This window comes from Sus scrofa, chromosome 2 (assembly GCF_054392235.1).
Source record: "Sus scrofa isolate SSC_HxYL_T2T_F1_AM1 chromosome 2, Sscrofa_HxYL_maternal_Yorkshire_Landrace_v2.0, whole genome shotgun sequence".
Classification (NCBI taxonomy): domain Eukaryota; kingdom Metazoa; phylum Chordata; class Mammalia; order Artiodactyla; family Suidae; genus Sus; species Sus scrofa.
This window is the reverse complement of record NC_139384.1, coordinates 6,587,109-6,648,056: the sequence shown is the minus strand read 5'-3', so window position 1 is coordinate 6,648,056 and position 60,948 is coordinate 6,587,109. Positions and strand designations below refer to the sequence as shown.

The 60,948-nt window shown below is 59.4% G+C and overlaps 3 protein-coding genes across 26 annotated transcripts; 2 read left to right on the top strand and 1 right to left on the bottom strand.

Moving 5' to 3' along the window:
* Positions 1–447: 447 nt before the first annotated feature.
* Positions 448–21,521, top strand: PCNX3 (pecanex 3). 22 transcript variants are annotated; one of them, XM_085010649.1, is made up of 36 exons: positions 448–603; positions 1,398–1,469; positions 1,831–2,018; positions 2,259–2,358; positions 2,462–2,501; positions 2,603–2,698; positions 2,923–4,050; positions 4,544–4,667; positions 4,757–4,932; positions 5,251–5,341; positions 5,696–5,831; positions 6,870–6,991; positions 7,760–7,913; positions 8,150–8,182; positions 8,425–8,596; positions 8,699–8,809; positions 9,133–9,224; positions 9,379–9,488; positions 9,650–9,755; positions 9,865–9,957; positions 10,118–10,268; positions 11,115–11,259; positions 11,597–11,774; positions 12,529–12,637; positions 12,786–12,915; positions 13,315–13,373; positions 13,477–13,692; positions 14,506–14,759; positions 18,326–18,556; positions 18,700–18,803; positions 19,107–19,254; positions 19,354–19,584; positions 19,672–19,946; positions 20,281–20,423; positions 20,510–20,808; positions 20,884–21,521. In XM_085010649.1, exons 2-36 carry the CDS (start codon positions 1,467–1,469, stop codon positions 21,076–21,078), a joined length of 5,943 nt encoding a protein of 1,980 aa, XP_084866775.1. In that variant the 5' UTR covers positions 448–603; positions 1,398–1,466; the 3' UTR covers positions 21,079–21,521. The 22 variants fall into 22 exon arrangements, 21 of the variants coding, with proteins under 21 accessions (XP_084866775.1, XP_084866774.1, XP_084866762.1 ...); XM_085010648.1 differs by having other exon boundaries at positions 4,754–4,932; positions 6,831–6,991; XM_085010636.1 differs by having other exon boundaries at positions 448–797.
* A 713-nt stretch (positions 21,522–22,234) lies between these two features.
* On the top strand, positions 22,235–34,113 carry SIPA1 (signal-induced proliferation-associated 1). 3 transcript variants are annotated; one of them, XM_021082850.2, is made up of 16 exons: positions 22,235–22,285; positions 24,662–25,429; positions 26,073–26,200; positions 26,284–26,460; positions 28,770–28,944; positions 29,683–29,786; positions 30,003–30,160; positions 30,250–30,859; positions 31,149–31,423; positions 32,369–32,587; positions 32,700–32,811; positions 32,905–33,013; positions 33,105–33,206; positions 33,295–33,349; positions 33,547–33,625; positions 33,732–34,113. In XM_021082850.2, exons 2-16 carry the CDS (start codon positions 24,751–24,753, stop codon positions 33,876–33,878), a joined length of 3,129 nt encoding a protein of 1,042 aa, XP_020938509.1. In that variant the 5' UTR covers positions 22,235–22,285; positions 24,662–24,750; the 3' UTR covers positions 33,879–34,113. The 3 variants fall into 3 exon arrangements, with proteins under 3 accessions (XP_020938509.1, XP_005660816.2, XP_020938507.1); XM_005660759.4 differs by having other exon boundaries at positions 33,274–33,349; XM_021082848.2 differs by lacking the exon at positions 22,235–22,285 and adding an exon at positions 24,240–24,370 and having other exon boundaries at positions 33,274–33,349.
* Positions 34,114–38,051: 3,938 nt separating this feature from the next.
* Positions 38,052–45,865, bottom strand: RELA (RELA proto-oncogene, NF-kB subunit; the record flags this gene model as incomplete). The annotated part of the gene is given in 10 exon segments (NM_001114281.1): positions 38,052–38,680; positions 39,672–39,746; positions 39,833–39,913; positions 42,090–42,302; positions 42,521–42,625; positions 43,846–43,977; positions 44,352–44,443; positions 45,278–45,426; positions 45,585–45,736; positions 45,839–45,865. Coding segments are annotated over 10 exon segments (1,655 nt in total), but the record flags the coding sequence as incomplete, so codon positions are not given.
* Positions 45,866–60,948: the final 15,083 nt, after the last annotated feature.

The following is a 60,948-nucleotide window of genomic DNA, read 5'->3' as shown; positions in this document are numbered from 1 at the left end:
GAAGAGGGGCAAACCCGAGTGTGGTCTTGGCTCCGAAGTTGCAGGGCCGTGTGACCCTTTCTCTGCGCTTCATTCTCTTCATGTCTGAAACTGGGGCCAGGAGCTCCGCTTTGCAGAGCTGGCAGTGGGGGTAGGCAAGAATGGAGGACGAAACTGGCTGCACTTGGAGCTCTTGGAACGCGTTGTCTAAGATTTACTGCTTCCCTTCACCTGGGAAACAATTCATGCCTCTTTCCCAAGAAGGGATGGAAACCTGAGACTGTGCTCCTGAAATTTGTCCAGTGATGGCACTTGGAATAGCTAAATCGCTCTCGCAACCGCGCGACGGACCCCCTTGCCTTGAGCCTGTCACTTTAAGAAAAACGACACTATCCTATTTCGACTAGTCCTGCCTGTTCTCTCTACACTCTGAGTTTGAGCTCTGACCCGGAAGTAGAGGCCGCTCGTGACGTTTGACGTCCAGCGCTAAAAAGGGCGCACCTAGAGGGGCTTGCTCCAGTAGCGCACAACTGTGGCTTTAGCCCCCAGGGGTGTCCACGCCTCCATCCTTTTCCTCGCCTCTAGTAACTCTTCCCTCGCGTTCCGCCCAGTGATCGCGGCTAGGTTGGCATCGCTTAGGTGTGCGCATGCGCTCAAGGACTTGTGCCTTTTGGATCGTCCCTTCCTCAGCTGCGCAAGCCCAGCGGGCTCTCCCGCTTCTTATCGGTCCACCACCTCCCTGCGCTTGCGCATTCGAGCCGAAAGGTTTTCCTTTTCCGGGTCCCAACTGGTCTCGTCGGGCGCATGCGCCACTGCAGGTTGGCGGCTCGCGGCTCCTTCTTCCGGCCTCCCCCTTGGGTCGGCTCCCGCAGAAGCGGGGCGACCGCGGAGCCCAAAGCGAGTGACCTGTGACCCCGGAAGTGGACCTCAGGGTCCCGGGGCTCTCCCCGGGCCGGAACCGTGGGAGCCGTCGTCTGCACCCCCGGAGCACCCACCCCACGCCCACCTCTGGATGCCGCCGACCGGTGCCCGGCCCGTGCCCTGCGCCTGCCCGCCGGTCCGGCCCTTAGGAGCAGTTCTGGGCCGGGGGTGGGGGCCTGGACCCCACCCCTGATGCGGCTCCACCCCGGCTCTTGGGTCTCGCACCACTGACTGCCCTGGCCGGCCCCGCCCCCTGCCCGCACCCTCGCCCCACCGACCCCTCTCCCCCGCTGGGGGAGGCCATGGCGTGAGCGCGAGGTTGGGCCCCGGGGCCCTCGGGCGCCAGGCGGGGCATGGGCCGGGGGCCGCCCCCATGAGGGTCCCGGGAGGGGGGCGCGCGCAGCAGCGGCGGGGCCATGGGGTCGCAGGTGTTGCAGATCCTGCGCCAGGGGGTGTGGGCCTCGCTCACCGGCGGTTGGTTCTTCGACCCACACCAGAGCACCTTCTCCAACTGCTTCCATCTCTATGTCTGGATCTTCCTGCTCACCTTTCCTTTCTTGCTGTATATGGTGAGATGCTGCGGCCACCTGTAACTCGTGCCGGGGAAAGGGAGGGCAGATGTCACGAAGGGGTGCAACCTGGCAGGGATTCTGGGCTGTGGCTGGGGCGCTGGGGTGTGGGAAGAGGATTCACTGCGGAGTCTGGAGTGTGTGGAAGAGAGGCCAGAATTTCCCTGGCCTGGGTGACCTTGAATCTCACTTAATCTCATTCCAGTTATGCTGGAGATAGGGCTGCCTCGCAGGGTCTTTGTATTAGCAGCCGGCAGGCGTGATGGAGTTTAATGAATTTGTGTGTCCTAGTCCTGACTGTGGTGGTAGGTGGTAGGGACAGGGCTGTGTGAAGAGGGACCTGACTTGCTGCCGCCCCCAGGTCCTGCCCCCCAGCTTGATGGTGGCTGGTGTGTACTGCCTTGTGGTGGCTGTCATCTTCGCTACCATCAAGACTGTGAACTATCGGCTGCATGCTATGTTCGACCAGGGCGAGATTGTGGAGAAGCGCAACTCTACCATGGGGGACCCAGAGGAAGAGCCTGCCCAGGGGGACAGCAGTCTGCCCAGGTAGGCGGGGGCAGGGCCTATGCTGGGAATGGCGGAGTCTTGGTGCCTGGGCCTGAGCATTGGAGAATGAAGGGGCTTAGGGAACCTTGGCTTCATGAGCGAGCGGCCAGTTGTTCTTTGTGTTGGCCCTGGATTTGTAAGGGGGATCCCTGTGGAGGGAGAAGCAGTGGGGATGGCGGAGGACGAACTGTATGAAGAGAAAAGGGCAGCTCAAAGCTGATGTTCCTTTTCCACTGCTAGGGACCCCGGAGTGGAGATGACAGTATTTCGGAAAGTGAGTTCCACACCCCCTGTACGCTGTAGCTCTCAGCATTCCGTGTTTGGCTTCAACCAGGTCTCGGTGAGTGGCTCTGGCCCTCGGCCTCCCCCTCTCTTCTCCTGGGAGCCCGTCCTGAGCCCACTTTTTGCCTTGTTTGCTCCCTCATCCTTTTCTCTCTGCTCAGGAGCTGCTTCCCCGGATGGAGGACTCTGGGCCCCTCCGAGGTAGGTGGCTTCCCTTCAGGACTGAAGGTGGCGGTGCAGAACAGGGAGTGGCGCGTAGATGCCTCGAGGTCCTGCTGACGCCTCCGGGGCTGTGGTTGCAGACATCAAGGAGCTGGTGCGGGAGCAGGGCAGCAACAACGTGATTGTGACCTCAGCCGACCGAGAGATGCTGAAGCTGAGCTCCCAGGAGAAACTAAGTGAGTGGGCACGATGGGCAGGGGCGCAGGGAAAGACTGGGGTCTTGTCTTTGCGTCACCCCAGCTTTTGCTCCCTCGGCGCTCTCTCTGTCCTCTTAGACGGGGCTTTCTCGGGGTCCTGCTCCAGCTGGGCTCTCAAACTAGGGACCGCAAGACCCCCTTCGCCACCAGTTCCTTTTATGGAATTCCACTCTCTTCTCTTATGTCTCCTTTTGTCCTGACAGTTGGAGACCTTCCCCAGACGCCCCCAGGGGCTGCCCCCGACCCATCTCTCCCCAGCACGGACTCTTCAGAACGGTCTCCCCTGGCTGGAGAGGGAGCCCCCTGGAGCGGGAGCAGCGTGGCTGACACTCCCATGAGCCCCCTGCTGAAGGGGAGCCTCAGCCAGGAGCTGAGCAAGAGCTTCCTGACCCTGACCCGGCCTGACCGGGCCCTGGTGAGGACCAGCAGTCGACGGGAACAACGCCGGGGAGCGGGTGGCTACCAGCCCCTGGACCGGCGGGGCTCCGGGGAGCCCACACCCCAGAAAGCCGGCTCCTCCGATTCCTGCTTCAGTGGCACTGACCGCGAGACGCTGAGCAGCTTCAAGAGTGAGAAGACCAACTCCACCCACCTGGACAGCCCCCCCGGCGGGCAGGCCCCCGAGGGCAGCGATACAGACCCACCCTCGGAGGCCGAGCTGCCCGCTTCACCAGATGCCGGGGTCCCCTCAGACGACACACTACGTTCCTTTGACACAGTCGTAGGAGCAGGGACGCCTCCAGGCCCGGCTGAGCCGCTCCTGGTTGTGCGGCCCAAGGACTTGGCCCTGCTGCGGCCTAGCAAGCGGCGGCCGCCCCTGCGAAGACACTCCCCGGCTGGCCGTGCCCCTCGGCGGCCACTGCTCGAAGGCGGGGGCTTTTTTGAGGACGACGACACCAGCGAGGGCAGTGAACTGAGCCCGGCTTCCAGCCTCCGGTCCCAGCGTCACTATAGCACCGACAGCTCTTCCTCCACTTCCTGCTACTCTCCCGAGAGCTCTCGGGGTGCAGCGGGGGGACCCCGGAAACGAAGGGCGCCCCACGGGGCTGAGGAGGGGACTGCTGTGCCCCCCAAGCGGCCCTATGGGACCCAGCGGACGCCTAGTACTGCCAGCGCCAAAACTCATGCCCGCGTGCTGAGCATGGACGGGGCAGGGGGTGATGTCCTCAGGGGCCCCCTGGCTGGGTCCAAGGCTGAGCTGGAGGCCCAGGCGGGGGTGGAGCTGGCTGCGGGTGAGCCCGCTGTGCTGCCTGCCGAGGCCCGCAGGGGACCTGCTGCCAACCAGCCTGGCTGGCGGGGGGAGCTGCAGGAGGAAGGTGCCGTGGGGGGAGGTGAGTGCCGACTCCAGAGCTGGGGCGGGGCGGAGGGGGGTGTCTAGGTAGGGCCGGGGGTTTGGGCAAGGGGCAGCTGGAGTGGACCGGGTCAGAGTCAGCTCAGCGTCCGTCTCGGGCTGGTGGATGCAGACACAGCAATCTAGTGACGTCTTTGCTCAGAGAACTCGTGTACGCAGGGCTCCGATGGTGAGACCGAGGCAGAGACAGGCCCCTGTCTCCACATCCTGCATTTAGGACCTGACGTTTTTTCTCTTTGAGGACCCTCAGTAGCCACCCTCCTCCTCCAGGGCCACCAGTGGGCCGAGCAGAGCATGCCCTCGTTTCTAGGGGCCCGAGTGTTAGGTGACCTGGCTGGGCCGCAGAGCCAGCACATGGTCGGACGAGGCCTGACCCTTAGGTCCCCACAGGAGCACCTGTCCCTTCCCCTGGGCTCTGTCCAAGCCTCTGTCACTGATGTTCGGGGGCGGGGGGCGGGGGCTTTCTCTGGCAGCAGCCGAGGAGACGGGCAAGCGGGACCGCTCGAGCAGCGTGAGGCGGACGCAGGCGATTCGGAGGCGGCACAACGCCGGCAGCAACCCCACCCCCCCAGCCTCGGTCATGGGGTCGCCGCCCAGGTGAGCTCACCGTCTGTGGTTGGAGGGGGTGGGGGTCCAGCTGGCACTTGGTGGCACTGACCCCGGGGCTGACTTCCTCCCCCCAGCAGCCTGCAGGAGGCTCAGCGGGGCCGGGCCGCCTCCCACTCCCGGGCGCTGACACTGCCCTCTGCCCTGCACTTCGCCTCCTCGCTGCTCCTCACCCGGGCGGGCGCCACCGTGCACGAGGCCTGTACTTTTGACGACACTTCCGAGGGGGCCGTGCACTACTTCTATGACGAGAGCGGTGAGCCTCCTCCCCGAGTCCCGCGGCCGAGCCTCTGACCCCGGCGGGCCCTGCACTCTCGCCCTTGAGGGTCATTGTCCCAGCAGCCGCGCTCACTCCATCGGGCACATGTAGCCCCCTGGGCCCCGTGGCGAGCGCTCACCAGCTCTTGGCTGCAGGCCCTCTCCCTTCCAGCGCTCGGTACCCAGGGGCCAGCCTGCCATCCAGGGGAACCCAGCACAGGGCTTTCCTTACCTGAGGGCCCTGGTGCCCCCGTGGGCTGGGCCTTGGCACTCCAGTCCCTGATAGGCTGCCTCGTGTCCCTCACCCTCGCCCCAGGCGTGCGGCGATCCTATACCTTTGGCCTGGCTGGAGGCGGCTACGAGAACCCCGTGGGGCAGCAGGGGGAGCAGGCAGCCAATGGAGCCTGGTGAGTCTCCTAGCTTGGCTCTTCTGGCACAGCGGCCGGTGGGCTGCCACTTCTGGGGAGTTTTTCCCTTCCTTCTGTGAGCTGGAGTGGGGGCAGCTCAGGCTTCTAGGAGGGGAGGGCGGGGGCAGCAGTGAAGGGCTGGTCTGCAGGGATCTGGCTCCCTGGCGCTTCCAAGCAGGAGGCCCCCAGGGCCTGGGAGAGAAGCACGGCTGCCCCCTGTGGATGCCCCTGTGTTCCTTCTGGGTGTTTGAGCAGCCCTCTTGGGACCGCAGTCATGGGCTGGCATTGACCTTGATCCCCCTCCGTTCCCGGGTTTGCGCACAGCTGCAGCCCTCACAGCCGCTGTTCCCACAGGGACCGCCATTCGCATTCCTCCAGCTTCCACTCCACTGACGTCCCAGAGGCGGCAGGTAGCCTGAACCTGCTGCAGCCTCGGCCTGTGGTCTTGCAGGGGATGCAGGTGCGCCGAGTGCCCCTGGAGATCCCAGAGGTGAGGGGCCAGCGGGCGGGGAAGGACCTGCAGGAGGGGGCGGGGTGGGGGCAGGCCTCCGAGCACTCGCCCAGGCACCGGGAAGGACGGGCTGCTCTGAGTGACAGCGCTGCTCCCTGTGCGGGCACCTGCACAGTGGGTGGGGGACATCCTGTCCAAGCTGGTGCGTGTCAGCAGAGTTGATGAGAGCACCTCTTCTTGCTCCAAAAAGTGTCTGATGCGAAGTGACTCACGTGGTCGGCTAGAGAGTAACGGGAGTGCTGAGAACACCGAGGCAGAGACTCAGGGTTTAAAGAACAGTCATAGACGTGGCACCCATGTGCCCAGGGCCACAGAGAGACCACGGGCAAGGCCCAGAAACCCCCCGTACCCCTTTCTGATGCATTTATTCTCCTTAACCATCATGTGGAGTAGCGGCGTTGCTCTTATACAGCTGCCAGCCGCCTCCGGAGACAAGGGCGTGCTGCTCTGGCTCTCTGATGTCCCCAGAGCCCAGCACAGGGACAGGCCCAGAGTTGTGTTCCATAAATACTTGTGGAATTAAAGACACAAGGAGCCCAGAGAGGCTGAGGAGTTGGCCCAGGGCCTCATAGCACCGGCATTGGCACCCAGGCCTGTCCTCAGGGCCAGCACTCTGTGTGCTCCAGAGTCGGGCGGTCAGAGTGATCTGGTGGTTCTGGGAGGAGGGTAGCATGTATGCCATGGGTCCCAAAGGATGAGATGGATTTCACTGAGCCCAGGAAGAGGAGGGAGATGCTGCCCGTCTCGGGGAGACAGACACAGGAGCTAGGAACTCTGGCCCCCGGTAGGCCCAGAAGTCCCCACGGCCATTGAGCCCCATCCTGGGAACCTGGAGGAAGGGGCAGGCCCCTGGATGGAGGGGCAGGGCCGATAGACGGTGGGGCCTTTCTGTGTCGACCAGCCAGTGTGTGCTGGGCGGGGGTGGCAGTGGACCATGCAGGGGTGAGGGGCTGATGACCGCGGCTGTGGGGACCGCAGTTTGACCTGCTGGACCAGGACTCCCTGCACGAATCCCAGGAGCAGACGCTGATGGAGGAGGCACCGCCTCGGGCCCAGCATAGCTACAAGTACTGGCTTCTTCCTGGCCGCTGGACCTCTGTGCGTTACGAGCGGCTCGCCCTACTGGCCCTGCTGGACCGGTGAGCCCACCCCCCAGCTGCCAGCCCCCAACCCTTGATCGTCCCTGCTCCCTGGCCTTCTGGACTTTGAACCTGTGGAGGCCGTCATAGCAACAGAGAACCTGCTGGGGTCGCTGAGGTTGCATGATGGGCTGGAGCCTGCAGTGGGATTGCTTAGGGTTCCTCTGGGTGCAGAGGGGTGGCCAAGTGGCTGGTGCTCTGGTCATTTCTTCTCTCCCAAGGCTTTACTTAAAACATCATCCCCGTCCAGCGTGTTGGTTTATTCGCTTATGTTTTCAATCCAATTAAGTCTCAGGACCTAAAAAGGCTCACGTAGCACCCAATCTAGCTTTCCCCTTTTGTGGGAGGAAACTGAGGGCCAGAAAGTTAGAGAAGTCAGTTGGTGTTTGTTGCCTGGGTGAATGATTTGGGCCTGGAACCCGTGTCCCGGCTGCCTGTCCTCTAGATTTCTCCTGTGACTGGTGTCACCTGTGTGCGTGGCGTGTGGGAGGGAGATGGGCAAATCCCAGAGTGGTGCCGCCTGAGGCCTTATGGTCTGGAAGGACAGCGACTGGAAGTGGGCCGCAGGGTAGCAGAGGGGTGGCTTCCTGGAGCAGGTGCGACCTGGCCCTGCCTTTGCGAGGGCATAGGTTCAGATAATCAGGGCGACAGCCGGCAGGGGCACAGTCCCAGACGAGGGTCTTGGTGTCTAGGTCCTGTGTCTGCCCCCAACCCCTTGCCCCGCTAGCGGGTGGGCAGGCGGGTGTGCTGACCCTGCTGTCTCTCCAGGACGCGGGGGCTGGTGGAGAACATCCTTGGTGTCGGCTTGAGCAGCCTTGTCGCCTTCCTGGGCTACCTGCTGCTGCTCAAGGGCTTCTTCACCGACATCTGGGTCTTCCAGTTCTGCCTGGTCATCGCCTCCTGCCAGTACTCTCTGCTGAAGGTCAGGCCTGGCTCCCTGCGTCTCCCTCCTTCCTTCCCGCTCTTCCCGAGGCCCGTCTTAAGCAGCTAAGATGCTTCAGATCCCTTGTAGCCACCTCCCCCGCATCTTACAAATCAGAGGACTGAGGCTTAGACCAGTCCAGTCTGGCCCAGTGGTGAAACTGAACAGGTCCCGGGGCCTCTGACCCGCCGCTGGGTACTGGCTCTTGTCGCCAGCATAGTTCCTGTCTCTTCCAGAGCGTGCAGCCCGACGCGGCATCTCCCATGCACGTGAGTACCCGCGGCGCAGCACCTCTCCCCAGGAGGCTCAGGAGAGACAGGGCTCCCTCACCGCCCCCATCACCCCCAGATCCTCGGCCCCTCTGCCCTCACCCTACCAAGCCTTCTGTCTTGCACCCAGGGCTGGGCCCGGGGCACGGGAGCGTGCGTGAGCCTGTGAGTGGGCGTGTGCATGTGCGAGTAGGGTGCTGGGTGGCGGGTGGAGCCGGGTTCCTCACAGGCCCGCTCCTCAGGGCCACAACTGGGTGATCGCGTACAGCCGGCCTGTCTACTTCTGCATCTGCTGTCTGCTCATCTGGCTGCTGGATGCCCTGGGCTCCGCTCAGCCCTTCCCGCCCGTCTCTCTTTATGGCCTCACGCTCTTCTCCGCCTCCTTCTTCTTCTGCGCCCGTGACGTGGCCACTGGTAAGACGGCAGGGCATTGAGGTTACCCGGGGGCAAGGCCCCGAGGGTGGGCCGAGGGGCGGCCTGCAGGCTGACCGGGCCTTCGCTTCCCCTCCTGGCCAGTGTTCACCTTGTGCTTCCCATTCGTCTTCCTCCTGGGCCTCCTGCCCCAGGTGAACACCTGCCTCATGTACCTGCTGGAGCAGATAGACATGCACGGCTTTGGGGGCACAGGTATGAGGCCCACGGGAGGTTGGGGGTGAGGAGGCGGGGCAGGGCCCAGGAAGGGTCGTGGCTCCAGCCCTTTGCTGCGCCTTCTCCCACATCCGCATGTGGGATTCTGAGAGGCCACCTCTTCCCCTCCCTTCCCTCCCATCCCCTCTCCAGGCAAGTGGTTTAAACCCAAGAAAGCCCGAAGTTCTGAGGGCCTCCCTGGGCTCGGGGAGCAGAGAGCACTGGGCTGGAGCGGGGCTCTGACGGGGTTCGTTAGCCTTTGGGAGTTGAGGGGAGCCGGGGCGTGGAGTTGGGTACCATCGGGTCGGTGTTTCTCTCTGCAGCTGCCACCAGCCCGCTCACTGCGGTCTTTAGTCTCTCTCGCAGCCTCCTGGCTGCTGCCCTGCTCTATGGCTTCTGCCTCGGAGCCATCAAGGTAGGGATGGCCTGGGGTGGGGGCCTTGCTGAAACCTGGGGGTTACTGGGACAGGGCCATGATTGGCTCAGTGTCTCCCCCGGGGATCAGAGGGTCGGGGGGTTGGCGGCACTCCTGGCCCCTGTGCTTATTCTCACACCGGTTCTCTCCCCAGACTCCTTGGCCAGAGCAGCACGTCCCTGTCCTCTTCTCCGTCTTCTGTGGCCTCCTGGTGGCGCTGTCCTACCACCTGAGCCGGCAGAGCAGTGACCCCACTGTCCTCTGGTGGGTGCCTGCATGTGCTTTTTTGTGTGCGTGTGTGCGTGCGTGTGTGAGTTAAAGGGTCTGTGGGTCTGTGCATGTGCCATCACTGCCTGTGCTGGAGCCTCTGGGGGAAGGGGCAGCCTCCACAGACCCACGCCCCTGGTGCTTCTCTTGCCCCCCAGGTCTCTGATCCGCAGCAAGCTCTTCCCTGAGCTGGAGGAACGGAGTCTGGAGACGGCCCGCGCCGAGCCTCCAGACCCACTGCCAGACAAGATGCGCCAGTCAGTGGTGAGGGCCCGGAGTGGAGGGTTCTAGTCACAGGATGGGGGGCTGTGGGTGGGTGTGGCCAGCCACTCGGCGGCAGGGGCACCCACGCTGGTGTTTCCCGGCCCTGCAGCGTGAGGTCCTGCACTCCGACCTGGTGATGTGTGTGGTGATTGCCGTGCTCACCTTCGCCATCAGCGCCAGCACCGTCTTCATTGCCTTGAAGGTTCGTGCGGCACAGGCCTCCCTCCCCTCCCTGCCCTCGGCCTTTGCCAGGGCCCGCTCACCCTGAGGGCCCGGGCAGCCGTGGCCTTGGGGCCTTCTCAGCCCCTGGCTGACCTGGGCCTGCCCCTGCTCGGCTGAGCCCCCGCCTGTCCCCCTCGCAGTCAGTGCTGGGGTTCGTGTTGTACGCGCTGGCTGGGGCCGTGGGCTTCTTCACGCATTACCTGCTGCCGCAACTCCGCAAACAGCTGCCCTGGTTCTGCCTGTCACAGCCTGTGCTGAAGCCGCTGGAATACAGCCAGTATGAAGTGCGCGGTGAGTGGCCCCAGCCCGGGCTGCGAGCGCTCCCCTCCTGCTCAGTCCGAGCGGACCTGCAGCCTGAGGGGGGCGTGGGCCACGCAGCTCAGTGCCAGCAGGGGGCGGCCTCTGCCCACACCTCCCTGCAGCCCTTCGCTGCCCTCGGTATCCTCCCGTGCCCACACTCACCCTGCCCTCTCCACCGTCTTCCCGCCTGCCTTTCTAAGGAGGTGGAAGAAGTAGAATTCCAGGCCTGGAAGGGCTGTGCTGCCCAGGATTACGGCCGGCTACCAGCGAACCCGATCAGCATTAGCACCTACTGAGCGCGGGTTGTGCTTTTTCCTTGGATTGTGTACCAAGAACATTCTCGGGCCAGTATTTGAACATCTGGACTTGTTACACGAAGGTCTGCATGCCTTCCTTTTTCAAACAATGAAGGATGTGGCCCACCTGGCTGCATCCCCAGGTAGCGGCCGTCAGCTCCAGCCAGGCGGCAGCCACCCCTTCGGAAGGGCCCTGCAGCTGAGGATCCTGTGAACTTGGGCCTCGCCAGCTGCTCTGACTCCAGCGGGCACTTGGGCTGTCTTCGTCAGCCTTGCTGTCACAGCCAGCCCTTCGGGCAGAACACCTGCCCTCGGCCCCCAAGACCCCCTACCTGGGCCCCACTGAGCGGTCAAAGATCAGCCGCTGCCCCCTCTGCCACCTGCTCAACGTCTCTGGGGACCCAGAGCACATCCTCGTGTCCTGGGGTTTGCCCTCCCTCTGGGTCCCTTCAGGGAGCACGCCTGTCCCGCTCTGCGCCGGGAGGGGAGCGTGGAGGGCCAAGCGCTGGACGGCAGTCCCACCTCCCACGTTTTGTTGCAGGCGCTGCCCAGGTGATGTGGTTTGAGAAGCTGTACGCCGGCCTGCAGTGCATGGAGAAGTACCTCATCTACCCCGCCGTGGTGCTCAACGCGCTCACAGTGGACGCCCACACTGTCGTCAGCCACCCGGACAAGTTCTGCCTCTAGTGAGGACCACTGGCCCCCGGCCATCCCATCTCCATCCCCAGGTGACCCGGGGGGAAACTGAGGCCCAGAGAGGGAAGGAGGCCCATCTTGGTTGCCCAGCATGCTGAAGTAGGACCCTGGCTCCTGACGCCGTTGAAGGAGCCGCCTCTTTGAAAGCAGACAGGTCCCTCTCGTGTGTCCAGAGGGGGTGGTGACCTCTGTGGCCAGCAGAGTCCCTGGCCTGAAGGGGCAGGGCCTAGCCCGGCAGAGCCCAGGCCGGGGCCAGCAAGGGATGGACCCCCACACCCACTGCCCCAAGTCTGTGCCCGGCGCCTGACGCCTGTGCCTCGCCTGCAGCTGCCGGGCGCTGCTGATGACCGTGGCCGGGCTGAAGCTCCTGCGCTCGGCTTTCTGCTGCCCGCCCCAGCAGTACCTGACCTTGGCCTTCACCGTCCTGCTCTTCCACTTCGACTACCCGCGCCTCTCCCAGGGCTTTCTGCTCGACTACTTCCTCATGTCCCTGCTCTGCAGCAAGGTGAGCGGGTGGCTGCCTCGCAGACTCCAGGCTGTGCGGTGGGAGCAGAACATCCACCTCGCAAGGGAGACCTTCCCCGGAGGCCTCAGCCCTTGGAGCTGCTGCGTGCTAGCCCCACTGTGCGCCTTCGTAGCAGCTCCTCGAGGCATCGGGCCCGCCCAGGTTTAAGAGGTTAAGTGCCTTGACTCCCTGGGGAATGGGTGGCCAGCTGGGATATGAACAGAGGACCGTCCCCAGCACCGTACTGGAGGTCTGCAGGGAGACCGCGGCGTGGGCCTGAGCTTTCATCGCACTCACATTCCAGGCTGGGTTCTGGCCTGGCCTAGGATGTTGGTGACCTGGACTGTGGCCCCGTCTGAGGGCAGGGCCTGTGACCGTCTCTCACCTCTCAGTACCACGGTCGAGGCCCAGCCTCGTCACTGTGAGTGGCATGTCTGAGCCAGTCATTCGTCTGCTCTACCTCGTCTGAACCTCAGTAGTCCCATCTGGGAAATGGGACAGCAATAGGCGCTCCCAGGGTAGTTATATGATTAAACGGCTAATGCTCCTTGAGAGTGGTTGCTTGGTCTGGAGCTGCTGATGGTATCAGGTGCTTTGAGGGAGGTTGGGAGAGTCAGGGCTGGGAATGACCTTGAACTTGACTCCCTTGTGGGCAGCCCGTGGGGCAGCCCCAGGCTCTGAGTGGGTACTTGGTAGACCCCTGTCTGTGAGCGATCTGTGTATCTTTTACCTTCTCCCCTTTCCCGCCCTGCAGCTGTGGGATCTGCTCTACAAGCTGCGGTTCGTGCTGACCTACATCGCGCCCTGGCAGATCACCTGGGGCTCAGCTTTCCACGCTTTTGCCCAGCCGTTCGCTGTGCCTCGTACCCGGCCTGCTGCCTGCCGCCTGGGTGGGGGTGGGCGGGGAGGATGGGGCCTGGGTCGGGGGGTGTGGGGGGCTTGGCAGGGGCGGAGGGGTAGTGAGGGAGGCCAGGGTCCTGCGTACCCGCCACCTCCTTGACTCGTGCCCAGACTCGGCCATGCTGTTCGTCCAGGCCCTGCTCTCAGCGCTCTTCTCCACGCCCCTGAATCCGCTGTTGGGCAGCGCTGTCTTCATCATGTCCTACGCGCGGCCTCTCAAGTTCTGGGAGCGTGACTACAAGTGAGTCATGGGACACCGGGCAGGTGCCCGGCGTGCCACTCAGAGGGACTTGGAGCGGAGGGGGTCGGCGGCACGGGAAGGTTGCTGGGAGAGAGGAAGGGGTTCGGAGCCCAGGCCGATGGGGCACGGTGGGCCGGCGGCACGGGTGTGAGTGCCGGGTGCGGCGGTCTTCAGTGAGGGGGCTGATCCACAGAGGCCTCGGGCTCATACCCTGGCTTTCTGGCTCTGTGGTTCTGGGTGAGTCCCTCACCCTCTGTCACGGGCCTGCTGTGGCACCCGCCTCAGAGCACAGGGGTGCGGGCTCCGAGGACGTGGTGGGTGGCTGGCGGGAACCATCATCTGAGCCCTGTGCAGCCTCGGTCTCTTGGCCACCTGTGTTGTCACCCTCTCTCTGAACAGCACTAAACGCGTGGATCATTCCAACACCCGCCTGGTCACCCAGCTGGACCGGAACCCCGGTGAGTACCTGGCCATCAAGGGGCTTTAGGGCAGGGTCTCCCTGGAAAGGATACCTTGCTCATGTGTCACTTTGTCCGTGTGTTCATCCACCCTGGGTCCCAGGCGCTGATGACAACAACCTCAACTCCATCTTCTATGAGCACTTGACTCGCTCGCTGCAGCACACGCTGTGTGGGGACCTGGTGCTGGGCCGCTGGGGCAACTACGGCCCCGGCGACTGCTTCGTCCTGGCCTCCGACTACCTCAATGCCCTGGTGCACCTCATCGAGGTCGGCAATGGCCTCGTCACCTTCCAGCTGCGTGGCCTTGAGTTCCGCGGTGAGCCACCGGGCTCTGCGTCTGCTCCAGCCCTCCTCTGCCCTGGTTTGCTGGGGGCCCTGAGCAAAGCCCCTTTCCTCCCTGGGCCTGGGTTTCCCAGAACAAACAGTGAGGCGGAGGGTCTCCTTGGCCCAGCCCTGCCCCTGCCCCGATTTTGGCAGGTCTGTAGTGAACAGCCCACTCTCTGGTCTCAGGCCTGGCCCAGGTTGGTGCCACGCATGAGCCCTGGTGAGTGAGCTGGCTCCTTACCCTCAGGAAGATGTGCCTGGTGGGGCCCGGCCCGGCCCAGCCCAGCCCAGAAGAGGTCCCCCAAGGGCAGAGGGGCTGTGAGCATAGCTGGGAGCAATAGGACTCTGGGCTTCAGTAGTTCCCTTTGTGGCATAGTGGACCCAACTAGTATCCAGCAGGATGCGGGCTCCATCCTTGGCCTCGCTTAGTGGGTTAAGGATCCGGGGTTGCCGTGAGCTGTGGTGTAGGTTGCAGGTGTGGCTTAGATCCATTGTTACCATGGCTGTGGTGTAGGCCGGCAGCTGCAGCTCCAATTTGACCTCTAGCCTGGGAACTTCCATATGCCGCGAGTGCGACCTTAAAAAAATAATAAATACGTGAATGAGGGACCAGGCCCTGTCCCCCCAGCCCCCACCCCAGTTCTACCCCACTGTGGCCGCTGGGAGTTGGGGGAGAAGGGGCTCGTTGGTGACGGTCCTTTAGGGATGGTCACTCACATGGCATCTCAGGGAGGTCCCTGGGCCCTCTGGGGGAGGAGCAGGCAGGGGTGTCGCCGCGGCCCCCTGACCCCGCAGGTCCCTGCAGGTACATACTGCCAGCAGCGCGAGGTGGAGGCCATCACAGAGGGCGTGGAGGAGGATGAGGGCTGCTGCTGCTGCGAGCCTGGCCACCTGCCGAGGGTCCTGTCCTTCAATGCCGCCTTTGGGCAGCGCTGGCTGGCCTGGGAAGTGACGGCCAGCAAGTACGTGCTGGAGGGCTACAGCATCAGCGACAACAACGCCGCCTCCATGCTGCAGGTCTTCGACCTCCGCAAGATCCTCATCACCTACTATGTCAAGGTGCGGAGGGCGGGGCGGCCGGGCGCCAGGGCTCCCCGCTGCTGAACGCGCCCTGGCCGGGAGCCTCCGGGGGGCCATCTCGGCCATCTGTGGGAGCCTGTTTTGCCCAAGGGGAGCAGAGGACTCCATTTAAGCATCCTCCAAGGTGCCACTGCTGAAGGGCAGGCTGGGCTCAGAGGCCCATGTGACTGTCACTCTGACAGAGGGGTGTCCGGGGTGGGGGACTCCCCATCCCCTCTCCAGGAGGCTCACGTGGGGCCGTGAGTACTGCGAGCTGGCGAGCAGCACGTGTGTGGATCCTCTCACTGGGCTTCTGGTCCTGAGAGGGACACTGCCAATGCCCGCCTTCCAGGCCACCAGCCCCCCCAGTGCTAACAGTGGTGGCACTAATGACAACCTTAGGGCAGCTGCCAAGCGGTGGTATTTACTGAGGTTCTGCCAGGGGAAGCCCTCCGACACCCTCTGATGTAGAAATTGGCTCACAGAGGGGCAAGTGACTTTGTCTGAGGCCCCAGAATCAGGAGAAAGTGCCAGAGCTAGGCTTAGCCCTGGACTGGCCTCGCTGTGCTGGGCTGGCACTCTGTGCAGAACCCGAGGCTCCCAAGGCCTGTTGAGGGCAGAGGGGGTTGGGGAGGCACTGTGTGGGTTCTAGGAAGCCTGCAGGGTTGTCTGCCTTGCTGTGCCTCAGCTCAGCCCCTGGAGAAGTGGGGATTGTTGCAGTCCTGTGAGGGAACTAGAATGCGGAGGGTCCCCCCCCCCCCCCGCCCGCTTGCTCTCTCAGCCTCTGCCCTGGGGCTTGTCACGGGCCTGGGAGCTGCGGTCTGTTGGAGCCCAGGTGAGCCTGCCCACCTGAGGCTCTCTGTAGGGCAGTCCTGAGCATTCCCCAGCTGTCCTTTGCCACCAAGGGACACTATTTGTGTCACTCGTCAGAGAAACGACTCTCTCTGCTGTTTTTTCCATCCACTCCTAGGGGAGGGTTTGCGAGCCCCCGACCTCCTTATTTTCATCAAGAAAGAGGCCGTGGTCCTGAGAGAGACATTCCCAGCCTAGGTCACCCAGGGTCACGATCCGTCCAGCTTCCTCTCCATCTCAAGAGGTGCCCCTGCCCAGGTCACCCAGCTGCCTCCCTGGACCTGGCTCAGGGCCAGTGTAACCTTCTCGAGGCTGTGCAGCGGGCCCTGGCCAGGCCCTGGCTGGCAGGCTCAGAGGATCACCTCCCCTGCCCAGCTCCTCGTCCCGAGGGGAAGCCAACCTGCCACCGCTGCCTCGATGGCTGGGCAGGATCGTGCCCATGTGGAGGGGCCTGGAGGACCTGGGGAGGGCTTTGCCCAGGACGGAGGGTGGGGTGAAGTTTGAAGGGATGAGTGGGGCTGCCGAGATGGGGCCCAGGGGAGGGAGGGCCCGGAGCAGATTTGGGATGTGTCCCGTCCAGCCCTCGGGCTGGGTGGACAGGCAGAGCCCTTCCCCTGCAGCTCTGGCCCTTCTCCGCCCCCCACCCCTCACCTTCCTGGGAGTCCCTAAGTGCAGTTGGGTGAGAAGTTCAACCCCCCGTGGCCGCAGAGACACAGGCCCCCACATCCACCTGCAGCTAAGCCTTGGGGTCCTCTTAGCATTTCTAAGCCCAGGCATGTTTGTTTGTTGTTGGATTCTTTTAATAGCCCTTGGGAGAGGCAGGGCCGGTGGAGTCAGCCCCTGTTACAGTTGAGGAAGCTGAGGCTCACAGACCCTCCCTTGCAGTTAGAGGAGAGGCCAGTAAGGATGCCGGAGGCTCATGAGGCTTCAGTGAGTTACCCCAAATGAAGCCGAGCAGAGCCTCACTCCCAGAAATGCTCGCGGATGGGCCCCGTTTCCCCTGAGAAGCTCTCTGAGGGCTGGCTCCCAGGATTGCTGGTTTCATAGAACACCATGTGCTGGCGAAAGTTCCCGAGGCACTTCCTCTGTGTCAGGCCGCGTCCCCCCGCCAAAGGTCTTTTGGGGGCTGTGGTGGTGCCTGGACTGTAGAGAGCTCTCTGAACAAGGTCACTCGGGATCCCGTCTGCCTGGACCCTGAAGCTGTCCCACAGCCCTCCTGCCCGCATTCACCCTGTTAGGCTCCTGGTCCCTCTTCCTCATTTTGTTTTTGTTTTTTTAGGGCCACACCCACAGCATATGGAAGTTCCCAGGCTAGGGGTCAAATTGGAGTTACAGCTGCTGGCTTACGCCACAGCCACAGCCACAGCAGATCCAAGCCGTGTCTGCGACCTACACCACAGCTCATGGCAGTGCCGGATCCTTAACCCACTGAGCGAGGCCAGGGATCAAACCTGCATTTTCATGGATGCTAGTCAGATTCATTTCCGCTGAGCCACGACAGGAACTCCCCCTGCTTCCTTTTGATTAAAAGGACACTCAGCCCTCCCCAGACTGCCCACCCACCTGCCATGGCCATGGCTCTGCTGGGGCCAGGCTGCCAGCTACCAGGCAAGCCCCCATGTGTTAGAAACTGAACTGGTAAGCCCCCACCCAGGTCTCCCCAGGGAGCTATTTGAGGCCCTTGGCTCTTCCTGGCTTGCACTGTGGCCATTTTGCCCAGGCTCTTGGCCTCTCCGTGTTCTACCAGAGCCACCTTGCTGGACTGCCACTGCCAGGCACCCTCTATTCACGGCCAGCTGCTCCACTCCCCCAGCTCTGACTTCGGATCCCTGGCCCAGGCAGAAGACCAGCCTCAGCGGTTCCATCCCAGGGCAGCACATGGAATCCCAATAAGCTCATTGGCTGCCAACTGCTGGCCTCACTCTGTCCATCCATCCTGGCTGTGCCAGCTACCTGCCTCTCTAAAGCTCCTCCTCTCTGATTGGCCAGATCCCTACTTAAAAACTAGAAGACTCTCTGTCTCTCTCTTTTTTTTTTTTTGGCTGTACCCATGGCATGAGGAAGTTACCAGGCCAGAAACAGAACCTGAGCCACAGTGACAGCACCAAGTCGTTAACCACTAGGCCACCAGGGAACTCAACCAGCAGAATCTCTTAAGGGGTCCAGGAGTCCTGACTTTGGGCACAGATGCCTCTAGATTTTTTCTTTGGGGAAGCCCTGTGGCTGTCACACTTCAGTTACCTAAAGGGACCCATGACCTAGGGGCACTTAGGCCCCACTGGCCTGCAGGCCACCCGCTGCCTTAGCCTGACCTAGGGCCTGAGGTTTGGATCCCACAGCATTGAGGTATTGTGGGCCCTGGGGTTCCACCCCCTGCTGGCTGCTCCACTGTGTGACCTCAAGCAAGTCTGTTCTGTCCGAACCTCAGTTCCCCTTACAAACAGGGCAGGTAGGAAGAGGCCCGCATGCAAGCACTTGCCACAGCGCAGCACCTCCAGGGGACCCTCCGTGGGGAGGGGTGCTTCCTGTCTGCTTTCTCCCTCCTCCCTGGTGGAGAGAAGCGGAGCAGACCCGCCCACGGGGGTCAGGGAGCTGAGCTGGGACTCGGGATGGGTGTCCTCGGAAGCCAACTTCTGCCTTCTCTGTGGTGCCCTCTCCTTCAGTGGCCAGGGCAAGGCCATGGCCCCAGTCGCTGACCCCAGCCCTCCTCACAGAGCATCATCTACTATGTGAGCCGCTCCCCAAAACTGGAGGCCTGGCTCAGCCACGAGGGCATCGCGACAGCCCTGCGTCCTGTGCGGGCGCCTGGCTATGCGGACTCAGACCCCACCTTCTCGCTGAGCGTGGACGAGGACTACGACCTCCGCCTTTCCGGCCTTTCGCTGCCCTCCTTCTGCGCAGTGCACCTGGAGTGGATCCAGTACTGCGCCTCCCGGCGCGGCCAGGTCTGGCCACCCCTACCCTGGGGCTGCCCTCCCCGCCTCTACCCTGGGCCGCCGCCTCCCTTCGCCTGGGCCCCAGCCCCCACCCCAAGTTCCCTGGCCCAGGTCTGAGCTGGCTTCTGGGGACGGGGGTCCTTGTGCTGCAGCCTGTGGACCAGGATTGGAACTCGCCGCTGGTCACGCTGTGTTTTGGCCTGTGTGTGCTGGGCCGCCGGGCCCTGGGGACAGCCTCGCACAGCATGTCTGCCAGGTGAGTCCCCACAAGTCCAGCCAGGCCTTTCCCGCTCCCCTCCTCCACCTCCGCGAAGGGCTCGGGGGCTCTGACCGCGGCCCCCGGAGGCCACATCAGTCCTTCCTTCAGTGTGGCTCTTCTCCATGGGCGAGGCGCTTCCCCGCTGTGACCTCTGACCGTGAGGGATACGGGCAGAGGCTGACCTCCTTGTCAAGATGGGGAAACCGAGGCCCAGCATGGTCTCTGCTCCGACTGCTGCGTGTAGAGCCCGAGCTCAGGGCCCCAGAGCCCTGGGCGGTCACCTCGGCTCCTCTTCCGCAGCCTGGAGCCCTTCCTCTACGGCCTGCACGCCCTCTTTAAGGGGGACTTCCGCATCACCTCCCCACGCGACGAGTGGGTCTTCGCCGACATGGACCTGCTCCACCGTGTGGTGGCACCTGGGGTGCGCATGGCCCTCAAGCTTCACCAGGTAGGCAGCGGTGCACCCAGGCGGGGTGGCCGGGTGGCCGGTGGAGCCTCAGACCCAAGGCGGGGGCTGCTGACCTCAGCCTGCCTGTCATCCCTGCAGGACCACTTCACGTCCCCAGACGAGTACGAGGAGCCAGCCGCCCTGTACGATGCCATCGCGGCCAACGAGGAGCGGCTGGTCATCTCACACGAGGGCGACCCGGCCTGGCGCAGCGCCATCCTCAGCAACACGCCCTCGCTGCTGGCCCTGCGCCACGTCCTGGACGACGCCTCCGACGAGTACAAGATCATCATGCTCAACCGGCGCCACCTCAGCTTCCGCGTCATCAAGGTCAGGCCCCCCCGCTCTCCTCTGCCCCGGCCCCCGCCTGCCCGGCCGGCCGGCCACCCTCCTGACCCTGGCGTGTGGCCTCCGCAGGTGAACCGTGAGTGTGTGCGCGGCCTCTGGGCCGGGCAGCAGCAGGAGCTGGTGTTCCTGCGCAACCGCAACCCCGAGAGAGGCAGCATCCAGAACGCCAAGCAGGCGCTCCGCAACATGATCAATTCCTCCTGCGACCAGCCGCTGGGCTACCCCATCTACGTGTCGCCCCTCACCACCTCGCTGGCCGGCAGCCACCCCCAGCTGCGGGCGCTGTGGGGTGGCCCCGTCAGCCTGGGCGCCATCGCCCGCTGGCTTCTGCACAGCTGGGAAAGGTGCGCTCCGACCCCACCACTGGCTTGTGAGGTCCATGGGGCGAGAAGCAGAGGCTCCCTCCTGGGTCTGACTGAGGGAGTGCGGGAGCCAGGCTTGAGCCCTCAGGGCCCATCCAGCTGCACCCCCTGCTCCCCTCAGCCCGAGCTCAAGGTGGCCTTTGGCCTTCAGTGCTTTCCTCAAAAGCCCTGGCAGGCAGGCGGCAAAGTCTTCTAGAAACAGGACCCTGGGGCTCCGAGATGTTAGGTGACTTGTCTTGGGTCGGGGGCCTTTGCGTCTCCCCTCCACCTCCCAAGCCCCCACCCCCGCCAGTCTCTTCTCTGCCTCCTCCCGCAGGCTTCACAAGGGCTGTGGTGCCGGCTGCAACAGCGGTGGGAACGTGGATGACTCAGACTGCGGCGGCGGTGGCGGCGGCAGCGGCTTGACCTCTCTTGCCAGTAACCCTCCCTTGGCACAGCCCACACCTGAGAACACAGCAGGTGAGCAGGCCGGGCCTGGGCGAACCAGTGAGTGAGGAGGGAGGCCTGGCCCACGAAGGTCTCTGCCTCTTATCTGTCTTCCACAGGCGGCGGCGACCAGCCCCTCCCACCAGGCCCTGCCTGGGGCCCGAGGCCCTCCCTGAGTGGCTCTGGTGATGGGCGTCCCCCTCCTCTGCTGCAGTGGCCGCCCCCTCGGCTCCCTGGACCGTCCCCTGCTTCGCCTGCCCCCACTGAGGGTCCCAGGCCCTCAAGGCCCCCTGGCCCTGGTCTCCTTAGTTCTGAGGGTCCCAGCGGGAAGTGGAGCCTGGGGGGTCGGAAAGGGCTAGGGGGATCCGAGGGGGAGCCAGCCTCAGGGAGCCCTAAAGGAAGCACCCCCAAATCTCAGGTAAGGTTCTTATGGGAGGGTCAGGTCCCGGGCAGCTCAGGTCTGCTCTCCCACCAACCTCTCTCTCCTCCCCAGGCGCCCCTAGACCTCAGCCTCAGCCCGGATATCAACACCGACGCCTCGCCCTCCAGAGCCGCACAGGACTTTCCTTGCCTGGATGGCAGTGCTGCTGAGAGTGGCACGCCCACGGGGGCCCTGGGCGACTGGCCTGCGCCTGCTGAGGAGCAGGAGAGCCCAGCTGCCCAGCCCCTGCTGGAGCATCAGTACTGAGTGGCCCGGTTCCCGCTGGGTCCTCGCCCTGGATTCAGTAACTTGGACCCCTGGCCTTTGGGTCTCTCTACTGGACCACAGAACTGAGTGGCTTTGACTCCCACATGTGAACCCTGACCTCTGGCTGCCTTAGCCAGAGCACCAGAACTGAGTAGCCCAGACTTCTGACCTTGACCCCTGATCTCTCATCCCTAATCCAGGGCCTGGGCTCCCAAAGGCAGGCAGCCTCCCAGCCAGGCCCAAGAGCCAAACCCATGGGCTGGTCCCCCTTCAAGCCCATGGCCAGGACTGCCTTGGCTTGCACTGCCTGCAGGGGTAGCCCCCTGACCTGGACTTGGGGCTGATATGTGGGAAGGGAAGGTTTCTTTTTTTTTTTTTTTTCTTTCTTTTTTTTTTTTCGTGCTTCGGAGACACCAGAATTAATAACACTATTTTTGATTTTGGTTGGCAGTTTCTTCTATCTGGGGACGTTTGGGTGGAGGGGAGAAGAGCTGGCTAGGTCAGGGTAGATGAGCACAGAAGAGGGCATGAGGGATGTGGGTCTGGGTTATGACAGGGTCAAGGTTAGACCAAGGTGAGGTGAGGTTCAAGTAGGACGGGATCCTTTCCCTCAGGAGCCTGTTCCCTTTTCAAGCCTTGATCTGAAGTTTGCATTCCATGTCTCAGCATGAAACGTCCAAAGAGTTGCAGTTCCTACGCTTACCAGCCTTGACCCTGGCCAGAGCCTTTCTCTGAACCTCAGTTTCTTCAGTATAACATAGTTGACCCCTGGGTTCTAAGGGTACACGAGCGCGCGTGTGCAGAGCAGGACCCGGTGCTCGTGAGTAGTGGCGCCTGCTGAGCCCTTGCTGTGTGTCAGGCAGGAGCTGAACCCTTCGGTGTCCTCGCCCCAAGTCGGTTAGGGAGGCAGGTACACTTGTTCCGGTTTCTCAGCCGAGGGCTGAGGTCGGACAGTTCGCTGGGCTGGGCCTGTCTCAGGGCAGGCGCTCAAACCCCGCGCGGGGCTGACCACGGCCAAGCCTGCAGTCCCCGCCCGCCCCGCTGCGCTTCCCGCCGCGGCCGGCGCGGGCCCGCCCCGCCCCCTCCGGGCCGGCCCCGCCCCCGGCATAGCCCCGCCCCCAGGCGGAGCCGGCGCCCGGAGCGGTAGCGGGAGAGCAGGCAGCGGGACCCCAGCGCGGGAGGAGGCGGCCGGGCGGGAGCCCCAGAGGTACCGGCGGGAGCGGGGGTGCGGAGGCACGGTGGTCGGGCCAGACAGGGAAGGAAGTGGCCTGGTGTGGACCCAGGTGGAGGGTGGGTGGGGGTCCTCTCCTCGTTCGCTGTTGCACCCTCCCAATCTCCCGCTGGGCTCCAGTCCCAAGTCAGCAAGTCCAGTCCCCTGCCTCTGACCAGCGCCCCACCCCCCACCCTCTTGCCCGATGGCCCCGGCCCCCACCGGCGTGCGTGCGGGTGAGTGGATGCGAAGGTTCCCGACTCCCTCTCAGCGGCGCTGGCGACTGCCCTGCTGCCTGCCGACTGTGTGCCGGGTTCCCCCTATCCTGGGGCTCCCCTTCTGCCTGGGCGGCCTCCTACCCAGCCTTTGCACATTGCCCCCCAACCGCGGGCCTGGCCTGGGAGGAAACATCTGTCGCGGCCCCTGGCAGCACAAGTGGGGTCATGACCTCCAGATGTGCTGGGAAGCGTCCAGCGCCTCCTCCTGGGGCAGCCAGGCCTTCCGGATCTGTGGGAGCCGGCCGGCCCCCTCCTCCCAGTGACACAGGCCGCGAGGAATGTCCCGGCCTCAATGGACCCTGTGTGAAGCTGCCGGGTGGGGGGCAGAGCCCAAGAACACCCCCTAAGGCAGGGCCAGAGCCTGGCACTGTGCCAGAACAAGAGGCAGCCCACAGGCCATGCCCGCACAGCTACACAGAGCTCAGCCCACCCGGAGTGGGGCCCTGCCCAGACCCCCCTCGCACATGTCCTCTCTCGCCCCTATCACACACACTTCACCCACACCACAGTCCAGGCCCAGGAGCTGGGCACTTGGAGCCAGGGCCTGCCTCTGCCACCTCACACTAACACATGGCCAGCTGCGCTCGATTCACCTTCCTTTCAGTCTCCCAGCAGTGCTGGGGGGCAGCAGGAATGGTTAACCCCGTTTTAGAGATGAGAGAACAGAACTTTAGGGTTAGCGTCAGGACCTTGTCCAGGAGAAACCAAGGGAGGAGACACTCAGCTTCGGAGGCTTTGTCCCTGCTTGGTTCTGGAGCTTTAGCCGAGGGATGCCTGGGGCCTCTGCCTCCGCCCCCTCCTAGCCCAGCCCCACACAGTCACTGGGTGATGCACAAAGACCCGCCAGCAGGTGCCTGCACCCCTAGTGGGTTACCCACACATCTCCTGCCCCAGCGCCATCCTGGGTTCACCTGGGGGTGGCTTTCCCTCACGTTCTCACACCGCCCTTTGCACCTACCACTGGGCTTGACACATTTCCGCACTTCACAGGTCCCTGGGGCCTTGGGTGTCTCATTCTTACATCCTGTGAGACCTTGAGCCTTGGCCCAACCCCCCACCTGCCCCCCACCCACACATACAGGGATAGGAGTGGGGAGGTACAGCCCTGTTTAGGCCCTGGAAATTGACAGACCCAGGTTCAAATTCTGGCTCTGATGTGAAAGCGTTTCAGGCAAGAGCATCATCCCCTTATCTGGACCTCAGCTGGACCATCATGTGGGGTTCAGACTTCCCTGTCGGCCTCAGTGAGGCCAGGGAGACAGACATCCCCATGAGTCCCAGTTCCAGCGAAGGGGCCTGGTCAGGGTGACTCCATCCCCTGGCCGCCGGCACGGCCACAGTAGCCTGCAGGAGGATGAGCCCTGAAGGCCTGACCTTCAGGTTAGGGTGACTTGGGTCCCATGACTGAGCTACGGTGACCCCAGAACCTTCCTCAGGATGTGGGGCCGGACAGGGGGCTGCGCCCAGAGTTGGGGCCACTTCCTGTGCCGAAGGAAGTCCTCTTGCCATTCCTGCTGCCCTGCCAGTGTCCCCTAGGAACCCCTGTGTCCTTGAGGTATTGAGGCCCTGGGAGCCAGGGCACTGAAACCCAGCCTCTGGGTGCTCAGCGCCTCTGGGATCCTGGAGGAAGTGGGAGGAGCAGGGAGGAAGGTCTCTGGGGACAGGACGTCCTCCCTTTGTCAAGCGGGCAGGACCCAGACACCAGCGGCCCCATGGGTTTCCCGTCCCAGCAGAGACAGATCATCTGTCCGGTTGGGCCAGGTCTTGGTGGCGACCCTCGCTCAGGGCTCAGACCAAAGCCAAGGTGTGTGAGTGGGAGCAGGGGAACCCTGGCAACCCCGGGGCCGCTCAGGCTCCGGGACCCTCAGGGCCAAGGCCCTGACAGCCCGGCCCCCGGCCCTGCCCGGGCGCTAAGCTGGAGGAGGGGGCTGGAAACCTCAGCCCCAGGCAGACGAGGAAGTGGCCAGGAAAGCGGAAGCGGCTTTGATGGTCCCGGAGGAGGCCGGAAGCCAGAGCGTGTACTGGAGGACGGGGCTGGGGGCCCGGGTTCCTGTTTTCGCCCCAGGCCCCTCTGAGCAGCCCCCTCCTCTCTCAGGGCAGGAACCGGCCTGCCGGCTGGGCACCAACCCCCCCGTGCCTGCCAATGCGGCCCGGCACCCGGAGAGCCAGGTCCCAGGCACGCCCATGTGGGCCGGCGGAGGTGGCGTGGGGAGCCCTCGGCGGGGCCTGGCGCCCGCGCCCACCGACGACCTCTTCGCCCGCAAGCTGCGCCAGCCCTCGCGGCCCCCGCTGACGCCGCTAACCTTCGAGCCCAGGCCGGCCCGGGGCCCGCTCCTGCGCAGCGGCAGCGATGCAGGCGAGGCCCGGCCCCCGACGCCCGCCAGCCCCCGCGCCCGCGCCCACAGCCACGAGGAGGCCAGCCGCCCCGCCGTGCCCCCCGCCCGGTGCTTCAGCGACCCGCTGGCACTGCTGGGGCTGCCGGCCGAAGAGCCGGAGCCCACCTTCCCACCAGCGCCCGAGCCCCACTGGTTCGCCCACTATGATGTGCAGAGCCTGCTCTTTGACTGGGCCCCGAGGCCACGAGGGCAGGGGGGCCACGCAGAGGCCGGCTCCGGGACCCCGGCCTCGGCTCAGGACCAGACTGCCGGCTCGGACCTGCTGCTTGACGCGCCCGGCTTTGTGAGTGAGCTCGGGGGTGAGGGCGAGCTGGGCCTGGGGGGACCGGTGTCGCCACCCGTGCCCCCCGCGCTGCCCAACGCGGCCGTGTCCGTCCTGGAGGAGCCACAGAGCCGGACCTCGGCCTACAGCCTGGAGCATGCAGACCTGGGTGCCGGCTACTACCGCAAGTACTTCTACGGCAAAGGTGAGGAGGGGAGGCCCGTGGGGAGCGGCGGGGGTCCCTGCCGCCTGCAGGGAGCCATCCTTTCCCTGGCCAGCCCCTGGCCACGTGAAGGGTCAAGCTCTGTCTCCGGCCGAGGCCGCCCAGTTTTAACCACGTCCCTGAGGCCAAGCCCAGCCTCCACCCACCGCCAGGATCATGCGCCTCTGCCTCCATCGGGTTCATCCTCATACTCCAGCTGAAAAGCCAGCTCTCCTGGGGGCCCCGTCCAGCCCAGGAGGGTCAAGGCTAGGGGGCTGAGAGCTGGGCAGGCCGGGTGCAGGCCAGGATCGATTGTCTATGGACAGTTCTGTGAAGAGCGAACCTCTGCAGCCGGGAACCGTGTTGTCATCAGTGCCCAGAAGGGAGGGAGACATCCTAGAGGATACGGGCTTGGGGACCGAGGCCACGCAGGATCTAGGCTTTGGGGCGGGCAGGCATGGCCCCTGGGGCTGGGGGAGGATACACGGCGGGGGCTGCCGTCTGACGAGGTAGCCGTCTGACGAGGTAGAGTGAGGAGGGGATGGGACATGGGACCTAGTCTAGGATCTGAACCAGTGTTGAGATGGGACCTGGGGCAGGACCTAGTGATGGGCGAGGACCCGTCATCTGCCGCCCGCTCCCCCAGAACACCAGAACTTCTTCGGGCTGGACGAGGCGCTGGGCCCGGTGGCAGTGAGCCTGCGGCGGGAGGAGAAGGAGAGCAGCGGAGGGGGCACTCTGCACAGCTACCGCATCATCGTGCGCACCACGCAGGTGGGCCGGGGTCTTGGGAACCAGACCCTGGGTTGCCTCAACAGCCTGCGTGTATCCTGAGCACCCCTCCATCCCCGCCTTAGCTCCGGACCCTCCGAGGCACCATCTCAGAGGACGCGCTACCACCAGGGCCCCCGAGAGGCCTGTCCCCAAGGAAGCTTCTAGAGCACGTGGCACCTCGGCTGAGCCTGACCTGCCTGCGCCTGGGCTCAGCTTCCCCAAAGGTGCCCCGTACGCTGCTCACACTGGATGAGCAAGTGGTAAGTGGCCAGGGCACCCCTACCCTTCAGCTAGACCTGGTCTGAACCCAGCCTGCCCAGCCCTCAGCCACCTCACCTTGACCCTCCCGGGCTGGATGGGGGGACCCCAGGAGAGCTGGCTTTTCAAAAGGAGGGCATCAGAGGTCATCTAAAGCCTTGCCTCAAAGTAAGGTCCATAGACCAGCAGCATCCTCGTCATCTGGGAGCTTGTTAGAAATGCAGATTCTTGGGCTCCACCCAGACTTAGTGCATCAGAGGCTGCACTTTAAGAAAATCCCGAGGTATTTTCTATGTACGTTTCAGTAGAGGAGCTCTGGTCTGACTGCTGCCTGCTCTTCCTGCAAGTCCCTCTCATTCCCTGTCAGTTTGCCCTGCAAGGTCCTTCTTGGTCTCCTCCCAGTTTGGGGGCCTCACTCCTTCCTGAGGCTTCCCATTCCCCTGTGGGGCCACTCAGGCCATTGGAAGTCCTTCCCACCCTGTGCTGAAAGCTGCCCATTGGCCCTGATTCTCACCTGTCCATCACTCCACAAACATTTCTCACACCTTCCTGGTGCCAGGCCCCAGACTGGATTCTGGAGACTTGTCTAGACCAGGTGCTGTCCTTGAGTAGCTCTCCCGGCCGGAGAGGAGAAAGAGACCCACAGAGAATCATGGGTAACGATGGAGCAGGATAACAGTGAAAGCAGAGTGTTGAGGGCTCCGTGGGGCCCCAAGGTAGTGCTGACAGCCCTTCCTTGGCCAGGGGTTTAGCATCATGGAGGATATGCAAGAGCTCAAACCAGAAAGAGCAGTCATTTTTCTGGACAGGAGGAACAACTCGTGTGAAGCTTAGAGACTAAAAGCCCTCACACTGGGGTCCTGTAGGCAGATTAGAGGGGCTGGAGTAGGGTTGGGGGGAAGGGTGGGAGACTTGCCTTTGGCCCTGAGGGCACTGCGGAGCCATGGAAGAGCTCAGAGGTGGAGTAGCCCTCTGGCTGCAGTGTGGGGGGAGCAGACTGGAGGGCAGGCCCAAGCCGGACCTGGCAGTGACGACGGCAGGAGTGAAGAGGAGGTGACAGTCCAGGGGTAGAGCCGGTAGCCTTGATCAGTGACTGGAAAGGTGGGGGTGCTCCCCAGCTTCTTGGCCCCTGGAAGTGCTCTTCTTTAGGAGCCAGGGACCCTGGAGAGGGGGCAGGATGGGAGAGTCACAGCGAGGTGGTGAGGGGCCAGGACACTGGGCTGGCTGGAGCTCGGGAGAAGCATCTGGGCCGGAGGCAGGAATGGGGTTGCCAGTCCATAGAGATGGCTGCTGCAGCCACTCAAGGCAAAGCACTTGGGTGGAGAAGAGGCCCAGGCACGAGACCGTGAGGTCCCTGGGATCTCAGGCAAAGTGAAGTTCCAGTTGTTCCAAGTGCCATCCATGGTGAGAGGGTACCAGGATGAGGCTGTGACCATGGAGTTAAGAGGCGCTGGGGTGGAAGTGGGGCTGTAGGTATTAGGAAGGAAGAAACTAAAGTGGGGACTGTGGTGTAGACATGCTTTTTTTTTTTTTTCCTGTCTTTTTGCCTTTGCATAGGGAGGTTCCCAGGCTAGGGGTCCAATCGGAGCTGCAGCTGCTGGTCTACGCCAGAGCCGCAGCAACGCGGGATCCGAGCCGCGTCTGCGACCTACACCACAGCTCATGGCAACGCCGGATCCTTAACCCACTGAGCAAGGCCAGGGATCGAACCTGCAAACTCATGGTTCCTTGTCGGATTCATTAACCACTGAGCCACGACGGGAACTCCTAGACATGCTTAGTATGAAGAAGGGAGGCCAGAACTGGAGGGGCCCAGGGCCTGTCTGCATGGTTGGGGGGCACCCCGAGCTGTGCACAATCAGCCCCAGAGGCAAAGGGGCTGAAGGAGCTGGGGAGAGAGGAGCAGAGAGTGAGCAGAGCCTGTGCTGGGCTCCAGGCCTCCGGAGCCCAGGGTCGGGGCGGGGTGCCTGGGATTTGAGGAGAGGACAGACTGGCCTTGAGATGAGGGTGATGACAGGGGTGGAACGTACTCTGTGCAGGGTCCTTTCCATGAATCCTGTCCTCTGTGGTCACAAAAGACCGGCCCCTCCCAATTCCTTCTCACCTTGACCTCTTCTACCCTCCTGAGCCGAGCCCTGGGAGCAGACGGAACCCACCTGAGAGGCGAGAACAGCGGCGGTGGCTGAGAGAGGGCAGTGCCCAGGGCCACACAGGCCAGCGTCCCATCCATTTCCCCAGGGCCGGGGTGTGGAGGGGGTTGCAGGCTGGGGAGACTGAGGCCCGTGCCTTCTGCTCGTACCCTCCCCTGCAGCTCAGCTTCCAGCGCAAGGTGGGCGTGCTGTACTGCCGGGCGGGCCAGGGCTCGGAGGAGGAGATGTACAACAACCAGGAGGCAGGACCCGCCTTCATGCAGTTCCTCACGCTGCTGGGCGACGTGGTGCGGCTTAAAGGCTTTGAGAGCTACCGGGCCCAGCTGGACACCAAAAGTGAGGCCGGGGGCCGTAGGCGGGGGCCGGGGACTGGGGCAGACCCATGTTGAGGGGCAGGCTGCCTTGCAGAGGACCAGCTGCCCACTCACTCTTCTGTCCTGTATTGTCCTGGGGCTGAGGGTCAGGTGGTGGGTCAGGGGCTGCAAAGGCCGAGCCAGGGCTGGGAGGAGGGGCTGGGACTGTCCGCCAAGGCCCCGGCACCCTATTGCCTCAGCTGGGCCGAGGAGGTTTCTGGGCACCACCTCCTCCATCAAACACGCATATTCCACCAGCCCAGCCTCCTGGGGTGCGCCCCTACCTCCCTGGCGGGAAGGGCCCCAGGGCCCTTGGGAGGTGTTTTTATCCAGCACCTCCTGCCTGCCTTCCACTCTCCCCTGCTCCACACATGCTGGTACCTGGGCCAACATCTGTCCTCTCCTGGGACACCCACCTCTGCCTCCCTCTTAGTAGGCCATTTCTCAGTTCTGTCGTCATTCTATCTCAGCATCCTCCCCACCCCCACATCACCAGCCTAGGCTGGGCGCTGGATCCTGGGCAGGGGAGAGGGCAGGGGAAGAGGAGCAGCCAAAGCCGAGACCCTTGGGCCTCATGACCTGAACAGTAGCTGGTGGCATGAAGGGGTCATCCACCCGCTGGCTGGGGGTCAGAGGCTCCAGACGGCAGGCAGAGGTGGCAGGTTCGAGCCACCCAGATTCCCCTCACTCCCTCTCTGTGTCCCTAATTCCCTGGCCACAGCGGATTCCACGGGCACCCACTCGCTCTACACCACGTACCAGGACCACGAGATCATGTTCCACGTGTCCACGATGCTGCCTTACACCCCCAATAACCAGCAGCAGGTGTGAGGGGACAGGAATGGCCATGGGCTCCTGGGGAACATGGGGGGGTGGCTGTGTGGGCCGCAGTATTTGAGCCTTGGCCTGAACTCTGCTCACCCCCAACCACTGGCTGGGGCAGGTGGGGGGAGCACCGGTGACTAGGCTCCGCCTGGCCTGATGAGGAGGGACTGGGGGGCAGGCAGGTCCCGCTCACATGCCCGACCATCTAACTCCTAGCTCCTGCGGAAGCGCCACATCGGCAACGACATCGTGACCATCGTGTTCCAGGAACCGGGCAGCAAGCCCTTCTGCCCCACCACCATTCGCTCGCACTTCCAGCACGTGTTCCTAGTGGTGCGCGCCCACGCACCCTGCACTCCGCACACCTCCTACAGGTAGGCGCCCCGAGGGTCCCAGTTCTGCCCCAGGGCTCGTCTTCCTGGACCCTCCCTGTTTCCCCTAATTATTGCTTCCCTCCCGGTAGGGTGGCGGTGAGCCGCACCCAGGACACCCCGGCCTTTGGGCCCGCTCTGCCCCCCGGCGGAGGTCCCTTCCCGGCCAACGCCGACTTCCGGGCCCTCCTGCTGGCCAAGGCGCTCAATGGCGAGCAGGCCGCGGGCCACGCACGCCAGTTCCACGCCATGGCCACGCGCACGCGCCAGCAGTACCTGCAGGACCTGGCTACCAACGAAGTGACCACCACGTCGCTGGACTCCGCTTCGCGCTTCGGCCTGCCCTCCCTGGGCGGGAGGCGGCGGGCGCCCCCCCGCGGCCCGGGCGCCGAGCTGCAGGCGGCGGGCGCGCTGGTGTGGGGCGTGCGCGCAGCGCCTGGGGCGCGGGGCGCGGCCGGAGCCGAGGTGGGCGGCCTCGATGGCTCCGAGGTGCCCTGCCTGTTGGGCATCTCGGCCGAGACGCTGGTGCTGGTGGCGCCGCGCGACGGTCGCGTAGTCTTCAACTGTGCCTGTCGTGACGTGCTGGCCTGGACCTTCTCCGAGCAGCAGCTCGACCTGTACCACGGCCGCGGGGAGGCGATCACGTTGCGGCTCGACGGGCCCCCGGGTCAAGCCGTAGGCGAGGTGGTGGCGCGCCTGCAGGTGAGGCTCGGGGGCAAGGTGGTGGGGGCGGGGGGCAAGGTTCCTGCGCGAGGCGGGGATGGAGCCTGCCCTGGAACTCCTGTTCCCGCCGCCACTCCTGCGAAAGGGACAGTTGGGGTGGCGGGAGAACACCCAGCCAGGAGGCCCAACAGAGCTGGAACTGGGAGTCCCCAGGGCCCTCTCTGAGGGGCGGGTTGCTAATGGGGCCGTGGAAGGGTCTGTGTAACCCCGCACGGTCCCCGGGGCTGGCGCTCCGCCCGCTGACGCTGGCGCTCACGCCCCGCCCCAGCTGGTGAGCCGAGGCTGCGAGACCCGCGAGCTGGCGCTGCCCCGCGACGGCCAAGGCCGCCTGGGCTTCGAGGTGGACGCCGAGGGCTTCGTCACGCACGTGGAGCGCTTCACGTTCGCGGAGACCACAGGGCTGCGGCCGGGGGCGCGCCTACTGCGTGTTTGCGGCCAGACGCTGCCCAGTCTCGGCCCGGAGGCCGCGGCCCAGCTGCTGCGCTCGGCGCCCAAGGTCTGCGTCACCGTCCTGCCCCCCGACGAGAGCGGCCGGCCCCGCAGGTCAGGCAGGGCCCTGAGACGCAGGGAGATGGGCGGACCGGGCAGCTGGCCACCACGTAGCCTATGCCTCCTGGGTCACCATTTGCAACAGGAATCTCGCATGGAGGCCTTTCCTTATGGAGGGAATCCCACATCCTTTAATCTCTGAACTGCACATTCCTCAGAGGTAGAATGAAACCGCTTGAGCTGGGTCTCTACTGCTCAAAAGATCAGATAGCAGGCCCCCTGTTTTTCCTACAGACGCGCTCACACACAGCATTGGTTTCTTACTGTATTAAACCGGAGATATGCAGACTTTTTCCATAAAGAGCCAGAGAGTAAATATATCAAGTTTTCTGGGCCATCTGGTCTCTGCTTGCAGCTGCTCGACTCTGTCCTGGTAGCATGAAAGCGTCCTTAGATGATACGTAAATGATGAGTGTGGCCATGTGCCACTAAAGCTGTATTTATGGACCCTAAAGTTTGAATACGATTTTCACATGTTGTGAAATACTCTTTTAATTTCTTTCAACTATTTAAGAAAGTAAGAACCGTTCTTAGCTTTCAGTAGTACAAAAAAAGGCAGGCACATCTGCTAATAAAGAAAAAAAGGCAATGGCTAGATTTGTCCCCAGGCAGTACTTTTTGGAGCTCTAGGCCAAGTGTTTTGCCCACGTTATCTAAATCCTCATAACAAGCTGGGAGATCCGTGCTGTCATCCCCATTTCACAGATGGAGAAATGGACACTCAGAGTGGTTTGCACAGGATACAGAGGGGCAGCGCTGTGATTTGAACTGAGGTCTGGAAGAATGGCCAGTAGCCAGGCAAACATTTTTCACTCTTGGAGAGTTTGGAGAGCTCTCCTTCTGGCCGCGAGCCTCAGGCACCGCTGGGAGTGGGGCTGGGGATGCTGGACGCTGGGGCGGGGTGTTCCTGCCTGACGCTGCCCCCTCCGCCCCCCCTAGGAGCTTTTCGGAGCTGTACGCGCTGTCTCTGCAGGAGCCCAGCCGGCGGGGGGCTGCCGAGCCTGTGCAGGAGGAGGCCCCAGCCGTGGCCCTGCTGCCTACCACGCAGCAGCTGCTGCAAGTGTGTCTGAATGATGGCAGTGGTCCTCCAGGGCCCGCAGACCTGGCCGAGGAGAGGACCGAGTTCCTGCACAGCCAGAACCCGCCATCGCCCTGCAGGTGCCTCTCTCTCTCAGCCTTCCCTCTCCTCCGGCTTGCGAGGCTGGACAGGAAGGACTCTCAGGGGCCACGGGGGCAGCTTCCAGTGCTGAGCCGCCCCTCCTCTCCCCAGCTCCCTGTCAGATGAGGCCCCCGTCCTGCCCAACACCACCCCGGACCTCCTCCTTGCCACGACGGCCAAGCCGGCAGCACCCAGTGCTGGCAGGGAGACACCCCCCACCCAGGTGAGCAGAAACGAGGCTCCGAGCCCAACAAGAAGGAGGGAGCACAGTGGTGATGGGGGCGTCACTGCGTCTATATCCGCCTCTGCCCCCCAGGACCGGCCGGGCAGCCCCGGTGGCTGTGAGGACAGGGACAGCCCAGTCCCAGAGCTGAGGGCCTCCTTCCTGCCACGGACCTTGTCTCTGAGGAACTCTATCAGCAAAAGTGAGTCTGGAGCAGGGCGCGGGGTCCAGGAGCCGGGCCAGAGGGGGCCTGGCCTGGGCTTCCCTGGCTGATCCCGCCCCGGTGCCCACAGTCATGTCGGAGGCGGGCAGCGAGACCCTGGAAGACGAGTGGCAGTCCATCTCCGAGATCGCCTCCACTTGCAACACCATCCTGGAGTCGCTGTCCCGGGAGGGTGAGGCCTCCAGGCTGCCGTGGGGAGGAGCCAGGGTGGGGCTCTCCCCCTTGACCTCCCTGCCCAGATGGTCCCTCTGTCCCCACAGGACAGCCCATCCCAGAGAGCGGAGATGCCAAGGGAACGCCCAAGTCTGATGCCGAGTAAGCCTCCTGCCCCGCCCTCCCCTGTCCCCATGCCCACGTGCCCCTGCGTGTTAGAGTGAAGCACAGTCCCCGGTCTCTGCCCTCACCTAAGTCAGACGACGGGGGTTGGGCCCGTCCCACGCAGGTGGACGTGGAACCAGCCCTGGTGCCCCCCTTGCCCCGGTCCTGCTGAGTCCTGGCTCCCATGCCCTCAGGTCAGAACCCGGGAGCCTGTCCGAGAAGGTCTCTCACCTGGAGTCCCTGCTCCGGAAGCTGCAGGAAGACCTGCAGAAGGTGACACGGCGGCTGGGGGTCGGCAGGGAATCACGGGGCCACCCCAGGAGAGGGGCCGGGGCCCGGCCACCCTGACCCCTGCCTCCCCCACCGCACCCCACCCCAGGAGAAGGCAGACAGGGCAGCCCTGGAGGAGGAGGTGCGGAGCCTGCGGCACAACAACCGGCGGCTCCAGGCCGAATCAGAGAGCGCAGCCGCCCGCCTGCTCCTGGCCTCCAAGCAGCTGGGCTCCCCCACCACCGACCTGGCCTGAGCTGTCGGGTCCAGCCTCGGCCCGGCTATGGATCTGCCCCAACCGCCCAGGTCCCTCAGGGCACCCGGGTCACAGCGGCCCTGGGCCCTCCTCAGGAACTCTCCTGCGCAAGGCGCATCTTAGCACTGCCCCCACCCCCCACCCATTATTTGGGGGTGAAGTCGCCCCAGCCCCATCCCTGTTTGTAAATATTCTGTGGAGAAAAAGACTTCAGGGAATAAAGAAGCCACTGTTATTTGTGTCTACACAGATGTTCGTGATGTGACCGGGGAAGGGGGGTTGCCCCCACAGGCCCCGGGGACACTGGCTCAGGGTTGGGCTGGCACAAACAGAGGGTGCTCTGAGGCTAGGCCCCCCCCTTGTCATCTCTCCCACAGTCGTTTATTTGGTCTGTAGGGAAGCAGGTGGCCACCCCCTGTACCTATGGTGCTTAATCCTGGGAGCCAAGCCCTTGCCCTAGAACTAAGCCAGGGGGGCTGAGATCAGAGGCAGAGGGTGGACTTGCAGGGCTGTGGAGGGAAGGCGCTCAGGGGTCAAGGGGAGCCTGACCACGCCCCCTCATAAAGGCCCTGCCCCCCAGTCCAGGCCCCCCTCTCCTCTCAGTAGACACTGAACCCCTAAGCCTGGTGCTCCCTCAGTCACTTGGCCAGATCTTTGCAGGGCCCAATTCCAGAGGTAGTAGCTTCTCTGCCTTAGTTGTCTGGGCGGGGCTTCCATGTCTCAGAGGAAATCAGCCCTTGACCCACTTCTCTCCTCACACCAGCCGGTGTGACCCCTTGTTCCTCAGGCGGGGCGCTTTCCCACGAGTAGCATCAGCAGGTCCAAACTTGGGTGTTGTCTAAACTCTTTGTTTTCTGGATCTGAGGCCCAGGCAGGGTACTGATCTACCCAGCATCACATGCCTTGTCCACCCCTGCTGAGACCCAGGCCCTGGGGTGCTTTAATTTAGGCTTTGGCAGGACGGGCTAAACACTGAGAAACAGCTTTGGAGGATCAGACTTCATGGACTGCTCTCTCCCGTGCTGAGCTTTGAAGGCTGAGTAGGAGGCCACCAGATAGAGAAGTCAAAGGTATCTTGGGTAGGACCAGCCCAGGGGCCTATTGGACTGGAGGCGGCCTATGCAGGGACCCAGCGTCAAAGAGGCTGGAGCTGAATCAGAAAGGGCTATGAACCGTGTACCGGGGCTCCTGGACTAGCCATTCCCTACATCATGTCCCAGCTCTCACCTGATGCGCCATAGTGAGCAGCCGTCATAGGGCAGGGTGGAAGGCTCTAGTTACTCTCTGGGTGTGAGTCTGCAGAAAACTGGGGTCTGGTCATGAGTCTGATAGAAGTACGGGGTGGGGGGCGGGTGATGAGATTTGGTGTCTGAGCCCTTTAGCTACAGGCAAGGCCAGGCCAGGGAGGAGGCTATAGCAGCAGCCCCAGTGGGACGAGGTGGTGGCTTACACTAGGTGATGGCGGTGGAGATGGGGAGAACTCGGCACATTTGCTGGGACGTGGTGAGGAGGTGGACTCAAGTTGCTAAGGGAGAAGATGCAGGGTGGCCAGGTTTCTGGTGGGAGCCTGTGGACGATGGTAAGGCCATCGCTGAGACGGGGAGGAGGAGGGGCAGGCTGGGGTCATTTGGAACCTGGTGCGTTTGAGAGGCCTAAGGGACCTCACTGTGAGATGTCCAGCCGGCTGGCGTGCAGGAGAGAGCAGTCTGGGTTGGAGACAAGGAGTTAGGACTGGTGAGCCCTTAGCATGATGAGGGCACTCAGGGAGTGTGGGAAGGACCATGAGAGGGCTTCCGGGGGTCACTTGGGGACACTGGGAAAGCCAAGAGGAGCGAGGCGCAGCCTGTGTTGGGGGACCTGGGCTCACTCATTCCCCTCTGGGCTTCAGGCTGGCCACACCGCGGGCAGCTCCCGTCAGTTACCTCTGGTTAGGCGCCTTCTCACCCAGCGGCTCCCTCCTCTCGCTGGCCCGGGGCCCGCCCACAGCAGCGCCGCGACTCCCTCAAGCTCCACCTCCCCAAGCACCCCGGGCGAACTGGGCAAGTTCGCAGGGGGTCCTGACCTGGACCCCACGCTCGGATTCGGCCCCTCGCGCGGAAGTACGGCCTGGCTAGTCCCTGAGTGGCCCACCTGCTTCAGGCCCCGCCCATGACCCCGCCTCCCCCGACCCCGCCTCCCCCTAAGTGGCTGTCGGGCAAGGACCATTCGCTGTTTTCCGGTTCCCCAATATTTCGCTGCCAGCCGGCATCTTCCTTTCGTAGACACGGACCATCGTCTGCATCCTGGGCCCACCGTGTCCCCAGGGGACTCACTGGCTTTTGCAGCACGTCCCACTGATAACCTGGTTGCTCCTGCCTTCATCCTCCCGCAACCCTGCGACGCCACCGGCCTCAAGATGGGTTTTCCCGAGGCGCATTACCTGGCCCCCTTGTCGTAGACTACTCTGTGCGCATGCGCCCTCGATAAGGCAGGACCTAGCTGGCCAGGGCCTCGCGCTGACCCTGCTTTACTGCGCGTGCGTTAGGCCAAGCCGGAAGTACATCCAGCTCCAGCCCTTGGGGCCGTTGCTTGGTTTTTGCTTAGGATTCCCCGGTGTACCAGTTGGGAGTCGACTTCAGATTTGAGATTTCTTCCGCCCTCCCAAACTCTACCTGGCACCTCCCCTTCCCCAACAGATGGACACTCTCCCTGGGCTACTTAAGAAATGAAATCCAAACATTATAGCCCAGGGTTTTTTTTTTTTTTGGCTTTTTGCCTTTTCTAGGGCCGCACCCACAGCATATGGAGGTTCCCAGGACAGGGCTCCAATCAGAGCTTTAGCCGCCGGCCTCCGCCAGAGCCATAGCACCGCGGGATCCCAGCCGCGTCTGCAACCCACACCACAGCTCAAGGCAACGCCAGATCCCCAACCCCCTGGGCAAGGCCAGGGATTGAACCCGCAACCTCATGGTTCCTAGTCGGATTCATTAACCACTGAGCCACGACGGGAACTCCTAGCCCAGGGTTCTTATCTTTAACAGACTGGCCCCACTGAACCTTTCCAACATCGTCTTTGCCTATTCACCTACAAATGTCGGCTAGCCCCTCTGCGAAATTCACCCTCCTCTGTTGACCTAGACCTGAAGCTAGTGTGGCCTCTGTGAAGCCCCTCCTGAAAATGCTCCATCCCCACAACTTCTGGGCCCCACTCGGCTCTCACTAGGCTGGGATTTCCCCCACCCCACCCTGCAGCTGCCTTTCATCCGCTGGCTGGTAGTAGCTAGGGGTTTCCACTGGTGTCCTCAGACTGCAGACTCCCAAATGACAGTGTAAATATTCATCTAACTCTTGTGACCAATGTCCAGCCTGACACGACCAGTAGAGTGTGCTGAAAGAAGGCAAATCTCTGGCCAGCTTGACAAATTTATTAGTTTGGAGTAGAAAAAGCAAAAGTCCAAAAGCTTTGATTCTTCAATAAAAACCAAGCCTCTTGACTAGAGAGCAGCCAGACTGCTCTCTCCCTAACTCCAAACAGCCTGCCCTACTACTAAGGCACTTGAGAAAAGGGGGGCAGAGAAGTCTCAGAAATGCCCTAAATCCTGGAGAGGGCCAGTGCTGCCCACCAAGTCCCTTCAGCCACAGCCCAGCAAGGAGAGAGCTGGCAGAGACCTCTGCAGGGTAGGAAGGCCAGCCCCTCAAAAGCTGGTGGTTAGGCATGAAGAATCCCAGCACCACACAAGGGCTGGTAACAGGGGCATTGTTTTGGTTCAAGGTATAAATGAACCAATGATTTGAAGAAGACACTTGGTAATAAGGCTTTGTGGCCTTTGAGGCCACAGCTCCAGCCTGTCCCTCTCTAGGAGAGTACTAGAAGCTGGAGGGTGGGGTTGGCCGCCCCCAGAATTCCCTGTAAAGAATGGAGCTGAACATCAGGATAGGGGAAGGAAGAGTCTGCGTTCCTCCTAGCTCTGCCCTTTCCAGAGAAGTTAATGCTTCTGCTTAAGCACCTCCAAAAAGAGAGAGAGATAGATACTGCCAATAAAAGAATAAATGCAACCCCGCCCCCCCCGAAGACATCACCCAAAGATGCTGAGGGCAGCTGGAGCACACACCCCCAGAATCCGTAAGTGCTGGCTCTGGGAGGGCTTCAATCCCCTGCAACCCAGTGCTCTGGGCAGAGCAGGTGTCAGCCCTTTAGGAGCTGATCTGACTCAGAAGGGCTGAGAAGTCCATGTCCGCAATGGAGGAGAAGTCTTCGTCCCCCGAGAGGAGACCGTTGGTGAGCCCAGAGGCCCCCAGGGGAGTGGGAGCTGGGTCAGGGGGTCTCTGGGACCCTGTCACCAAGCGAGTTATAGCCTCAGGGTACTCCATCAGCATGGGCTCAGCTGTGTGGGGGGGCATGGATACACCCTGGTTCAGCAGCTGCTGAAACTCAGAGTTGTCGACGGATGCCAGGTCCGTGAACACGGTCGGGTCAGTGTTATTGCCGAGCAGGGCCCCCAGGTCCTCATCAGTATCAAACTGCAGCTGCAGCAGGGCCTCTGTCAGTGTCCCTTCCCCAGCCTGGTTGGTTTTAGGGGCAGGCGGGGCCACAGCCTGAGCAAGGCCGGGGGCTAGGACGGGGACAGGGGCTGGGGCCTGGGCCAGAGCTGATGCCATGGCTGGGGCTGGGGCCGGGGCTGGGGCCTGGACCAGGACTGGGGCAGGGGCTGGGGCCAAGGCTGAGGTCTGGCCTGGGATCTGCCCAGAAGCAAAGGCCATGGGCGTGAACTCGTCAAAGTTGATGGTGCTGAGAGATGGCGTAAAGGGATAGGGCTGGGGAGCTGGAGGAGAGAAACAGAGAGGGACGGGTCAGACAAGGCCTCGGAGGCCCACCCCACCCTTTGGACCCCAGCCGCTATCGAGAGTGACCCTATGGTGTCACAGCAGGCACTCTAGCTCTCTCATCTCACTCTGGCCTGCAGGGTCCCATTCCAGCGTGGCCTCCCTGGAGGCCTCCCTGTCTACTCCAGCCCACAGAGCTGCTACAGCCTTTTAGGGGACGGGACATTTTCAGAGTCAGCTGGAAAAACCTCATCTTACACAGAAAGACCAAGCCCTCTGTGGGCCTGGGCCCAAGGAGCAGGTGGTGAGCTGCGCGTCCTCACCCCTCTTTGTACCCCACTCTTGCACATGCGGTTTGCTGTTTTGCTACCTCAGAGGTGATTTTTTTTTTTTTTTTTTTTGGTCTTTTTAAGGGCCGCACTTGTGGCATATGGAGGTTCCCAGGCTGGTGTGTGCTGCCGGCCTACACCACAGCCACAGCAGTGCCAGATCCTTAACCCACTGAGCAGGGCCAGGGATCGAACCCATATCCTTGTGGATACTAGTCGGGTTCATGACCACTGAGCCACAGTGGGAACTCCCCAGAGATGATTTTTTTATGGCCCCACCTCTTTGGGGAGCTGAGGGCAGAGATGGTACATTTTGAAACTTCTGTATCTCAAAGTGTCCCCCACGGGGTTTAACTGACGTAGTGGTTCTCGGACTTCAGTGTGTGTGGGCACCTCCAGGAAGTCACCGGTTCCTGGCCACACTTCCAAGGCCTCCAATTCTGTAAGGGCCCAGGAATCTGCATCTTCCCCGCTCCCCAGGTGGCTTTCACAGAGGCAACTAGGCCTCACACCCTGAGAAACAGGAGCCCAACAGAGGGCAGGCTTCAGACACCTGCTGGTGAGGATGACAGCTTGCCTCCCTCCCAGAAGGTGTCTAAACCACGGGCAAAACCGATTTGGGCCTATAGTTCCGGCGGAACGATCTTAAGGAAACCCTTACCTGGCTTGGGGACGGAAGCTGAGCTGCGGGAAGGCACAGCAATGCGCCGGGTTGCAGGCCGGGGGTCGGTGGGTCCTGCTGGGCAAAGGCTGGGTCAATTCTTGTTGCCCAGGGTCACCCCTCCTCCCGCTGCCTTCTCATCCTCCCAGGGCCCCTCCTACCATTGAAAGGACTCTTCTTCATGATGCTCTTAAAGGTCTCATAGGTCCTTTTGCGTTTCTCCTCAATCCGGTGCCGGTCATCTGGGAAGAGAATGGAGAAACGTGGGCCTTGCTCTTCCCAGCTGGACCCCCCCAGAGCTCACGAAGAGCCTCGGGAGGAAAGGTGTTGAGAAGAGCTTTCCTGAGACTCTTTCGCCAAACCTTCTCAGGCTGGGAGAAAACCTGCGTGACTCTGAGACCCTCGACAAGAATACAAACACCACAGCTTTCTGAGAAGCCCTCCTGTGGCTGAATCTGCCCCTGCAGCCTGTCCCCAGCTTCTCCTCTCACCTGTGTTGCTTATGTCCTGGCTCCTCTCCTGCCTGATCCACTCTGGGGCAGCTGAGCACCACAGGCTTGCCTAAGACTTCAACAGAGACTCTTAATCTTTTTTTCTTTCTTTCTTTCTTTCTTTTTTTTTTTTTTTTGGTCTTTTTAGGGCTGCACCTGCAGCATATGGAGATGCCTAGGCTAGCGGTCGAGTTGGAGCTACCGCTGCCGGCCTACGCTGCAGCCACAGCAACAAGGATCCGAGCTGCATATGCGACCTACACCACAACTCATGACAACACCAGATCCTTAACCCACTGAGTGAGGCCAGGGATTGAACCCGCAACCTCATGGTTCCTTGTTGGATTCGTTTCCGCTGCGCCACAACGGGAGCTCTAAGACTCTTAATCTTCTCTCTCGTGGTCTCATCGTTCAGTCTGGAGCTTTCAGAACTTTCTAACCATCGTAACACTTGGATAACCCCAAACGGTCCAAAGTGCCAACCACACCTTCTCAGACACCTGGTTCTAGTTCTTTCCCCTTCTGTGTCTTTCCTACCTGTCTGCCTTGTCACCAAACCTTGGACTCGTCCTCAGCATCTTCCTCTCTCTCACTTTCGACCATTCACTCCCTAGACACATAATAGCCAAGTGCCTCCTGTGGGCCAGGCTCCACTCCAGCCACTGGGGATATGGCCCTGAGAACAAACAAGGTTCCTGCTCCCAAAAGGTGACATCCTAATGACAGAGGGGCAGGGGCGCAACCATATATAAGTGAGGAAAGCTCTGAGGAAGAGGCACAGGGGGATGTGACAGCACCAGAAGGTTGAGACATGTAGCTTAGAGGGGTGCAGGGAAGAACTGGGACGAGCCCACCATTTTTAGACCAGGTGACAGCTAGGATGCAGGGCCTGATGGGGGACCGAGCCTGGTGTGTGTTGGCCACAAAGACCCTGTGGGGCTGGGGTCCCTGAGGCCAATGGCAGTAAGTGAGATTATGTCGCTTCGCCGTTCCCTCTGCAAGGTTCACACGACATCGCCTCTCCCCAGACCCTGGCAACCAGATGCCTCCTCTCCCCGCGTCTCCCCCTCGGATCCTTGCACAAGGCTGCCAGAGTGGGCTGCTCATGTCACTTCTCAGCTTAGAAATTTTCGGTGGCTCCCCACCGCCTCAGGATGTGACCCTGGAGAAAGGCCTCCAGGCAACATTCAATGCCCCCCTGCCTGGGCCTGCTCAGTGACTGACATCCACTCCCACCCCAAAGCTGTAGCTGTCCCCAAACGCACCGGGCACCCTCCAACACCCCTGCCCTTCCAGAAACCGCTCCACCTGTCTAGAGAACGTGCTTCTGGGTGTTTCTCCAACTTAGATGCCACCTCCTCCGTGCAGCCAGCGCCAGCTCCCATGCCATTCTGCACGCACCTCCCTCCGTTTCCCGCGTCACTCTGTGACTTAAGGATCTGTTTTGCATCTTCGTCTCATGACACAGATTTGCGTCCACTGAGCCACAGTGGGAACTCGCTGGCCATTCCTGTTTTGGTCAGGTGTCCGAAAGCCTCGACCAAACCATGGCTGTGTGGCAGTGATGAGACAGGAGGATCACAGCACCCTGGTGCCAGAAGGCCTGGGTTCAAGGGAGGTCTGGGTCCGAGACTCACTAGCTATGTGACCTCAGGCAAGTTAAAAGCTATCAAAAGGTTCATGAGGACAACAGCAGGTAATTCACTGACATGCCTGCAACAGGGCCAAAGCGCTTAGCAAGAGCTCCACGTTTTATGAGCAAGGACACTCGTAAAATCTGAGTGTCGTCATTAAATGAGGCAAGAAAGAGAATTTGATCACAGTGTAAACCCCCACCCGACTGGAGCTTCTGACCCTCAACCACAGCCCTGGCCTCACTGCCGCTGGCTGGAGCCCAACAGGCCTGCTGCCACCTTCCCCTGGGTACCTGTGTCTGGCAAGTACTGGAATTCCATGGGCTCGCTGAGCTCCCGATCCGAAGGCCGCCGCAGCTGCATGGAGACGCGCACGGGGGCCTGCAGGCTGGGGTCCGCGTAGGGAGGCGTCCGGAACACGATGGCCACTTGTCGGTGCACGTCGGCTTGTGAAAAGGAGCCTCGGGCCTCCCAGCCCGGGCCCGTGAAATACACCTCGATGTCCTCTGATGGAGAGGGGGCGGCGGAGTGGGTGGCCATGCTCAATTCACCCAGCCCGCCACCCCCGATGCTGCTGAGGCCTTTCTCCGGAGACACGTCACCCTGCTGCCCCCGAGGTGTCAGGGGAGCGCTTAAATCAGTTCCCTGCCACCTCGCCACGTGTGCTCAGCCTCACCCCTCACCTCCTGCTCCAGAGTACAGCCCTGCTTCCTGGTGTGTGTACCTTTCTGCACCTTGTCGCACAGCAGGAAGATCTCATCGCCCCCAAGGCAGCTCCCCGAGTTCCGATTCACCCGGCAGATCTTGAGCTCTGCAGTGTTGGGGGCACCTGAGGGTGTGGGAATAAGGAAGGAAGCCCTGAACCACCAGAGGTCTCCTGGGCTGACCTGCAAGACTCCTGCCCAGCCCACAGTCAAGGTTGTCCAGCGCCTACTGACAGCACCTCTGCAGCCAAGGTTTGACTGTTCCCACTGGCTCCTCGCCCTAATCAACTCAGCGACTCTTTTTTTTTTTTTTTTTTGCCCGCAGCTGCAGCATGTAGAAGTTCCCGAGCCAGGGACTGAACTTGCAGTGCAGCATTACGCTTACGCACTAGGTCACCGGGGAACTCCTCAGCAACCCTACATACCAGCACCTACTCTGGGCCCAGCCCTGTTCCAGGCATGAAGCACCTAATGAGGCACAAAGCCTGAACATCTCTGCCCTCATGCGGCTTAGAGTCCAAAGAAAACCAACAAGCTCACAACCCCTCTTTCTCCACCCGACCCGAGCAGACTTCAAGGCCTGTTCATACCCACTGTGGCAATGAACCTTTCCCTTTCTTTTTGGCTTCTTAGGGCTACACCCACGGCATATGGAGGTTCCCAGGCTAGGGGCTGAACTGGAGCTACAGCTGCCAGCCTACATCACGGCCACAGCAGCACAGGATCCAAGCCACACCTGCAACCTACACCACAGTTCACAGCAATGCCGGATCCTTAACCCACTGAGTGAGGCCAGGGATTGAACCCGCAACCTCATGGTTCCTAGTCGGATTCGTTTCCACTGCGCCACGACGGGAACTCCAATGAACCTTTCCCTCTTGACCCCTGGTTCATCCTGGTTTCCCAGCCTTGGGGTCCAGAGCCCTTTTATTTCCACGCATCCTGCTGGCTACTTAATTAAAGACTGCAGTCGATCACTGTCGGCCCAATTCGTCTGTGAACTTCCTGTGAGCCTCCATCACTGCACGGCTCCTCTCTAGCATTATCTCGTTCCCAGGAGCACACTTCCGGAGTCAATAGTGCAGGCTGGGCACACCACCCTCTCATCACATGTTGGAAATGCCTGTCTCCCAGCTGACTCCCTGCCAGCCTGGAAGCTGTCCCTTGAGGGCGGCTCTGGGTCCTGTCGCCTCGTCTCCCCAGCCAGCGCAGGGCACAGAGCACCAAGAGGACACACACCCTGCGCGACTGAAGCCAGAGCAACTCTGGCAGACCCCGCCCACCAACCCCCTTCCTCCTCGCAGGCCCACCCGTCTGCCCTTCCTGCAGCTCCCCAGCCACTCACGGTTGTCAAAGATGGGGTGAGAGAGGACAGGCGGCAGGCGGAGGGGCCTGCCTGCTGGGTCCCGCACTGTCACCTGGAAGCAGAGCCGCACAGCATTCAGGTCGTAGTCCCCGCGCTGCTCTTCTATGGGAACTGTCAGAACAACAGAGGGTCAGGAGAGCTGGGGTGGGGGGGACAGCCAGGGAGGGAGGGGCACGGGGGCGGACAGGGAGCTCTGGGCTGGGAGGGATGTTTCAGGGCCTGCGAAGCAGCAGGAGGTCTAGAGGAGGAATAGAAGGTTCTACATCCATCGCTGACTCCACCTGGGACCTGGAACGTCATGTCCCCTGTGTCCCCTCTCTGGGTCACGTCTCCCCAGTAGTAAAATGGGAGTGTGTGCTGAAAGGGCAGCAAAATTCCACCTGTGCTGTGAGTCTTGGCCAGGGAGGGAGAGTAACCTCGGCAGGGTGACAAAGAGCGGAGGTGCTCCAGGCAGGCCGGGGCCTTTGCTCCCACAGCCCTCTCACCTTGGAAGGGGTTGTTGTTGGTCTGGATGCGCTGATTGATGGCCTGTTCCAGGTCCCGCTTCTTTACACACTGGATCCCCAGGTTCTGGAAGCTGAGGTCCCCGAGGAATCAGTCCCACTGTCTCCAGCAGAGCCTGGGCCCTCCAGCCCTGCCGGGTCTACCCCTTCTCCCCCACCCACTCAGCAGGCCAGCACGCCGTGCTGGACCCCCCTGAATGGCTGCCCACAGTGCCACCCACTCCTCACTCTGGCTGACAAAGCCCTGGGCCCTGCCGCCGGGTCCACTGTCCCTGCTGGCTCCCTACCCTCTGTCCCAGGACCTCTTTTCCCTTCTCCAAACACACAAAACTCCTTCCCACTTCAAAGCCTCTGACACCCATTCACTCTGCCGGGAGCGCGCCATTCTTTCCATGCCTCTCTGCCTTCTCACATTCAGCTCTAACCTGAGAGGCCTTTCTGACTCCCCATCTAAAGTAGTGACACCAGCTCCTCCGCCTCCCGGGCTATTCCTCCAACCCACTGCTTTATTTTCATCACTACTGATGACTTGCTAACGGATCTTGTTTAATTATTTGTATGTTTATTTACAGCCTGCCTCTGTCAACTAGTACGTAAGCTCCAGGGAGACTGTCGGTTCAGTGGTTTTCTTTCTCGCTACAAGTGACGTGACTGAGGGGCTTGCCCTTCCAGCCACAGGCGTTAGGGCTTCGGGGGTGATTAGAGACCTATCACTTTTCCATGGGGCTCCTATCTGCTAGAGGGAGGAGAGACACAGGCAATTTCAAGACAGAGGAATCTGCCTGCAGAGCTGGGGACAGAGCAAAGGGTGCCCTCTGTCTAGAAAGAACACTGTAACAGCTACACAGCTGCTGGCCCTCCTGGCCTCCCACCTCCCCACCACCCCCTGGTGCCCAAGGGGAGCTCACCTGTGGATGCAGCGGTCTGGGCAGAGCTCAGCCTCATAGAAGCCATCCCGGCAGTCTTTCCCCACGAGCTCATGGGGGTGAGGCCGGTGAGGGGGGTCCTTGGTGACCAGGGAGATGCGCACTGTCCCTGGCCCCGTGTAGCCATTGATCTGTCCAAAGTACAGAGAGCACCCTGGAGGCGCAGGAATTCCAGCCCCAATTCCCCCCCCCCGGAGGGGGGGGGCAGGCTGCGCGGGGGCCTGAAAGCAAGCCTGCTGGGGTTTCACCCCTACTGACACTGCGCCCCTCACTCGGGAGCTGGGCTGACCTTGATGGTGGGGTGGGTCTTGGTGGTATCCGTGCTCCTCTCGCCCGGGATACTGCCGGCTGAGCGGCCCTCGCACTTGTAGCGGAAGCGCATGCCCCGCTGCTTGGGCTGCTCGATGATCTCCACATAGGGGCCCGAGGCCGGGGCCGGCTCTGCGGGGGAGATGCGGGCCAGCCCCCATCAGGCGGCTGACCCCATCGCCCTCACCCTGGGGAGCTCCTCCCGAACCACGGAAAAAGGATGGTCCAACTTACCCGAGGGGAAGATGAGGGGGAAGAGGTCTGAAAGGGGAGGGATACAAGGGTCAGCACATGCCCGCTTCCCGTCCTCACCAGGGAGGGCCTGCATCCCCGGCAAGGAGATGAAGCCAGGCTCCCTCCCGGGGACACTGGGTCAGGGCCAGCTGCCTGGAACCTGCAGTACAGCTAAGGGGCAGGGGTGAAGGAGCCAGAAACACTTGTTTTCTAAGAGAAAACCCGGTAGGACGGCCTCCACCACCAGGGGAAACTGAGCCAGGACCCCTCTCTACTTTCCTAAATTAAACTAAGGGAGGGCACTCCCCACCCCAACCCGGGAGGAAACTGAGTCAGATACATTCTCCCCTAACAAGGAAACTAAGTCGGAACTGCCCCCGGGGCCCCGGGGGAGACCGAGTCACAGCTCCCCCCAACTCCCGCCACCCCCAGGGGAAACTGAGTCAGACCCCCCCCCCCACTCCGGCCCCGCCCCGCTCCACCATCCGGCCGGCCGCTCCCTGCGCAGCGACCATCGGCGCAGGAAGGAGCGGAAGGCAGCGCGGAGGCTCCCGCCGCGGTCCCGGCGGCCCCAGCGCCGCCACCGCGCGGGGTCAGAGGGCGTCCTCACCGTCCATGGCCGGGGTCCCGGGGGCGGGGCCGGGGTCGCAGCTGGGCCCGCGGCGCGCGCTACAGTCGAGCCATTCGCCAGAGGCGGAAATGCGCCGCGCGCGCCCGCCGCCGCGTCACTGCCGGGAATCCGGCCGCGCCTGCGCGCTGCGTCGCCGCCGCCGCCGCCGCCGCCGCCCCGCGCGGTGGGTTAGGGACAAGAGCGCGCCACTCGAGGGCCTAGGGGGTGGCGCGCGCCGCCGCTGCCGGGCCCTGCGAGCAAGTACGCGCCGCGCTGGGCCCCGAGACGCCGCGCGCCTGGACGCCGCTCCCGGGACTGGCTGGGCAGCACGGATCGCTCGCGAGTCTGGGCCCCGCCTGGAGGGCGGGCCGGGCGATTACTCACAATGTTTTTAGGGGATTTCGGGGGCCCCCTCCCGCCGATCGGAGGAGTGGTGATGTCACCTCGGGCCCGGTCTGGAACAGGGCCAGAGCTGCTGGGCTTCGGCTGCCTGCCCTGCGCTGGGAAAGGCTCGGGCCTGCTTCGACCGCAAACACCGGGTGGCTAAACTCCACACGGCTTCCTAATCGATGAAGGTGCTTCGTGGTGGTTGGGGCCGCGGAAGCATTTTTTAAATTTCTTGTCCCCCCAGTCTGGAGGCAGAGAGGGGAAAGGAAAGCGCCCGGACTTCACCTGGCAGTGCTCGGACGATGGGTGCACGCTAGTGTGGACCGAGGCTCCGTGCCTCGTCCGCTCCCGCTGGCGAACCGAGCCCAGGCTCCTCGGTTTAAGAGGCATCCCTCCGGGGCAATGGGTGGCAGAAGGCACCGAGGGGTAGATCTCTGGAGCCTCGACCCTGCAGCCTGACGTTTGTGTTTTAGCAGGTCCGGGACCCTCCAGGGGTTTGAATCGGCAGGCTCACCCCGCCTGTGTCCCCAGGGTTTCCTGCTGGTCCAGCTCGCACAAAGCATTTCCACTAATTAACCATCCTGTGACCCGTCGCCAGAATATTGTCCCCAAGGCCAAGCCCAAGAAGCGTTCGTGCGGGGTGAGGGTGGGACTGGAGCAACCCCCTCCGCGGGGGGTTCCTTGTCCGAGGGTGGGGGCAATCCCCAGCAGGCTTCGGAGTCTTACCCAGAGGAAGGCAGACTTTATTTTCTCTGTGTTCGTTCTAAATTAGGGAATCATGTGGGAATTGGAAAAGATTGGAAATTCTGACTTGCTTTCCCAGGCTCTGAAAAAAAAAAAAAAAAAAAACAGGAAGACAAAAGTGAAAACAGTTACCACCCCTCCCACTCATTTCAGTTTCTCCTGTGGCTGCCCCGGATTAGAAAATTAGCCTTACCTTTCTGAGGAGGCAGACTTCAGGAGAACAGATGGATGAATTATAATCTTTGATTAATGACACAATCATCACTGATCTTTGTACGATCCTCTTTTAAAAATTCGTATGTATTGGAGTTCCCATCGTGGTGAAGCAGAAACGAATCTATTACCCATGAGGACACAGGTTCGTTCCATCCCTTGCCTGGCTCAGTGGGTTGGGGATGCAGTAGATCCCAGACTCAGCTCGGATCCTAGCAGCTGTAGCTCTGATTAGACCCCTAGCCTGGGTGCATATACGATGCCCATGCAGCCCTAAAAGACAAACAAAAATAGTCATTTTTTGGCCACACTCCCTGCATGCAGAAGTTCCCAGGCCAGATATTGAACCAGTGCCACAACCGTGACAATGTCAGATCCTTAACCTGCTGAGCCACCAGGGAACTCTAAATTTTATATTATGTATGTTTTTCCACAATAAAAAAATCTCAGTTCTCAGTGATGCCAACCAATTACTCCTTTGGTCTATCTCAGACTATACACCAAACACTCAGAATAATAACCAACATTACCACCAATAATATGATTAAATACAGATTTTTTTTGTTTGTTTTTTTAGGGTTGCACCTGTGGCATGTGAAAGTTCCCAGGCTAGGGATCAAATAGGAGCTACAGCTGCCAGCCTACACCATAGCCACAGCAATGAGGGATCTGAGCCGCATCTGCAACCTACACCACAGCTCAAAGCAACACTGGATCCTTAACCCACGGAGTGAGGCCAGGAATAGAACCCATATCCTCATGGATGCTAGCTTCCCCAGAGGATTCGTTTCTGCTGTGCCACAATGGGAACTTCCTAAATACAGAATATTTTTGCAGCTCTTGTCCTTAGGTTACATTTAGTTTGTTTGTTTGTTTGTTTGGGTACATAGCTGTTATCGGTCAAGGATGTTCCCTTCTAGTTCTAGTTTACTATGTTTATGATAAAAGTATGTTGACTTTTATCAAATATTTTTCTTGTATCTATAGAGGAGATCTTTTCTTTTCTTTTCTTTTCTTTTTTTTTTTTTTTTTTTTTTGTCTTTTTGCCTTTTCTAGGGCTGCTCGCTCGGCATATGGAGGTTCCCAGGCTAGGGGTCTAATCAGAGCTATAGCTGCCAGCCTACACCACAGCCACAGCAACGTGAGATCCAAGCCTCATCTGCAACCTACACCACAGCTCATGGCAATGCCGGATCCTTAACCCCCTGAGCAAGGCCAGGGATCGAACCCTCAACCTCATGGTTCCTCATCGGATTCGTTAACCACTGCACCACGACGGAAACTCCTATAGAGGAGATCTTATGATTTTTCTCCTTTATCTGTTAATGCAGAGTGTAACATAGATTTCCTAAGAGTAAATCTTCTGGTTTTCCTGGGATAAACCTAACTGGTCAGGATGTGTTATAGGGCAGAATTCGATTCACTGATATTTTAAAAGGGGATTTTGCAACTATATTTGTAAATAAAATGGCTCTACTTTTCCTTTTCTTCTGACCTTGTCTAATTTTGGTATCAAAGTAGTACCAGCCTCATGGGATGATTTGAGGAAAAATCCCCCCTTTTCTATCCCCTGGAAGAGTCTATGTAAATTAGAAATTATATATTCCTTGGAATACTGGTAAAACTCACCAGTAAAATTGACTGTGGCTGTTGCATTCTCTGCAGGAAGATTTTTTTCCCCCTCTTTTTTGGCTGCCCCACAGCACAGAGAGCTCCAGGGCCAGGGATCAGAACTGAGCCAGGGTTGCGACCTAAGCCACAGCTGCGGCAATGCCGGATCCAGGGGCTCCCAAGATGCTGCCGATCCCATTGTGCCACATCTGGAACTCCAAGAAAGATTTTATTTATTTTAACCTTTCATTGTGAACATTTTCAGACACATTCAGTAATAGAGAGCATTGCATAATTAGCCTCCACAGAGCGGTCCTTCAGCTTACCAAAGTTATCAGCTTTGTGATTTTTGTTTCATCTCTCTCCTCCACTTTTTTTTGGGGGGGGGGATTGTATCCATGAGGATGCAGGTTCCATCCCTGGCCTTGCTCAGTGGGTTAAGGATCTGGCATTGCCGTGAGCTGTGGTGTAGGTTGCAGACGTGGCTTGGGTCCCTTGTTGCTGTGGCTCTGGCGTAGGCCAGCACCTGCAGCTCCAACTGGACCCCTAGCCTGGGAACCTCCATGTGCCACAGGTGTGGCCCTAAAAGAGAGAGAGAGAGAGAGAGAAAGAACTCGGCATAGTGTCTATAAAGATTTGGGTTTGATCCCTGGCCCCACTCAGTGGGTTAAGGATCTGACATTGCCATGAGCTGCAGTGAAGTTCTCAGAGGCGGCTGTAGCTGTGGTGTAGGCCTGCAACTGCAGCTCCAATTCAACTCCTAGCCTGGGAACTTCCATATGCCGCAGGTGTGGCCATAAAAATAATAATAATAATAAATAAAAACGAAGGGAGAGATAGAAAGTTCCATTTTGACAGTACGCAGGCACTGGCCTTCTAGCTTCTCTGGATCATTCCATATTTCCAGATTCCAGACCCTTTGGAAATGAGGTCCCAAATGAGGTAGCCACACAAGGGACAGAGCCGCGGGGCTGGCTGTGATGGTCCTGAGTGAGATGCCCTGACCTGTCCCTGGGGCTTGGAGTGGCCATAGGTCCAGGGCAGACCTGGAACTTCACTGTGCTCAAACCTGGGCAAAGAAGGAAAGCAAATCCTGTGGCCTCGCTGCCGTATACCAGACAAGCAGGCAGCAAGGCAGGCCCAGTCCATTGGCCTCCCTCCCCTCCCCAGACTCTGGCATCTCCCTCTCTCACCCCCGCCAACTACCTCCTGCAGCCGCCACCCCCCCTTTCCTGGCTAAGGCCCCTGGGCACGTCTAGCTAAACTCACATTCTGCCCTTCTCCAGCCCAAAGTTTGCTGGCCTGTTCTCCCCGCACTGCCTCTCCTCAGCCCCACCCCCACCTTCTCAGTTCCTCGCTGGTATTCTAGCCTTTTCTACCACCAGGATGGCTCTCTAATCCAGCCAGGGCCCCAGACCAGTTCCCTCTGCAACCTCGCTCTGACAGGTGTTTGGAAGAGGAACGCCCTCTGAAATAGCCTCACAGGTCACACACACTCTTCCTTTTATCCGGGGACAGTCCCTCTCTAGTCTCGGACTCAGGACACACTGGAACATTGGAACCACGATGCTGGTTTCAGGACACCGTAGACTTGGGGAGTTCCCACGTGTCACAGCGGGTTAAGGATCTGGCGTTGTCACAGCTGTGACGAGGGTTCTATCTCTGGCCCAGGAACTTCCACATGCTTTGGGCATGGCCAAAATGATGATCTGGAATCAGGAATTCTAAGCTATTGAGCCCGTCGACTTACCCCCACCCCCACCAAGGGGGGTAATGAAAGGACGAGGAGAAGAGAGAAAGAGTCAAGGCCTCAGAAAGAGCGGAAAAGTTGGGGAGTTCCCAGCAAGAGCCGGTGTCCCAGGTCCCCCCGGCCCGCACCCTGGCCGAGGGGTAGAAATGAAAAGGGAGAGATGGGACTGCTCACGTCCCCGAAGCCTGTGCCGTGCTTGTGGACTGGGGCCAGGGTCAGGGGTGTCCTCAAGGATGGTGGCCAGTGGGAGCCCAAGAGTGGTCTGAGGCGCTTCACAGAGTCCCTGGGCATCAGGAGAAATCGCGGTACAGGAGAAGGGTTCCCTTGGCCACCAAGGGTTGTGTGATCTTGGCATTAAGAGCTGTAGACCCAGAGTGACCCTGCTCTCGGAGTGGGGAGGGCCAAGATACAGTGAAGGGACCAAGTCGACTTTCCAGAGGTGCCAGCAGGGATTGCATGCCTCTGCCCTGGGAAAATCGTCTCGCCTTTGTGGAGTGCACTCAACATGACCCTGCATGTGGATGAATCTCATTTAAATCTCTCAAAACTGGAGTTCCCGTCGTGGTGCAGTGGTTAACGAATCCGTCTAGGAACCATGAGCTTGAGGTTCGATCCCTGGCCTCGCTCAGTGGGTTTAAGATCCGACGTTGCCGTGAGCTGTGGTGTAGGTTGCAGATGCAGCTCGGATCGCGCGTTGCTGTGACTCTGGCGTAGGCCGGCAGCTACAGCTCCAATTAGACCCCTAGCCCGGGAACTCCATATACCTTGAGAGCAGCCCAATAAATGGCAGAAAGACAAAAAAAAAAAAAAAAAAAAAAGGAACTGTAGCCGCCGGCCTATGCCAGAGCCACAGCAACTTGGGATCTGAGCCGCGTCTGCAACCTACACCACTGCTTACAGTAATGCCAGATCCTTAACTCACTGAGCGAGGCCAGGGATCAAACCCGCAACCTTGTGGTTCCTAGTCGGATTCGTTAGCCACTGAGCCATGACAGGAACTCCTAAAACTAGCATTCTAATAAGTTTTCCCTTTCATGATTACTTCTGAGCCACCATGGGCACTTTTAATTGGTCTAAACGTCCCTAATGCCCACCTCAAATGATACAAGTCTGGGAACAGTCAAAGTATATGAAAAAGAATGGGGAAAGGGCCTTGGCTTCCAGGAAAGGAGCCGTTATCAGGACACTGTAATCAAATCAATATAATATTGGGACAGAAATAGACAAGTTCATGGAGCCAAATTAAGAAGATAGAGGAAGTTTCCATATGGTGCAGCAAGTTAAGGACCCGGTGGTGTCACTGGTATGGGTTCGATCCCTGGCTTGGGAACTTCCATATGCTCTGGGTGCAGCCAAAAAAAAAAAAGAATATAGAACTGGGTCCGAATCCATTTTAGGATTTAATACATATCACGTGGAATGTGGATTCAGCAGGAAAGGGCTGTATTATATAATGAGAAGTGCCAGCACACAGTTCCCTTCCCATCTGAAGAAAATACATTTGGACCTGTCTCTTATACCAGTCTCCAAAATAAATTTCAGAAGGATCAACTTCTTCTTCTTCTTCTTCTTCTTTTTTTTTTTTTTTTTTTTTTTTGGCTTTTTTAGGGCCGAACCTGCAGCATATGGAAATTCCCAGGCAGTGTGTAGAATCAGAGCTGCAGCGGCTGGCCTACACCACAGCCACAGCAACTCAGGATCTGAGGTGCATCTGTGACCTACACCACAGCTCATGACAACACCAGATCCTTAACCCACTGAGTGAGGCCAGATATCGAACCCATGTCTTCATGGGTACTAGTCAGGTTCTTAACCAGTTGAACCACAACAGGAACTCAAGGATCGAAATCTTAAATGTGACAAATAACAGGGAATTCCCTGGTGGTATAGTGGTTAAGACTCAGCGCTTTCATTGTTGTGGCCTGGGTTCAATTCCTCGTCTGGGAACTGAGATCCCGTATCAGGTCACTACACACCATGCCCCCCCCCAAAAAAAGGGAAATAACATAATAAAAATTTTCATGCTAGAGACAAAGCAGAAACAAAGACTAGATTTGGAGAAAATACTTGCAAAGCAGAAGACAACAGTAGCTTAACATTGCTCTACATATCAAGGAAGGACAAATAACACAACAGAAAAATGAGCTGAGCATGTAACAGGCAGCTCACAAAAGGGTAACTCCCATGAGCAAAGGAGAAGATGTTTAAACCGACTGAAAGACTGGGAACCAATGTGGATGACAACACTCTTTCTCCCTTTCTTTTTGTCTTGTTAGGGCCACACCCACGGCATATGGAGGTTCCCAGGTTAGGGGTCGAATTGCACCTGCAGAGGCCGGCCTACGCCACAGCCACAGCAATGCCAGCTCTGAGCCCTGACTGTGACCTACACCACAGTTCGTGGCAACCCCGGCTCCTTCGCCTGATGAGCAAGGCCAAGGATCCAACCCTCGTCTTCGTGGATACTGGTCGGGTTCGTTACCACTGAGCCACAACAGGAACTCCTTTCTTTGCTTGCCTGGCCCGTGAAATGCAGAAGATCCTGGGCCAGGGATCAAAGCTACCTGAGCCACAGCAGGGACAACACCGGAGCCTTAACTGGCTGAGCCACAAGGAACTCCAACGACACTCCTTTCAATGGGTGGTTGTGAGACATCAATAAGTATTGAACATGAAGGGCCCAGCAGAGTAAGTATATAAGAAATAGCTTCTGAAATAAAAATTTTATTGAATCAGAGACTTCAGGTTTCTCTGGTGATGTCCCATATCTTGTGGTGTCACGGGGCAGAAGATCTGCTGAGACCTTCTGATGCTGAATCACCGCTTCCTTGGCACATTTTAAGGGGCTGTAGCACCTGTCAGCTGAAGCGGATACAAGGACATGGGCATGTCCATGAAGGTTTTGTGACATGAGATATGTTACTTTAAAAAAAAAACCCAGGGGGAAAAATATAATTGTAATGTATACATGTAAGGATAACCTGACCCCCTTGTTGTACAGTGGGAAAATAAAAAATAAAAAAAATAAAAAATAAAAAATAAAAAAAAACCCCACTTAGATAATATTTAGCAAAATTGAGAATTCTGTATTCTTCACCCCAGCAATCCCACTCATGGGACCATCCCTTGGACTCTGTGAGAGTTATTGTAGCAATATTCCTGTTGGCATCCAGTGGAGACCAGAGCAAAGACCCATAGGAAGCTGAATTCCACTTGTAGAATATTACAGCCATTAAAGAGTGAGCTAGACCTGCAACCGAGGACTTGAAGAGAGTCCCCACTGTATTGCTGAGTGAGAAAGGAAAAGTGCATAAGGTACCAGCACTTATAGTGACTAAAAAACCAAACGGAAACCACATCCTGTGTCTGTACATTTGTACACATTTACAATTATATATATAGGTTTATTCTTTTTTTTTTTTTTTTTTTTTTGGTTTTTAGGGCTGCACCTGTGGCATATGGAGGTTCCCAGGCTAGGGGTCTAATTGGAGCTACAGCTGCCGGCCTACAGCCCAACCACAGCAACTCGAGATCTGAGCTGTGTCTGCAACCTACACCACAGCTCACAGTAACACCGGATCTTTAACCCATTGAGCAAGGCCAGGGATCGAACCCACAACCTCCTGGTTCCTAGTCAGATTCATTTGCGCTGTGCTACAACTAGAACTCCAAGAGCCATCTTGTTTACTTGGCTTTTGTTTTTGTTTTTTGGCCATACCTGCCGCTTGCAGAAGTCCCTGGGCCAGGGATTGAAACCACACCATGGCAGTGACCTGAGATATGGCAATGACAATGCTGGATCCTTAACCCACTGAGCCACCAGGGAACTCCCTTTACTTGGTTTCTTTTTTTTTTTTTTTTTTTTTAGGGTTGCACCTGCGGCATATGGGAGTTCCCAGGCTAGGGGTCAAATTGGAGCTGCAGCTGCTAGCCTACACCACATCCGCAGCAACATCGGATCCTTAACCCACTGAGCAAGGCCAGGGATTGAACCCACATCCTCATGGATACTAGTCGGGTTCATTACTGCTGAGCCATGATGGGAGCTCCCTCCCTTTACTTGGTTTATTGATTCAATGCTAACTGCATCCAGAAACACCCTAAAGACACACCCAGAAATAATATTTGATTAAATATCTCGGTGCCCCGTGATCCAGTCAGGTCGGCACGTAAAACTACCCATCATAGACATTTTATGCAGTTATGTAAAATTATATATAAACTTACATCTAAAAACATTTCAAATTAAAAATTCTGCCCTCCATTGGAGTGGTCTTACCCCAGGCCAAGGAGTTGGGTGTTTATCCGCCCCCCCCACCCCCCGCCGCCGCCCCAGCTCCCATCAGGCATTGGCTGAGGTTGTTCTGGTGGTGTTTATTTCCCAGATTTTTGGCATTCTCTGTGCACAGGCTGGATACACTCCTATGGTCGGAGGAAGCTGCCATCAGCGCCGCGAGTATGTGCCAAGAGAGACCCTTACTGTGTACAGATGAACGTGGAGGGGAGGGGGGGTATAGTAGCATCTGCTCCAGATATGTCACAAATTTGCAACAGCAGGCCTAATGGAATATTGAAAACACTTAACCACGCTATTTGTAGTTAAGATCTATTGATTTTTTTTGTCTGTTTATGTCTTTTTTAGGGCCACACCCACGGCATATGGATGTTTACAGGTTAGGGGTCAAATTCGAGTTGTAGCTGCTGGCCTACACCACAGCCACAGAAACGCCAATCCTTAACCCACTGATCGAGGCCAGGGATGGAGCCTGTGTCCTCATGGATGCTACTCAGATTTGTTTCGCTGTGTCATCATGGGAACTCTTTTTTTTTTTTTTTTTTTTTTTGGGTGACGAGTGCAGTGGCTTGAAGTGGGATCTCAGTTCCCAGACCAGGGACTGAACCTGGGTCACAGCAGAGAGAGAGTGGCGGATTCTAACCACTAAGCCACCAGGGAATTCCCAAGACCTACTGATTTCTGGATGCTCATCATATACTGAATACTGATTGTGCCTGGCCTTGCACACGCACCATCGTGGGTGCAACTATCATTGTCCCTGTGATACAACAACCACTCTCTCTCTATTGCTTTAGCACAGAAGCTCTTCTAAAGAGTTGGCATGGATGGAGTTCCCATGGTGGCTGAGTGGTAATGATAGGTGGCTGCAGAAGTCCCACTAGGGGATCATAGGTAATGAGGGAAAACTGGGGGATGTTGGGAGCCCACTGTAAGTTCATGAAAGCATCAGAATAAAGCAGGCTTAGGAGTTCCAGTCGTGGCGCAGCAGAAACGAATCCAACTAGGAACCATGAGGTTGCAGGTTTGATCCCTCTGGCCTTGCTTAGTGGGTAAAGGATCCGATGTTGCCGTGAGCTGTGGTGCAGGCTGGCAGCTGTAGCTCCAATTCGACCCCAGCCTGGAACCTCCATATGCCCAGAGTGTGGCCCTCAAAAGCAAAATAAATAAATTAAAAAAAATAATAATAATAAGGCAGGCTTGCTTCACTTGTGGAGGTGCAGGAATTGCCTCAGGTTATTGGTTGGGGTATGGGATGAGGCCTGCTTTCAGATTCAGACCAAGGGCAAGAGTTTGAAGACCGCCCTTCAGCTGATTGGAATATACACCTTACTGGATACTAAGGAGGTGCAACTATTCCCAGAGGCAGGCCTTTCCAGCCCCGATGCCCCGTGGATGACAAAACTGAAACTGTGGCCCATCGGCTAGCCCGTCAGAGCTTCCTTGCCTGCCTGCTTGCACCTCTTACAAGTCCTATCCTGATAAATCTGTTTCTTGCCTATCACTTTGTCTCTTGCTGAATTCCTTCTGCGCAGAGGCGTACAGAACTTGAGCCCTGGTGAGTCCAGACACAGGGTGAGTAACTTGTATTTAAAACCGTGGGTCGGAGTTCCCGCTGTGGCTCAGTGGTTGACGAATCCAACTGGGAACCATGAGGTTGCAGGTTCGATCCCTGGTCTTGCTCAGTGGGTTAAGGATCTGGCGTTGCCATGAGCTGTGGTGTAGGTCGCAGACGTGGCTCAGATCCCGAGTTGCTGTGGCTCTGGCGTAGGCCGGTGGCTACAGCTCCAATTCGACCCCTAGCCCGGGAACCTCCATATGCTGTGGGAGGGGCCCAAAAAAATGGCAAAAAGACAAAAACAAAACAAAACAAAAACCATGGGTTTAGGGAGTTCCCGTCATGGCTCAGTGGTTGATGAGCCCAGCTAGTATCCATGAGGATGCAGGTTCAACCCTCAGCCTCACTCAGTGGGTTGGGGGTCTGGCGTTGTTGTGAGCTGTGGGGCAGGTCGTAGAAGTGACTCAGATGCCACATTGCCGTGGCTGTGGTATAGGCCAGCAGCTACAGCTCTGATTGGACTCCTCACCTGGGAACCTCCATATGCCTCGCGTGCAGCCCTAAAAACAAAACAAAACAAAAAAACCCCCATGGGTTTACGTCCCAATCTGGGTTTTGGGTGGGTTCAGGCCGTTAGTGCCATCAGTTGCAGTGACAAACCCAACTAGTATCCATGAGGATGCAGGTTTGATCCCTGGCCTCACTTCGTGGGTTAAGGATCTGACATTGCCACAAGCTTTGGTGTAGGTCACAGATGCAGCTGGGATCTGGCGTGGCGGTGGCTGTGTTGCAGGCCAGCAGCTGCAGCTCCAATTCAACCCCTAGCCTGGGAACTTTCATATGCCGCAGGTGCAGCCCTAAAAAACAATAAATAAACAAAAATAAAGATGCGGCGTGGAGATGGAGCCCTGTGTGCGGGGACCGCGTAGATTGAAAGGCAGATGCCACCTTAAAGGAGGCTACTCAGCCTGACCGGAGGCCCACTTCCCCTGGCAAACACACCTTTCAAGCCCACATCCTTGGCACCGATGTGGAAAGGTGTGCCCTGGCCTCTTCTCTTCGAGCCCTTCGTCTGCGGCCGATGGGGCCAGTGACCCTGCCGGAGGTGGACAGGGCTTTATAACGGTTGTGTTGCATCAGAGAACAGAAATATTTCTAAGCAAACAAAGCACATCGGGGGTGAAATAAAAATTTTGAAAAGCCTTCATAAGCCCTTCATCGTCAGGATGGTTCTAGGCCCCACGGCTCAGAAGACCACGTGACCCGTGAAGATGCGTTTATTAGGACAGATAGAGCAAGCTCCAATTAATGTCACCTGGTGACAGTAATGAAAGGCCACTCTGGTGAAGGAGAATACGAAAATTCCGCACAAACTTTAAGGTGACACATAGCTCGTAGAGGATCTCCTGACCACACCTCCCGTCTCTCAGCGGAGGGCAGGTCTGTGCTCCTTGGCTCCCTGCCCCGCTGGCTCTGGGTTTCCTGGAGCAGGGCTGGCTGGGGGTGGGACGGCGGGTTGGAAGGAAGGGCCTGGATTGAAATGGTGTCTCTGTTAATGCTTGGCTCTGTGGCTTGATGGAGTCCCTAAATTTCCGAGCCTTCATGGTTCACCCGTCAAATGGGTATAGCACCAACCCATTCACAGGGCGACTGCGGGGTCAGGTGCATTCCTCAAATGTTCACTGAGAGCCTTTTCTGTGCAGGCACCATGCTGGTGCTGGGAAAATTGGGGTGGATGATTCAGAAACAGCCCCTGGTGCCGTGGGACCTGAGCTTGAAGAACCTGAGAGAAGCAGACGTCACTGGGTGACAAGCAACCGCAACCGGGGCCGTGAGGTCCAAAGGCCTTCCTGGAGGAAGAGGCATCTGAGTTGAGAAAGCATTGATGTGGGCAGACAGGAAGAGAAGTGAGCGGCCAGAGAGAGGGCTCGACGGGGAAAGGGAAAGTGTCCTGGACTTGGTTCAAGAGGCATCAGTCCTTGCCTGTCTCCAGTCTCTAGGGGGTGCCTCTCTCTCCCCGCTCCTTCTCTCTCTCTCCCTCCCTTTCTCTTCTCTCTCTCTCCCTCCCTTTCTCTTCTCTCTCTATAGATGATCCTGCCAAAACCATGTTATTTTGTGTTTTTCACAATACTTTATATGTTTTTTTTTTAATGACTGACTATAAACACCGAATACACTTGCACTAAAAGTTTTGGAGGTTTCTGTAAAAACCCAAGATATGATAATACTTGAAACATGTATTATGATGAACCAATATATCACAAGACTATACACATCACTGACACGCAGAAATGATCTTTTTTTTTTTGTCTTTCTGCCATTTCTTGGGCTGCTCCTGCGGCATATGGAGGTTCCCAGGCTAGGGGTCGAATTGGAGCTGTAGCCGCCAGCCTACACCACAGCCACAGCCACAGCCTCGCGGGATCCGAGCCGCGTCTGCGACCTACACCACAGCTCAGGGTGACGCTGGATCCTTAACCCACTGAGCGAGGCCAGGGATCGAACCTGCAACCTCATGGTTCCCAGTCGGATTCGTTAACCCCTGAGCCATGACGGGAACTCCGCACAAATGGTCTTTATCTGATTCAGACATCTGATGATAGAAAAGATTAAAAGCAGGAAAGGAGGAGTTCCTGTTGTGGCTCAGCTGGTTAAGGACCTGACATAGCCTCTGTGAGGATGCAGATTTGATCCCTGGCCTCGCTCTGTGGGTTAAGGATCTGGGTTAAGCCACTGTGTAGGTTGCAGATTTGGCTCAGATCCAGTGTTGCTGTGGCTGTGGCATAGGCCTCAACTGCAGCTCTGATTTGACCCCTGGCCTGGGAACTTCCATATGCCACAGGTTCCACCATAAAAAGAAAAAGAGAAGGAAACATATATGAAGTGCCAATGAAGGAATGCCCCTGTGGTGCAATGGGATTGGTGGCATCTTGGGAGTGCTGGGACACAGGTTCAATTCCCAGCCCAGCACAGTGGGATAAGGATCTGGCATTGCCACAGGTGTGGCTTAGGTCACATCTGTGGCTCAGATCTGATCCTTGGCTCAGGAATTCCATATGCTGCAGGCTGGCCAAAAAAAAAAAAAAAAAAAAGATTCAATTAAAAGCTGGTGATTGAAGTTCCCATCGTGGCTCAGTGATTAATGAATCCGACTAGGAGCCATGAGCTTTTGGGTTCGATCCCTGGCCTCGCTAAGTGGGTTAAGGATCCGACATTGCCGTGAGCTGTGGTGTAGGTCAGATCCCACGTTGCTGTGGCTGTGGGGCCGGCAGCTACAGCTCTGATTAGACCCCTAGCCTGGGAACCTCCATATGCTCTGGACGCAGTCCTCAAAAAGACAAAAAAAAAAAAAAAGCCAATGATTGAGAAATAATATTAGAAATATTTAATATTTAGAAATAATCATTCTTAAAAAATGAAAACAGGAGTTCCCATCGTGGTGCAGTGGTTAAGGAATCCAACTAGGAACCATGAGGTGGCCGAGGTTTGATCCCTGGCCTCACTCAGTGGGTTAAGAATCCAGTGTTGCTGTGAGCTGTGGTGTAGGTCACAGACGTGGCTCGGATCTGGTGTTGCTGTGGCTCTGGCATTGGCCAGCAGCTAGCCTGCGAACCTCCATATGCCACGGGAGTGGCCCAAGAAATGACAATAAGACAAAAAAGAAAGAAAGAAAGAAAGCATAAAACATACAAAGCATTCATTGCCCTATCGGAGAGTCTTGGTAATTGTTTCATAAATATTCCAGATGTAGAAACCTTTCTTTCATTTTGCACTGATCTTGGTTCAAACTGCTGAAAGGGCATCCACAAGCATCTTCGGTTTGGGTGCATAAATTCTACTGCATAAGCTCAGTTCCTTTTTTTTTTTTTTTTTTTTTTTTTGTCTTTTTGCCATTTCTTGGGCCGCTCCCACGGCATATGGAGGTTCCCAGGCTAGGGGTCGA

What these genes read in the sequence shown, in the direction of transcription:
- PCNX3 (XM_085010631.1), top strand. Translation starts at nt 1,317, where the DNA reads ATGGGGTCGCAGGTGTTGCAGATCCTGCGCCAGGGGGTGTGGGCCTCG. An exon ending in TCATCACCTACTATGTCAAG is followed by an intron (nt 14,760 to 18,325) that starts GTGCGGAGGGCG and finishes CCCTCCTCACAG; the next exon opens with AGCATCATCTACTATGTGAG. An exon ending in CACACCTGAGAACACAGCAG is followed by an intron (nt 20,424 to 20,509) that starts GTGAGCAGGCCG and finishes TGTCTTCCACAG; the next exon opens with GCGGCGGCGACCAGCCCCTC.
- SIPA1 (XM_005660759.4), top strand. Translation starts at nt 24,751, where the DNA reads ATGTGGGCCGGCGGAGGTGGCGTGGGGAGCCCTCGGCGGGGCCTGGCG. An exon ending in ACTCCGCACACCTCCTACAG is followed by an intron (nt 30,161 to 30,249) that starts GTAGGCGCCCCG and finishes CCCTCCCGGTAG; the next exon opens with GGTGGCGGTGAGCCGCACCC. An exon ending in GAGGAACTCTATCAGCAAAA is followed by an intron (nt 33,014 to 33,104) that starts GTGAGTCTGGAG and finishes CGGTGCCCACAG; the next exon opens with TCATGTCGGAGGCGGGCAGC.